General features: G+C 41.6%; 2 protein-coding genes and 2 pseudogenes across 2 annotated transcripts; 1 reads left to right on the top strand and 3 right to left on the bottom strand.

Annotated features, from left to right (window-relative positions):
- The first annotated feature begins 28,341 nt into the window (after window positions 1–28,341).
- LOC125345607 lies at window positions 28,342–30,779 on the top strand (annotated as a pseudogene).
- A 5,025-nt stretch (window positions 30,780–35,804) lies between these two features.
- Window positions 35,805–46,336, bottom strand: LOC125345606 (vomeronasal type-2 receptor 116-like). The gene is made up of 7 exons (XM_048337690.1): window positions 46,239–46,336; window positions 42,057–42,375; window positions 40,568–40,705; window positions 39,905–40,303; window positions 38,901–39,119; window positions 37,672–37,795; window positions 35,805–36,727 (listed from the first exon to the last, which is right to left on the bottom strand). The coding sequence occupies exons 1-7, from the start codon at window positions 46,334–46,336 to the stop codon at window positions 35,805–35,807; spliced, it is 2,220 nt and encodes a 739-aa protein (XP_048193647.1).
- Window positions 46,337–51,918: 5,582 nt separating this feature from the next.
- Window positions 51,919–53,023, bottom strand: LOC125345608 (annotated as a pseudogene).
- A 7,225-nt stretch (window positions 53,024–60,248) lies between these two features.
- LOC125345605 lies at window positions 60,249–65,553 on the bottom strand. The gene is given in 3 exon segments (XM_048337689.1): window positions 60,249–64,005; window positions 64,054–65,057; window positions 65,221–65,553. Coding segments are annotated over 3 exon segments (5,094 nt in total).
- Window positions 65,554–72,089: the final 6,536 nt, after the last annotated feature.

The following is a 72,089-nucleotide window of genomic DNA, read 5'->3' as shown; positions in this document are numbered from 1 at the left end:
AGTTCAAACTTGAAGACCAGAAAAAATTGAAAAAGAAAAGACCTCAATGACAGGCACATTATCCTGGATCTCGGTGGGATGAGAGGCAAGCAAAGCAATCATCCAAGCTACTGTCAAGCAGCTACACAAGAGAGAGCACAGAACACAGGCTTGGAAAAGCAGGCAAGGAGGCAGGAAGTGCCAAGGAAGGCCTTCAAAGCTAAAGATGTCCATGAGACAAAGGGTGAGAAGTCAAGGCTAGGGAATGGTGGGGGAATATAGTTATTTGCTTCAGTTGCAAAGGCTACCAGAACCTTCTACTGCTTGACTTTACTTGTGCTTTTGCACCTGGCATGCTGCACCTACAAAAACCAAGGGGAGCCAGGCAGTGGTGGCTTTCACCTGCCATCCTACATTCTTCTGAGGCACAAACAAGCAGATCACAATCCAGGCCAACGCAAAGAATACTCTTAACATTTCATTAAAAAATCAATGAATATAAAAACAGGTGCAAGTTTAGCTCATGAGTGAAAAACACAGTGCTACAAAAAAAAGGGTGTGGGAAGGGAGACCTGTAGATCACAATCCCATTAAGACTGTAAATAACACCTGTTCTGCGGGCTCATGCCTGTCATCCTCAAGAGGCTGAGATCTGATGACCAAGGTTTGAAGCCAGCCCCAGGGAAGACAAATCTGAGAGGCTTGTCTCCAAATTAGCAGGATAAAGCCAGAAGTAGAGGTGTGGCTCACATTTCTAGTACTAGACTTGAATGGACAAGAGGTCCCGAGTTCAAATCCCACTTCTAGCACATAGACTGACTGAACTTTTTCACATCAAATACACAACCATTCTTCAAGTTTCTACAACTCCCCATAATCTCAGACTTGTATTTAGAACATTCAGGATAATGACTCTCTTTTAACTTTTGAAGTTTATAATCAAGCAGTCTACAGAAATGGCCCAAGTCAGAGTATGTGCTCATTTAGGACTGCACTTGTGGCATCACACAGGCTGCAGTAACTTCCTAAAATGGTGAGGCACACTTTACATCCCAGTTTGGAGCGATCCTTAAACGCTGGGTGAGCAGGTGGAACTAGAATAAAAATTAAACATTGTACATTCAGTCCACGAACCACCACCTAAAAAGGAACAGCGAAGTGAATAACTCAGACTAAGAGTTAAATGGTTGGCCACAGGAAGAAGCTAAGGATTTACAAATAGGCAAAAAGCACATGCAGGATGCAGAGAAAGATCAACGAAGAACCTAGTGGCTCATGCTTGTAATCCCAGCTACTCCATTAGCTGAGATCAGAAGATCCTGGTTCGAAGCCAGCTCAAGCAGACACATCCAAGAGACTCTCTTCCCACATTAAGCCACAAAAAAAGCTGGAAGCATAGATGAGGCTCAAGCAGTAGTAGTCCAGGATCAAGAAAGCCAAGGGAGGATATGAGGCTCTGAGGTCAAGCCCTAGTCTGGCACCAAAACAAGGCACTAGAATATTCTGCCAAAGACCTACCAAGGGGGAGTGGAGGAGGTGTGTGACCATGTCCTTGTGAGTCACCACCACACACAAACAGCACAGGAGGTTGAGCTTGGTGGGGGAGGCCGCCGTGGTCTTCTTGGTGGAGTCTATCTGTGAGCAGCCTTGCTGAAGGAACCCATTCCAGTCCTGCTCTTTCAGACACAGCAACCTCTCCGCTGGGACAGGAAAGAAGCAGAGGAAAAGTGTTTAGAGAGGGGCAAAATCAAAGCCCGTGACTCCTCCAGTCTTTATCATCACAACCACAATCAAAGCCACCAGTTCTCATACCTGTCATCCTAGCCACCCAGGAGGCTGACATCTAGAGCACACTTTGAGGCCAGCCAGGGCAGGAAAAGTCTGTGAGACTCTTTATCTCCCATGAACCACACAAAACAAGCCAGAATTAGCACTGTTGTTCAAGTGGTAGAGTGCTAGCTTTGAGCAAAAGAAGCTCAGGGGGCTGGGAGTATGGATTAGTGGTGGAGTGCTTGCCTAGCATGCATGAAGCCCTGGGTTTGAGTCCTCATCACCAAATATATAGAAAGAGCCAGAAGTAGTTCTGTGGATCACGAGGTAGAGCAATAGCCTTGAGCAAAGAAGCCAGAGACAGTGCTCAGGCCCTGAGTCCAAGCCCCAAGACTGAAAAAAATTGTAAAAGCTGATAATATGGCCTAGTGATAGAGTGCTTGTCTCGTATACATGAAGCACTGGGTTCGATTCCTCAGCACCACATATATAGAAAAAAAGCCAGAAGTGGTGCTGTGGCTCAAGTGGTAGAGTGCTAGCCTTGAGCAAAAAAAAAAAAAAAAGCCAGGGACAGTGCTCAGGCCCTGAGTTCAAGCACCACAACTGGCAAAAAATAACAAACAAAAACAAATGTTTACAAATGCTAAGGTGTTGCCTATATTTCCCTATCCTTTTAGATTAAGGCATTCACTCCGTTAGTTGGTGGGAGTATTTCTGACACTGGGACAATGTAGAATAGCAAGGGAATGCTTCCTCAGAGGCTAACCTTCCTCCCAGTTCCCATGTATGGAAAACTAGTTTCCTTGTGTTTTGTCCTTTGTTTGGTTTTTCTCAATTACATTTTTATTTGCATAAAAAAAACACCACAAAGAAGAAGCTCAGGGACAGCACCCAGACTCTGAGTTCGAGCCCCACAGCCAATTAAAAAAAAAAAAAAACTGGACAGAGATAGACATATTACATGGTAACCTTCTTGTATGACTTTTTCAAACCCTGAAAAAAAATGTTAAATGTTACCAAAACAAAAATCAACTATGAGTACATAATAACAATTATCAATCCTAATAAGAAAAAAAATGAAGATCATAGAACAACTTTCAGTTTTATAACTATGAACAGTATTTCATTCATTGGCTTGCCCTTACTCTTTTCTCAGTGCATTTTTTTGTGCCAATCCTGGGGCTTGAACTCGGGGCCTGGGAGCTGTCCTTGACAATCTTTTCTTCAAGGCTAGTGCTCTATCACTTGAGCCAGAGTGCCACTTCCGATTTCCTCATTGTTCACCTGAGATAAGAGTCTCACGAGGTTTAAATTTTAATACAAAGATGTCAGTCTTCTGAGTAGGTAGGACTACAGGCGTGCAACACAGTGCCCAGCTACCTATTTCTTAAACAGACAAGTACTCCTCAGTGCTCACTCACCTTGTTTAAAGGAGGGCTTTTCTGAGGGGAGTTCAGAGCAAGGTCCTCAGGATTTACAGCCCCACTGCTGGTTCTTGGGGTCAGATGAGAACTTAAAAATATATAAGAGTTGATTTAGTGTTATTTAGTTTTCCAAGTTCCAGCGTAAGCCCAGTACCAGTCCTGTGCAAAAAAAATCTTAGGGACAGTGCCTACGCCCTGAGTTCAAGACTCAGGACCAACATAAATAATAATAATTATTATTATTACACTCAAGAAAATGTTAGGGTATAATAAGGATCTAGATTCTCACCAAAATAAAAAAGCTTTTAGCTCATTTCTATTTACATAACACTGTGATTTGGGGGTCACTTTAAGGTTATTCCATGGCTAATTTATTGTATCTTTTATTTACAAATTTCAGGTTATTTTCGATCTGTATTTTAAGTAGAAACCTTAAAATATTAGTTTTATTATTTTGTACAAGTAGGCTTGCATAGGGAGGATGATTATAATAAAATAGATCAAGTACTTCACAAGAGGTGAAAAATATGTACAGCTTTACTTCAGAAAACACTAGAAAGGGAACTTTCATATTTGCTCTTGGTGAGAATAAGGAATAAGGGAATACATTCATGATTCCATGGGCTTCTATACTACAATTTTCAGTTTTCCACATCTTAGAAATACAACCAAGCTGGGCACAATAGCTCAATCCTCTAATCCTAGCTGTCCTGAGAGGCTGAAAGGACTTTTGGTTCAAGGCCAGTTGGGGATAAATGTTGGCAGGACCCCATCTCAACCAAGAAAAGCTGAGTGTTGTGGCAGATGCTTATCATCTCAGGCACACAGGAATGTAAACAGGAGGATTAAAATCTAGGACAACCCAGGAAGAGAAATCTACAAGTCTCCATGGTAACAGAAGAAGCTGCGTATGGGAGTCAAAGCCTGTTACGCCAGGAAGAAAACATCAAGAGGATCCCAGTCCACATCTAAGCAAGAAGTGACACACCCTAATCTCAAAATCAGAGTCAACAGGGCTGCAGGTGTGGCTTAGATGAGCAACCACCGGTACTTGAGTTCAAATCCAATTACTTGAGTTCAAATCCAATTACTGCCAAGTGGAAAAAAAAAAAATCAAAGACAAAGGACTGGGGACCTAGCTCAAGTGATAGAGCACCTGCCTAGCACACGCAGGCCCCAAGTTCAAAATACTGCACTGTCATAGAAACAAAGATGAGACTTTCTTCTGTCATAGGCTCCCTTATAGATTTTCCATTTGACATAGCTGAGGAGAAACATGATATGCTTAGGGCACAATTCATTGGGATTTCTGTAGAAGAAAAACAACAATTTTCATGAGCAGAATATAAAGATTTTAAAGTGAAGATTGAAAGCCAGGCACCAGTGGCTCATACCTGCCATACTAGCTGCTCAAGAGGCTGAGATATAAAGATATAGTTCAAAGCCAGCCCAAGCAGAAAAGTCTGTGAGACTCTTACGTCTAATGAACCACCAGAAAACCAGAAGTGGTGCTGTGACTCAGGTGGTTGAGGGCTAGCCTTCAGCAAAAGAGCAAAAGGCAGCACCCAGGCCCTGAGTTCAAGGCCTACAACTGACAAAAAATAACAATTTTAAATGTTTTTTAAAAAGCTAACGTAGTCTGAAAGAGTGGCACATTTGCTGGCCACTCCTTGGACCTTTTGCTTGTCAACTGAGGGCTCTTCGAAAATTCCCTGAAATCTTGGAGCTCAGAACATGCCATGATGGTTCTGCTACTAAACAGGAGGAAGCCAAGGTAATCACGCATAATACCGAAACACTCTCTCTGGTTATAAATGCAAATCACAAAGTTAAACACACACAAAAAGTAGTAATAATAAAGAGTCAGACACTGGTGGCTCATGACTATCATCCTAGCTACTCAGGAGGCTGAGATACAGAGGATCACAGTTCAAAGCCAGCCTGGGCAGAAAAGTCCATGAGGTTATTCTTTCCAAAGAACTAGAAAAAGGCTGAAAGTGGCACTGTAGCTCAAGTGGTAGAGCGCCAGCCTTGAGCACAAAAGCTCAGGGACAGAGCCCAGATCCTGTGTTCACTCCAGAACAGGGCAGGGGAAAAAAATCTGTAAGCTGGGAGGTAAGCAGTTAGGAAATGAAAATTAGTGGCTTGTATTGCCTGGAGAAATGTCACAAAACACAAAGCCCAGGGTGTGGAGATGGTGTAATCCAGCAATCACGTCAGCACCAAACGCTCAGACTACATCTTCCAGAAGGTTTTCGTCCTGAGCAATAACTGTCTCTCAGGAGCCAGCTGCAAGGAATTGAGGAAAAGTCATCTCCATAACCCACCACCATGTTAATGAAAGAGTGAAGCTGGGTACCACGGCTCACACCTGTAATCCCAGCTACTCAAGGAAGCTGAGATATGAAGATCACAGTTCAAAGGCAGCCCAGGCAGAAAAAAATAAATTAACTAATTAAGGGGCAGTGCACAGGCCCTGAGTTCAAGCCCCAAGACTGGCACGGTGGGGGGTTGGGGGGAGAGCCTCTCTGACTTATCTGCCTAGACTGGCTTTGAACCTCAATTTTCAGATCTCAAGCCTCCTGAGAAGTTAAACTATCTCAACATGTGATGGTCCTTGATTATTATTCAATGTATACAAAGAATTATGTAAACTCACTGCTTTGAATACTGCTGGTCCTAGGGTCTGAACTCAGGATCTGGGCGCTGTCCCTGTGCTTCTTTTTTTTCCTCAAGGCTGGTCCTCTGCCACTTGAGCCAGTGCCCGCTTCCAGCTTTTTCTTTTCTTTTACTTTTTTTTTCCCCTTTGGAAGTTTATTGGAGTAAAGAGTTAAAAACTTTCCTGCCTGGGCTGGTTTTGAACCATGATCCCCAGATCTCTACCTCCTGAGTAGCTAGGATGATGCGTGGGTGCTACTGGTGTCTAGTTCCATTTGCCTCCCTCCCACACCCCCCATTGCTGCTAAAATATAAAAACTTTCAAGCTAAAAGCTGAGGTGGCAACTGACACACCCATCTTCTCCACTGGATTCCCAGCAAACTGTGCAAAGAAACAACTGTGACACGAAATGGCCACCAGGTGGTGACATTTGCTAGCTCAAATCTCTTCAAGCTTTTCTCAAGTGCAATTCTCTTTCCCACAATAATAATAACAGTAACAAACTATAAACATGTAGGGTATGGGCTGGGAATGTGGCTTTGTGGTAGAGTGATTGCCTAGCATGTATTAAGCCCAGGGTTCGATTCCTCAGTACCACATACACAGAAAAAGCCAGAAGTGGGGCTGTGACTCAAGTGGTAGAATGCTAGCCTTGAGCTAAAGCAGCCGTAGGACAGTGCCCAGGCCCTGAGTTCAAGTCCCAGGATTGGTGAAAAAATTGTAGGATGGATGAGGCTCTGTCTTATTTTTTTTGGGGGGGGGGCAATATGTGCCAGCATTGAGATTTGACTCAGGACCTCACACCTTTGCTTAGCTGTTCTGCTCAAGGCTGGTGCTCTACCCTTTGAGCCATGCTTGCAGCTTTCGGCTGGTTAACGGCACAAAGAGTCTCACCGAATGGACTTTTCTACCCTAGGCTAGCTCTAAACTGTGATCCTCAGCTGTCCTCCTGAGTAGCTAGGATTTATAGGTGTGAGCCAACCACAATCCAACTTGAAAGGACTTGTTTAAACTTAGCGGGTTGAAACTAAGAGGGTTGAAAGTAGGAACCATCCTCTTTCTTGGTAGACACTGAAGGTGTGAGATGGAAATTATTGATAAGTCTGCTCTGAGTCTGGTATGTGGGGTTTGACTCTTTCCCTAATTCCCTCCCTAATATTAAAGTTCTTAGAATCAACAGCCTTTTTTTTGGGGGGGAAGGGCAGGCCTGGGGCTTGAACACAGGGCCTGGGTTGTCCCTCGGCCTCTTTGTGCACAAGGCTAGCACTATACCACTTGAGCCACAGTGCCACTTTTGGCTTTTTCTGAGTATTTTATTGGTGATCAAGAGTCTCATGGACTTTTCTGCCCAGGCTGGCTTTAAACCACAATGCTCAGATCTCAACCTCCTGAGATGCTGGGATTAGAGTTGTGAGCACTGGCATCTGGCTCAATACTCCTTTAATTAATCACAGTTTCAAAGAATATTTAAGTATTAGCTGCCATTATGATTGTTTCCTTACAAAAACAGTTCAGGGGGCTGGGGATATGGCCTAGTGGCAAGAGCACTTGCCATGTATACTTGAAGTCCTGGGTTCGATTCCCCAGCACCACATATACAGAAAATGGCCAGAAGTGGTGCTGTGACTCAAGTGGCAGAGTGCTAGCCTTGAGCAAAAAGAAGCCAGGGACAGTGCTCAGGCCCTGAGTCCAGGGCCCAGGGCTGGCAAAGAAAAAAACAAACAAACAAACAAAAAAACAGTTCAGATCTTAATCAAAGATGAGATGGATTTCTGACTATGCCTGTGCCAGTACTGGGACTTGAGCTCAGGGCCTGGGAGCTATCCCTTAGCTCTTCCTGTCAAGGCTGGAGCTCTACCACTTATGTCACATCTCCCTTTCCAGCTTCTGTTAAGTTAATTGGAAGAGTCTCTCAGATTTATCTGCCCAGGCAGGCTTCAAACCAGGATCCTCAGCTCTCAGCCTCCTGAGTAGCTGAGATTGCAAGCCTGTGCTGGGCTCCCATTCTTCCTAATCTGTTCACACATGTAGAACACCACAAGGGTCACTGATCTGCTCAAGGAATATGCTAGATTGTGATATTGATACGTTCACAGCAATTCTCGCAACACCTGGCACCCACTCTCACCTGTGCAGAGCTCTACCACTAGCCAGAGGTAATTGCTGGTCTCGTACCATTCATGAAATGTCACAATATTCTTGTGCTTAATTTCATATGTGAGACAGACCTACCAGGAAGAGGAGAGAAAAAAAGTTCTTGAAATCTTGATCATAAAACCTACTTGACTGTGTAATCAAATTTAATGATGTAATTTACTTATTTCCAGACATTAGAAAGGAAGGGGAGGAACGCTGGCCATAGGGAAACAGGCTAACAATGAATGATCTTTATAAACATCACACCTGTTAGGATGGCTACTTGGGAGGTGGAGCTCTGAGGATCCCAGTTCGAACCCCAGGCACACAAATGGATAGAGATTCTCCTCTCCCATTAACCAGCACAAATCTGGAAGTGAAGGTGGGGTTCAAGTGATGAGCACCAGCCTTGAGTGAAAAAGTGAAAGAAAAGCACAAAACCCTGAGTTCAAGACCCATGACCAACAACAATAAAAAAATCTCCAGGGCTTTATTGCCCTGGCTGGCTTTGAACTGTGATCCTCAGATCGCAGCCTCTTGAGTAGCAAGGATTATACAGGTGAGCCACTGTGCCTGGCCAAATGGCCTCATTTAGTAACTTGTTTCTCTCTCTCTCTCTCTCTCTCTCTCTCTCTCTCTCTCTCTCATTTTGTTTTGTTGGTACCAAACCCAGGGTCCTGTGCATGATGGCCCAAGGGCTCTACCACTGAGCTACATTCCCAGCCTTTGTTTTATTAAGACAGTGACTAACTAGATGTTCTTGAACTTGACATCCTGTCACCTCCCAGCTGCCGGGATTACAGGTGTCCACTAGCAAACTCAGCATTTTGCTAGTCACTCTTCTGATCAGAGCTCTGCCTCTCCCAAGGCAGATGGAAACACAGCAGACTTACCCAATTGGTAATTTCTGGTTTTGCACTTTTCTGTACAAAAGATGGCCACAAAGTTGATTGTTCCCTCCTGCCACTCTTTATAGACAATTGTCTTATTTCCCCTACCAATCTCCTCATAGAGAATGAAGTTTTCCATTGCTGGGTTTACTCCTCACAGAGGGCAAGAAAGCAGTTTTAGCTCCTAAAAAGAAAACAGAAATGACGCTGAGAGATACAAGCTGCATGAATGATGTGTGGATGCGTATGCTAATATGCAAATAAATGTGTGAATAGCACAATATGCAAATAAGGCATTTATAAGTCCCATTCATAATTATAGATAATAATGAATATAGTTATGGATAATAAGGCCCGTATGTAATGATATAATGAACAAGACTAATGAAACGGCAAGTCATAAATAATTCAATTTTCTTTTGATAAGATCTTGGGCTGCAGCTGTAGCTCAGTAGTAGAGTGCTGGCTTATAAAGGTACAAAGTTATGGGCTCAATTCAATTCCCTAAGATTAGAAGGAAGAGGAAAAAGAAACTTCTAACCAGGCGCCAGTGTCTCACACCTATGACCCTTAGCTAATCAGTAGGCTGAGATCTGAAGCTCCTAGTTTCAAGCCATCCTGGACAGGAAAGTCCCAGAGATTTTTTTCTTTTGGTCTGGACTTGAACTTAAGGTCCTCTGTGCTGTCCCTGAGCTCTTGTGCTCAAGGCTAGCGTTCTACCACTTGAGACACAGCTCTACTTCTGGCTTTTCAGTGGTTCACTGGCTCTGAACCATGATCCTCAGATCTCAGTCTCCTGAGTATCTAGGATCATAGGCAAGAGGCACCAGCACCCAGCTCCTGAAAGATTCTTAGGTCCAACTAACTAGCCAAATGCCAGAAGTGGAGGCGTGGCTCAACTGGCAGAGCACCAAGCCTTGAGTGCAGAAAAAAAAAACGAGAGACATCATCCATGCCCTGAGTTCAAGTCCTGTACTGCTATGTGTGCACACATACCAAAAAACAACTGTAACTTCTTACCTGGAAAATTAACTCAAATACAGAAAACTGCAGAAAATCAATCTATAGAGAGACACTCTACAGTCAGCACCCGCCATCCAAGGAGCACTCCCATAGTCTATCTCCACAACTCTTTTTGCTTCCTCAAAACAGCCACCCAGCTGGTTCTCCCTTTTTCTGGGTTCCCTGGAAACCCCACCATCTCACCCCACCCACATCGCCCAGCGGGCCAAGGCTGGGGTCCACAGCGGAGCACCACGAATTTCTTCTCCCCTCCTGCCACCCCGGTTCACTCAGGTCTGGGGACCCGTGGGCTTCGACCCCAGACCACACGGAGCAGAGTTTGAGGAGAAAGGCCAAGATCCAGGCCTAAAGAGCGACCTGGGTGTTGCCGGATACCTGAGGCGGCTGAGGGAGACACCAAGCCAGGAAACAAACCCTTGGAAGGCCCCTGGGTGCCTCACCGGCCCCTGGGCTAGAAAGAAGCCAGCGAATCCACTTCAGGGCTCCCGGTGGCTCTGCCTCCTCCTGCAGGCGGGTCCACTGATCCGGGTTGGGAGGGGGAGAAACCAACCCCAAGGCGCAGACATGGGCAAGAGCAAGCCGACCTCTCACGCCTCACTCCCCTCTGTGTTTGGAATCGCCTGGTCCGTTTCCAAGGTAGAGCAAAAGACGGGACAAGACGAGTGACGCTCATTGGCTGAGCAGTTTCTGTTTGTATTGGCTGGTGCCCGGAAGTGTCCAGCCAAGAAGGCCCGCCCCTACACGCCCCAGCCCTTCACACTATTGATTGGCGGGAAGAATGAAGGCAAGCTTGTAGACTCAGCCCCGCCTCCTCATCCATGGCAGCAAGGAGAAGGTCAGAAAGATGTGGCTCCACTTCCGACTTTTTGGTGATTACTTGGCGGCAAGGCTCACAGTTTCCTGCTCGGGCTGGCTGTGAACCGTGGCCTCCTGAGTAGCTGGGGTGACAGCAGACATGAAGTGTTGGCGCTTCAGTAACTTTTTAAAAACAATTCAATATTATTATTATTTATTTCGCAGTACTGGAGATCAAATCCACAGTGTCACGATTGCTAGGCAGTATATTCTACCATTGATCTGCAGTTCTCAGCCCTAATATGTCTTCAAGCTCATCAAGACATTAAACATTAGATATTTGCCATTTTTCTACTTTCATTACTTCTTTTAGTTTTATTTTTGTATCAGATCTGGGGCTTAAACTCATGACCTGCACGCTGTCACTTACGTTTGTCATTCAAAGTTAGTGCTCCACCATTTGAGCCACAGCTCCACTGCCTGCTTTTTTTTTTCTAGTCCTGGGACTTGAACTCGGCCTGGACTCTGTCCCTGATCTTCTTTTGCTCAAAACTAGCATGCTACCACTTGAGCCATCCGACTTTTCCTGTTTATGTGGTGCTCAGGAATCGAAGCCAGGGTGTCATGCCTGCTAGGCAAACACTGCAACTAAGCCATATTCCCAGCACACTGCTTTTTGCGCATGTAATTAATGGGTAGTAAGTCTCCTCACTTTCCTGCCCTGGACTGGCTTTGAACTAGAATCCTCAGATAACTGCCTGAGTGGCTTGGATGATAGGCATGAGCCATGAGCGGCCCAACTGTTGTTCCACCTTTTATAACGGATTATTTAACCCATCTGGAATTGATTCTGGTGAACACTGGGTATTATGGTAGCATTTTATTTTGGCTCAAAATAATTAGGTATTTATCCTAGCACACATGCATGCACAAACATACACACACACACGCACACACACACAGCTTTTCTTCAGGAATTTATGATATCTTTCACAATATAGGCCACACTTTTAAATAGTGTGTTAAAGTCTATTCCCAGCTTATTGGGACTATTCCATTGAGCTATGTTTGCACTACTTGGAGACAGTTCCTAATTTCAGTTTTAAATTTTTGTAATAAGAAAGGAAGGAAAATAACCTACACTGGCATGTGCTTTTACTTGTATGAAATCTTTTTCTTTTTCTTTCTTTTCTGGTGCCAGTAATTTAACTTGAACTTACAGCCTCACCCTCACACTTGACTTTTTTCTGCTCAAGGTTGGCACTCTACCACTTAAGTCATGCCTCAACTTTTGGCTTTTTGCAGTTTAATTGGAGATAAAAAGTCTCTCAGATATCTACCTGGATAACTTAAAACCTGGTTCCTCAGATCTCAGCCACCAGAGTCACTAGGGTTATAGGCATGAGCCACCAGCACTTGGCTTAAATTATTTTTAATTAGCATGTACAATGAGGTGAATGATGGTTCAATCCCATTAAACACAATTGTCTCTCAAACATTCTCTCTCTCAAAGTCTCTCTCTCTCTCACACACACACACACAAACACACACACAAAAAAAAAACTCAGGGCCTCTTCCTTGGTAAGCTAGCACTTTACCAGCTCCAGCCCTTTTTGCTTTATTTATTTCTCAGAGTCACATGTTTGGACTGAAAGCAATTCCCTTACCTATAAAACCTGTGTAGCCGGGGTTACAGGTGCATACCATGGTACCCGGCCACCATATTTCTCTGTGATTAAAGCACTCAAGATCCTTTTACCTAACTTTTGAAATACACAGGATGTTATGGTTAGTGCTAGTCATCTTACTATGCAATACAAAATGGGAAATTTTAATACTTGATCTGGTCTCTCTTCAAGGAATATCGGTGGTGTCAACTTTACAACCCATACATGGCTGAGATCATGGAGTAAATTTTGCCTTGGGTTCCAGCCTACTGCCCCAGGAGGAATTGTACTTGAACAGCATTCATTAGCAGATGGTACCCAGGAGGCAGTTGCAGAAGCGGGCATCCAATCAACGTGGCTAAAGGATACCTGGAAATCTCAGGCAGGCTGCACAGAGCCTCTGGGTTGGTTCTGGTGACTGACTCATGTGCCCCCCACCCCTAGGCTGTCCAATGAGCTTGAATGTCAGTCACATGGCTGTTTCCTAGAGACATCATGTTAACACTTGCAGGACACAGGCCAGGGCAGTGTCCTTCCATGGGAGGCACCCTTCCCGTTTGGCTGCAGCTTGGCTGATCTGGTCCATCAGTCTTGGCCAGTTTAATTCTCCCTCCAGGCCTCTTGACTCAATTCTTGGAGTCACATCAAACAGTAGGTCCTAGGATCTGGATACAAGGACACAAAGGTTGGCTGACCCAGAGAAGGTCAGTTTCCCATTCCAGTAGCCAGACACATTTTGTATCCTTAGTCCTGAGAAAGATGGACGATGTTTGATGGATTTCTTTGGCATCTGAGCCACCTTCAGCCACAACTCTGAATTTACTGTGAAATGGGGGAAAGGACAGATTTGAATGTGTCTGTGAACAAGAGGTAGCTTTCTGTCTGCCCAGGCTACAGAGCAAAGTAGCTGTGATTTGGCCCATGTCCACATGGAGAGAAAAACAATCTTAAGACCTACATAAACTGGCCCAGTGGCCAACCACACCTGTCATCCTAGGTATTCTAGAGGCTGAGGTCTGGACAAGGATGGTGGTTCAAAGACAGCCCCAGGCAGGAAACTCCATGAGACTCTAATCTCCAATGAACCACTACTAAAGATAGAAATGGAGTTGTGGCTCAAAGCAGTAGAGCACTAGCCTTGAGTGCAAAAGCTCAAGGTCAGCACCCAGGCCCCTGAGTTCAAGCTTCACGAGCAGCACAGAAAGTAATAATGAAAATAAAAAATATAAAACAGTTGACTGGCTAGAGGTAATAACTCATCAGCTGAACATCTGCCCAGCATGTGTGGTTCTGAGTTCAAAACTCAGTACTGTGGGTGGGAGGTGCAGAAGTAGGCATACTAGAAATGTAAATATTCAAAGCTAAGCAGGTCCTATATCTTTAGACCCTGAGTAATGAGGTGTTCAAGCTGGGCACACTCATCTTTATGACAGATGGAATTCAGCACCCACTTCCTGATAAGGGACTCCTGTCCCAAGGACATTTTGTACCCATCTAACCACAGATTCTGACCAGGCAAAAATCTCCTCCTCAAATGGGCCTCCCTGCCAGGTATTTGATGGCTCCCACTTGTCATCCAAGCTACTCAGGAGGCTGAGATCTGGAGGATCGTGTTTCAAGTCCAGCTGGAGGAAGAAAAGTTGGTAAGACTCACCTCTGGCAAACCACCTGAAAATCTGATGTGCTGTGGCTCAAGTGGTAGAGTGCAAGCCTTGTGCAAAAGAGCTCAGGGACAGTGTCCAGGCCCTAAGTTCAAGTGCCATGACTGAGAAAAAAGTGTGGGGTGGTGGTGATTTCCTAAAGAAGATAATCCCTTTCAATGCCCTGGGGCTCACTCCTGTAATGGGCATTGTCTGGGCTGGCCACAGGATTTAAGCGGGTCTCATGTAAAACTTTATTTTTGATGCTAGTCCTGGGAGTTGAAATCAGGGTCTGGGTGCTAGCTATGAGCTCATTTCTTCCCCCCTACAAGGCCAGCACTTTACCATATTGAGCCACAGCTCTACTTATAGCTTTTTTATGGGTTTTTCGGTGGTTCATTGGGGATAAAGAGCCTCAAGGGCTTTCTTGTCAATACTGGCTTTGAACCATGATCCTCAGGTCTCAGCCTCTTGCAAAGCTAGGATAACAGGTGTGAGCCATCAGCACCCAGCTCTGTATCCCCTTCCTTTAAGATTGTCTTTTGTGTGTGCTATTTGATCAGCACAAGGAAATGATTTTTGTTTTTGTTTGTTGTTTCACAAGAACACAATCAACTGTATTTGCCTGTCACATTCCTTTAGTTAAGTCAGATTCCTCACTGCCAAGTTCTTTTCTTCTCCAAGGGGGCTGCTTTTTGCTGGCTGATTTCCTCCCTCAATCCTATAAAAAGAAAGAAAATGGAGTCTATTCATCTTTGGTCCAGGCTTAATTTGCCTATGTGTGATCAATGTAGGACCAGGGAGGAAATTTGCCACAGTGTGCCATGTGAGAGGCCTAAGTTTTGCTTGGTTTTCATTGTCTTCATCGTGTAAGAACAGCTTTCCCTGCCTCTCCGCACCTCTTATCCTGCTTACACTTGACATTAGGGCTCAAAATTTATTCTACTTCACGATTGTGATCCTAGCCACTCAGGAGGCTGAGATCTGAAGATCACAATTTAAAGTCAGCCTGGACAAAAACGTCTGTGAGAACCTTGTCTCCAATGAGCCACCAGGAAACTAGAAGTGGAACAGTGGCTCAAAGTGGTAGAGTGCTAGCCTTGAGTGAAAGAGCTCATGGACAGCATTGAGGCCGAGTTCAAGTCCCACAACCAACCAAAAACAAAAACACACCACAAAACTCTAGACAAGATTTTTGGTTCACTCACATTAGGGGAAAAAATAAGACAATAATAGCAACAATAACAAAGCTCTGAACTGGGTGTCAGTGGCTCAAGCCTGTCATCCAAGCTCCCCAGGAGGCTAAGGTCTGAGTGTGGTTCAAAGCAAGATGATGCAGGAAACTCTGCCCTTATCTCTTATCTCCCAGGAACCAGCTAATAGGCCAAGAAGTGGAGCTGTGGTTCAACTGGTAAAGCACCAGCCTTGAGGGAAAAAGCTAAAAGAGAATGACCAGCCTCTGGGTTCAAACCCCAGTTCTGGCACATGTGCGCACACACACACACACACACACACACACACACAGACATGCACACACACAATTCTGGGATGCAAAAGCAATTTGTCTGATGGGCAGGTGTGGGGGAGGAGGGGACAGACCATGAGACAGAAAGGAAGAAAGGGGGCTGGGGATGTGGCTTAGTGGTAGAGTGCTTGCCTACCATGCACGAAGCCCTGGGTTTGATTTCTCAGTACCGCTTACACTGAAAATGCCAGAAGTAGCACTGTGGCTCAAGTGGTAGAGAGCTAGCCTTGAGCAAAAGAAGCTCAGGGACAGTGCCTAGTCTGACAGTTCAAGCCCCAGGAATGGCAAATTTTAATTAATTAATTAACTTAATTAAATTATGGTCATAAAGTCATTTTAGGAGAAATGAAGTCACTAGGTAGACTAGTGAAATTGAGATGTGGTAAGCTTACAGGCAATATAGGAGATATTCATTCATGTACTTACTTCACTTAATAAAGGAACAATTTCAGTTGGGAGGAAATGAGATAAGATAACTTGGGGCTAGGAATATGGCTGCCCCACTGCCTGCCTAGGCCCTGCCTGAAGCTACCATGGAAGAGCAATGTCCTTGCCTTCCAAGAAGGCCCCTTCCAAAGCTCTGTTTTTAATTTTCTCTTATTGTCAAAGTGATGTACAAAGGGGTTACCATTTCATACGTTAGACACTGGATACATTTATCTTACTGTTTGTTACCTCTTCCCTCATTCCCCCCTCTCCCCTCCGAATTTCCCTCTCCCCCATGAGTTGTTCAATTGGTTTACACCAAACAGCTTTGCAAGTATTGCTTTTGTAGTCGTTTGTCTTTTTATCCTGTGTCTCTCGATTTTGGTATTCCCTTTCACTTTCCTAGTTCTAATACCAGTATACACAGTTTCCAATGTACTCGGATAAGATACAATGATGGTGCAGGTACAACCACAGGAAGGGGTTACAAGAGAATCATCAACAATAGAAGCTATGGTTTCACATGGCATGTTGAAAGTAATTACAGCAGTGATAAATCACTCATTTCCATAACATGGAGTTCATTTAACTTAGCATTATCTTATGCATTCATAGGGGCATAGCTATCAGGCTCTTGTCATTCTCTGCTGTGACTAGCCTAAACCTGTGCTAATTATTCCTTAGGAGGGAGACCATAGAGTCCTTGTTCATTTGGGGCTGGCTCATTTCACTTAGTATAAATTTTTCCATGTCTTTCCATTTCCTTACAAATGGGGGAATGTCATTCTTTCTCATAGAGGTATAAAATTCCATTGTGTATATGTACCACATTTTCCTGATCCATTCGTCTTCTGAGGGGCATCTGGGTTGATTCCATATTTTAGCTATGACAAATTGTGCTGCGATGAATATTGTTGTGCTGGTGGCATTAGTGTATTCGTGTTTGTGGTCTTTGGGGTAGATGCCCAAAAGTGGGCTACTGGGTCATAGGGGAGGTCTATGTTTAGCCTTCTGAGGAATCCCCATACGGCTTGCCAGAGTAGCTGAACCAGTTTACATTCCCTCCAATAATGAAGACCAAGGCTGAAATCAGGAAAGCAACTCCTTTTGTAATAGCCTCAAAAAACATAAAATAGTTAGGAATAACCTTAACCTAAGAAGTAAAAGACCTCTATGATGAGAACTTTAAAAACATGAAAAATGAAATTAAGGCAGAACTATGGAAATGGAAAAACCTCCCATGCTCCTGGATTGGGAAGATTAATATAGTCAAAATGGCAGTATTGCCAAAGGCTATCTACAAATTCAATGCAATACCCATTAATATCCCAACAACGTTTTTTTTAATGAAATAGAGGAAGCAATCCAGAAATTCATACGGAACAATAAAAGACCCAGAATAGCAAAAACAATCCTAAGCAGAAAGAACAGTGCTGGAGGAATTACAATACCAAACTTCAAGCTGTATTATAAAGCTGTACTAAAAAAAAAACAGCTTGGTATTGGCACCGGAACAGTCCTGAAGACCAATGGAACAGAATTGAAGACCCGGAAATGAACCCACAGAACTATGCCTACTTAATCTTTGATAAAGGAGCTAAAAAAAATAGGATGGAAGAAAGATAGCCTCTTTAACAAATGGTGTTGGCACAAGAGGTTCAACACCTGCAACAAACTAAAACTAAATCCTTATATATGACCCTGCACCAAAATTAATTCCAAATGGATAAAAGACCTTGAAATTAAAATAGATACCCTGAAAACACTAAAAGAAAGAATAGGAGAAATACTTGGGCTCCTTGGCACAGGATAGAACTTCCTTAACAAAGAACCAGAAATGCTACAAATCAAAGAAAGGATGAACAAATGGGACTGCATCAAACTGCAGAGCATCTGTAGGGCAAAGGCATAGCTCGCAAGATAAACCAAAAGCCCACAGATTGGGAAAAGATCTTTACCGGCCATACAACAGACAAAGGCTTCATATCTATAATATATGCAGAACTAAAAAAATTAAATTCCTCCAAAACAGTACAAGAAATGTATCCAATGCCTAACATATAAAACTGTAACCTCTCTGTACATCACTTTGACAATAAATAAGAAAAAAACCCTCAAAGAACCAACAGCACCCTCAACAAGTGGGCTAAAGTCTTAAGAAGATACTTCTCTGATGAGGAAAATAGAATGGCCAAGAGACATATGAAAAAGTTCTCTACCTCACTGGCCATAAAAGAAATGCAAATCAAAACAACATTGAGATTGCACCTCACCCCAGTAAGAATGTCATATATCAAGAAAACTAACAACAACAAATGTTGGAGGGGATGTGGCCAAAAGGGAACCCTACTTCATTGTTGGTGGGAATGTAAACTGGTTTAGCCACTCTGGAAAACGGTATGGAGATACCTCAGAAGGGTAAATGTAGAGCTCCCCTATGACTCAGAAGCTCCACTTTTGGGCATCTACCCAAAAGACCGCAAACAAGAACACACTAAAGCCACCAGCACAACAATGTTTATAGCGGCATAATTTGTCATTGTTAAATATGGAACCAAACCAGATGCCCCTCAGTAGACAAATGGATCAGGAAAATGTGGTGCATATACACAGTGGAATTTTATGTCTCTATCAGAAAGAATGACATTGCCCCATTCATAAGGAAAGGGAAGGACTTGGAAAAAATTATACTAAGTGAAGTGAGCCAGACCCAAAGAAACATGGACTCTATGTTCTTCCTCCTAGAGAATAATTAGCACAGGTTTAGGCTAGTCACAGGAGAGGATTACAAGAGCCTAATAGCTATGCCCTTATGAATGCATAAGATAATGCTAAGTGAAATGAACCCCATGTTATGGAAATGACTGTTATATCCCTGTTGTAATTACTTTCCCCATGCCATGTGAAACCGTAGCTTCTCTTGTTGATGATACTCTTATATCCCCTTCTGTGGTTGTACCTGCACTATCACTGTATCTTATCTGAGTACTTTGGAAACTGTATATACTGGTATTAGAACTGGCAAAGTGAAAGGGGATATCAAAATCGAGAGACAAAGGATAAAAAGACAAATGACTACAAAAGCAATACTTGCAAAGCTGTTTGCTGTAAACTAACTGAAAACTCATGGGGGGGAGGGAAAAGGGGAGGGAGGAGGAGGGTATGAGGGAGGAGGTAACAAACAATACAAGAAATTTACCCAAGGCCTAATGTATGAAACTGTAACGTCCCTGTACATCACTTTTACAATAAATAAGAAAAAAAAAGAAAGTCTTCCATAACTTTATATCCTACTCCCCAATAATGTTCTTTCAACAGAGCAAGTGCTGTGGGTTGAGTTCTGTGGAAGAAGCAGGCACACTTTTTTTTTCATAGCATAAGATGAGGCCTTCAAAAATTGATTTGATTTTCAATTGACCAGCCCCTTCCAGGTAAATAGGTGAGACAAATATAACAATGGCAAGAAGGGCTACAGGGCTCTAATTTATTTTTCACAGAGACATTTAGAGAGTTGCAATCTTACTATGCACAATTTTGGATGAGTGGTTTGACTAGTACAGACAAGGTAAGAAAATTATGGCAGCATGACATGGTATAGAAAAATTGTATTAGAATATTAGAAAGGGCAATAAATAATATGTTTGATATTCACTGTTGGTCAAAAAAGAAAATGTGAGAATGTGGGTTAGGATAACATGAAGATATAAAATAATACTGAATAAGTGTGGTAATATTTACTTTATGATAAGCATTGATAGGATGGAATGATTTCTATGTATACTTTTGTTATTTCCCTTTCAGTACTGAAAAGGACCTAATGGTTATTTGAGTTCCTCAGCAGAGATGGAGCAGTGTTTGAAGTGCCTATATCATGTTTGCCAACACACAGAGAAGCCAATGCCTCCAAACAGCTGCAAGTTTCTTGATTATGGAGAAACCCTAGTGATACCCTTGGACTGCATGGCTCTTTATCAACACTCACAGCAGTGGTTCTTTGAGTCTTTGTGAAACATCAGAGCAACCATATTGTCAAGGCTAATAACCAGGCACTCCGGTAGATCTTGTTCATCTCCCTCATCTTCTGCCTTCTCTGTCCCTTTCCCTTTATTGGCCATCCCAACACAGTTTGCTGCATTCTGCAAGAAGCCACATTTGGAGTTGCATTCACTGTATCTTGGACAAAACAGTTACTGTGGTTCTGGCCTTCAAGATCACTTTCCCAGGGAGAAGAATGAGATGGCTGCTGGTGTCAGGGGCTCCTAACTTCATCATTACCATCTGTACTCTGATCCAGGTGACTGTGTTTTCTGACTAGGAACTTCACCTCCCTTCATTGACACAGATACACACTTAGAACATGGTCACATCATCATTCTGTGTAACAAGGGCTCCCTCATTGCTTTCTACTGTGTCTTGGGATACCTGCTTTTCCTGGCCCTGGCCAACTTCACTGTGGCTTTCCTGGCCAGAAACCTGACTGACACCTTCAAGGAATCCAAGTTCCTGACTTTTAGCATGCTGGTGTTCTGCAGTGCCTGGCTCACTTTGCCTGCCAACCCCAGTACCAAAGGGAAGCTAATGGTGGCTGGGGAGGTCTTCTACATCTTGACCTCCACAGGCAGGGCTCCTGGGCTGCATCTTTGCCCCCAAGTGTTACATCATCTTGTTGAGGCCAGATAGAAAATGTTCTGCACAACTTTAGGGACAAAATGCACACTGGGAGAGATTAAACATGAAACTTACCTGTACAATCAAATATATGCAAGGTTGAGACTAAATTTGCATTTTGTTTTTTTCCATCTGATATAAGTTTGTATGGTTAGCATCAATTCAATGCCTAAGTGACACTTACTCATTTCTCTAGTAATGGTACAATCACAAGTTACAATAAGAACAATGTAACTCTGAAATTCATTCTATGTATTTTGTTTCTTTCTTTTTAATCTGCACTTTATAAATCATTTCCACTAGACTATTTCACTGTTACTCATTTTCCAATTGTGCTTTCTAACTCACTTCCCTAAATTTTTTTCTTTATTTTGAGTCCTGAGTCTTGAATTTAAAGCCTGGGTACTGTCCCTGTCATTTCATGCTCAAGGCTAGTGCTTTAATCCTTGAAGCACAGCTCCACTTTGGCCTCTCTGATGCTTAAGTGGAAATAAGGTTCTCTTAGCTTTCCTGTCTAGATTGGCTTTAAACCCTAATCACCAGACCTCAGCTTCCTATATATCTGGTTTATGGATGCTTTTCTAAATTTTAAATTAGATTATCTAACTGTCTCTGCATTGCTATTCTTCTTAGTCACAATTCCTTTCACTTTCCTCTTTAAAAAGTTCTATGTTGGGGCTGGGAACTTGGCGTAGTGGTAGAATGCTTGCCATGCATGCATGCAGCCCTGCGTTCAATTCCTCAACACCACATAAACAGAAAAAAGGCACAAGTCGCCCTGGGCCTCAAGTGGTACAGAGCTAACCTTGAGCAAAATGAAGCCAGGGACAGTGCCCATGCCCCAAATCTGAGAATTCTGAGAATTCCAGTCCTTCAAAAATTTCTATTCCTAGAAAAAGTACAATTACATGCCTTTGAAAAACTCTTGTTGGGCATATATTTTGGAGGTGTCCACTGGTGACACAGTTCTTCTGGGTGCATTCCTTCCATTCAAAGCTCACAATGTTAATCTATGTGATGCTCAGCTTCACAAAAGTCTAAATTTGTGTCTTACTCCTTTAATTTCTCCTCAGTCAAAGCAGGAACAATATTGGAAGTCTGCCAAAAGCAAAAAGATAAAACAGACGATTCTGCTGTCATTGACTGTTGATCTGATTCCTTGTGAATGTAATTTGGGATGATGGTCACATACAGACAGTCAAGACTAGGGCAATTAAGCAGAATGCTCAGCCTTGCTCTTGGAACTTTAGGTGGAAGGAAATAGGGTCAGGGGCAACTTTTGCAGCATCCTGTCCTCTCCCTTTCCATCCACATTTCCTGCAGCATTTTAATTTAATTTAAAAAAAAACAGCTTTTAAATCACCCATTAGAAGTTTCCCTGGCCTACTGCTTACACATTTGTGGTGGTGGGCATGCAGAAACCCAAAGCTTTCCAACTTTCTTGTACATTTGTCCCTATTCCCCTACCTCAAGTGGAGAGGCGCACTGTCCACTACAGAAGCTTCCATGCACCACCTCAGAGCTGGGGCATCTGATTTTGTTTCCTTTCCTTGCTGCTGCTTTAGTCTCATGCTTACACTACTCAGCAGGACAGGTTCCACACGTAATTTTGTGGGTTGTAGTCCTTTCAAACTATCTAGTCCTAGAAGAATACGTAAAATTCCATAAGATTAAAAAAAAACAAAACTGGAATTTATTTTCCAGGACAGTCACATCATTAGTAAACTTGCAAACAATAAAAATATTTCATAAGTAGTTAAGTCAGGCCTGGTGACTCTGCACTCAAGCCACAGCTGTTTCCCTTCCCAGCTAGGGGATTGGGGGGGCCTCACAGCTCTCATCTTCTCCATGCGCTTGCACCTCCAGCATTTCGAAACTCCACTAGAGCCATTCGAGAGAGGCACTCAGTCAGTCTATCAGTCAGTCAGTCACTCACTGACTCATTTGCTAAATGTCTGCTTGGCCAACCCCATGGGTTCTGCTGCTAGGTCCAGCTGCACCGGCCCGGGTGGTGAGGCAACTTCTTCCTCATTCTGGCGTTTTGAGGTTCTGGTGGCGGCTGGATGCCTCCCGTCAAGTTGGTACCCATGGCCTCTCATTGGCAGGAGGTATGGTGCCTACCTGCCCTGGAGGATACTGCAACTGAGCAAGCTCTCCCTGTCTTCCTTGGGTCAGGAGTGAGGTCGGGGGTAGGGGTCGGGGGGTGGCTCTGCTGGTTTCCTCCCCTTCCTCTCTTCAGTTCTGATGTGGCTCTGGAGGAGGAGGCTGTGGCAGAAGTGGTAGCAGCAATGCTGTGGTGGTGGGTGCTTCCCGCGACCCCAGAAGAGATTTCCCTGGAGAGAAAATAGGAGTATCCGGTAGTCACATGAAGAAATGGTCTACATCTCTGGCTATAAAACAAATGCAAATCAAAACTACATTGAGATTCCACCTTACCCCAGTTACAAAGGCCATTATGAAGAACACAAATAATAATAGATGCTGGCAGGGGTGTGGTCAAAAGGGAAAGCTTCGGGGCTGGGGATATGGCCTAGTGGCAAGAGTGCCTGCTTCATATACATGAGGCCCTGGGTTCGATTCCCCAGCACCACATATACAAAAAATGGCCAGAAGTGGCGCTGTGGCTCAAGTGGCAGAGTGCTAGCCTTGAGCAAGAAGAAGCCAGGGACAGTGCTCAGGCCCTGAGTCCAAGCCCCAGGACTGGCCAAAAAAAAAAAAGGGAAAGCTTCTACACTGTTGGTGGGAGTGCAAACTTGTTCAGCCACTCTGGAAAGCACTATGGAGATTCCTCAAAAGTCTAAACAGAAAGCTCTCCTGTGACCCAGCAACCCCACTCCTGGGCATTTACCCAAATGATCACAAACAGCTATGTTCACTGCAGCATTACTTACCATAGCATTACCAAGATATGGAACCAATCAATATTCTCCTCAGTGGATGATGAATGGATCAAGCAATTGTGGCATGTATACACAATGGAATTCTTTGTTTCCATCAGAAAGAATGACATCACCCAACTCATAAGGAAATGGAAAGACTTGGAAAAAAATGTTATTAAGTGAAGTAGGCCAGGACCAAAGAAACGCAGACTCAATGGCTTCCTTCTATTGCAATGATTGGTATATGGATAGTCCTAACAGAGGACCACAATAGCTCAATAGCTATGTACCGATGACCATATAAAATGATGCTATTTGAAATAAGCACTAAGATTAGAAACAAGGGGCATTTTGTTCGCTGTTTTTTTGTTTTTTTTTTTTGTACTATGTAAAGTGATGTCTATTTCCTTTCATTTTTTTCCTGTTTGGTTTATCACCTATTGTCACTGCTGTTTGTTTATTTATTTATTTGGTGCCCTGTGTGTTGCATATATGTTTATCTAATTTGAGGAAGAATTCTGAGACATAGGACAAAGGGTGAACCAATGCAACAATGATACTCATAAGACATTTTAGTGGAAATGAACTTTACAACTTGTGGGGAAGCTACTCAGGTGCAAGAAAAAGTGGGAATTAAAGAGGGTGCGGCATAACAGTGTTTGACAAGAAATATACTCTGTTACAGTTGCTGCAGTTACTAATGGGCAGTGGCTTGGGGGACAAGTGGAGGTGGAGTCACCGAAGTAGGGGCCCTGAGTGAGACAGATTCCAGAGACAAGACTCCAGGTACAGATCTAGTTTATTGCACAGTTTCAAAGCCTATATAGGTGAATCACCCAGTATATGATGTAGTCAACAACCAGTCGGTAACAGACACCTTTACATAGTGACTCTTCTGAGTAGGGACTTCCCAGGAGGCACAGAATTGGGGCAGAGCCGACTCAGGCCTTAATACCCATTGGGTTTGCCCAAGAGCATGTGGTGACTCTGCTGTTTGTAGCAGAGTTCCAAGCATATGTGGCTCTACATCGATAGCCACTAGCTCCCCTGAGGCATTTCCCATAATACTCATTACCTTTTATAACTGTTAACCCTCTGTAATCATTTTTGCAATGAAATAAAATGTTTAAAAAGAGAAGACTAAGGAATGAATGACTTCAAATGTATGAGAAGAAAAATTTTAAGCTACCAAGAATAATCACCTAGTAGGAAATACTTTCAAATTCAAGCCAAGCTGTAACTGCATTTCAGATGTATTATAATTATATAATGTATTGTAATCATAGTTCCCTTCTAAGAATCCTTATCAAGAATTATCAAGAATCTTTATGTAGAATTACAAGGACCAGAATTACAAACACAAGGATCCAGACTTATTATCTTTACTTAAAAAATACATCCAAATTGAAAAATAGCATAGAAATCAACTTATATCATACAATTAAACTTTTTAACCCTCTTTTAAAAGCTTTTCCAATTTTTACTACATCTTTTTTTCACTTTTTAATTGCTTTTTAATGTGTGCACAAATAGAGAGGCGAACACAACCCCTCTCTCATTTCAGCTAAAGCTGTGGCCAATCTGTGTGTGCCCTCTTTCAATTTGTCCATTCCTCCTGTTTTTACTACATCTTGACGGGAAGTTTTAGAAATACCAAACGAATCATCACATTGACCATTTTAGCCTCAGGTTTTTAATGTCGATCAGCAAGGATCAGCAACAATAGGCCTCCATTGGCCTGTCCTACAGAATGGACATATACCCATCCGAATCCTTAGGGCTCGATGAACTGCCTTTGTTCAAGCTTGCCCTTTTTCCACCATGGGCAGACTCCCCCCTGGGGCCTGCCTCACCATGCATGGACCAGCTAAGCTGCACCCTTGCCAATTCACCTCTCAACCCCGAAGATATGAACACAGGCCCATCCTAAGTTTTCCTGCCCTTTCCTCTTGATCTCTGACTGAGAAACCGGAAGCAGTTATTTAACAGTGATAAACATTAATATTCACATTTCTGACATTTATCCCCAAATTTGTAAACAGTGGAGGGAAATAAACTTAAAATTCCTGATGCCTTATGCTAAGCTAGGTAACTTGATTACAGTGCAAACAGCATAACGTATTAAGATACCAATATTTTGCTACTGCAAATTAAAGAAATGTTTTGTTTAAACTATAATTCCTCTTTAAAGCAATGCAAAAATCCTTTAAAACATTTGGAAACACCCAAACTTAATGACCTTTTTGAAGTTTGAACTTAAACTCAACCATTTTGACATCATATTGACAGTTTTAATCTTGAATATATTCACACTCACACGCACACACTCGCATACATTTGCACAAAAGATCCTAAAGCAGGCAAAATAAATATGGGCCATACTTTTTCCAGTGGCAAGAGGTATTTTGCCAATCTTGGAAACCACCAAGATTTAAGAAAAAACTTTTTTTTAACAAATGACCTTAGCACTCTATGGCCTCATTTACCAGGGCTTGCTTCTGTTAGCAAGGCATTTTAGTACACTAAATAGATTTTGGTTGAAGAAAGCTGAGAGGGGGGTCCCCTGGCTAAATTGAGCCCACCCAGTACTTGACTGGAGTCTTTAGCCCAGTTTTGATGAGAGCATTTAAAATTCTCATTTTACTTTTTGAATACCTTCAGCTGGGGAAAGAAGGTGGTTATCTGATCTCTTAGCCCACCAGGTGGCCTGATTGTCTTTTGCCAGTTTAAGCCAGGAGTACTTTCAATTTCAATTTATTCCAAGACTAAGATTTGCCAATGGTTTGAACCAGGCCCTACGCTGCCTCTACTCTTTCAACTGCCCCATTTTATAAGGGTCTTCCTGGTCCATTGGCATGAATAAAAACATCATTATCCACTTGAGTTGGACTAATGAGGCTTATCTATCTACTGTTACTATATCATTTTAAAATACTGTATTTTCATTTGGCTTATCAAATTTTAGAGGTCAGAAGGCAACTTTGCAAAAATATATATCACTTTTGCAAAAGAGTAGTTTAAGTTGAATTGAAATAAAATCACATTTCAGAGAAGCTGTGTGTGCAGGGAGTGTAAATTAATGGCAGAATTAGTACATCTTAATCCCAAAGCCTTGGATTCTTCCACACTGAAGAGAGGGAGCAGCTGGACGAGAAGAAAGGGAGGGGAAGGAAAGTGGTGATGGCATAGAGAGAGGAGGCGAAGTAGGATAAGAGAATACTGAAAGTCAGGGCAAGGAACATAGCTCAGTGGTAGAGCACTTGCCTATGATAACTGAAGCCCAGAGTTTGAATTCTGTTAGGATGAGAGGTAGGGCAGAGTAGGACATGGGAGCTGGGGAGCCATCCCACATTCTTTTTTTTTTTTTCACTTTGATTGAAACTTTTTCATTTGCAGTGAACATCACACATATTTCTTGTTATTTATAACATCTTTACAATTGTTTTCTGCACCCTTCATGCTGCCATAATCCTGATCCCAAGCACACAACTCAACTACCTCTTTGGAAAACATGCCTAATAAAGCTTGTGCACCTCTCTATGGCTCTGTACAATACAAATAACAGCACTGTGAGTGACCCTTCTTGAAGTTTTACATTTGTTTCTTCCATGCCCATGTAATGTGGTGGAGAACAGAGAATCATTCATTCTTTGAAGTTATAAAAATCATGCTGTGCACAACCCTTGTTTTTACCCCAATCACAACTCACAGAACTTGTTCTTTCGCAAGAACATTACTGGGCACACTGAAAAAAAGATGCACAAGTTGGAGTTTAGTTTGTATTGTAAATGTAATTTTGAGGAAAACGAAGACCTTGTAATTAACAAGGTTTTGCCCTTCATATGATAGCAGTTCAACTAATATTACCAACAAGTTGAATACACATGCATAAAAATGAGTAGAAAAAAATTAATTCTATTGGCAATTCAGAGTCCAAGATTTGTTTTTCCCCCAAAGCTAAGGCTTCATGAGTGTGAGGCAAGCACTCTACTATTAAGCCACATTCCCAGCCCCCAATAGTATTCATATACACATAAACCCAATAAGTAAATTGAATGTTGTTATCAATTCCATGTCACGTGATCATAAAAGGCCTATGTGTATAGCCTTGATCTCTATCTAGTTTGTAGAACTACTGAGTAGTATGAGACCTTTAAGAGGTTAGAGATTAATGATGAGAAAGTAAATATTATTGGTCAACACTATGGATTTTCCTTGATTTTGTTGTCTCTTATTCCTCTATGAGATTGTGAAGAACAAGGAGGAATAACACAATTTGAATCTTATACAGTATGCTATATATAATGCACAGACCTTCCTTTTATAGGGTTATGTGAACCTCATACCCACCATAACTTTTTCTTACTTTTCCAGTGGCCACGAAGTGAGAAAATTTTCACACAGTCTATTTCAATATCTCACATTTTGGTGAGAGGAATGCTTATGTAGCAAGCCAACTAACCAATGAATAAAACCCCACAGAAGGGAGCAAAATAAACGTTTCAGCCACATAATGTAATTCCCAGGTACTTTTTTTTTTTTTTTTTTTCTGCCAGTCCTGGGCCTCGGACTCAGGGCCTGAGCACTGTCCCTGGCTTCTTTTTTCTCAAGGCTAGTACTCTGCCACTTGAGCCACAGCGCCACTTCCGGCCGTTTTCTATATATGTGGTGCTGGGGAATCGAACCCAGGGCTTCATGTATAGGAGGCGAACACTCTTGCCACTAGGCCATATCCCCAGCCCCAATTCCCAGGTACTTTGTCAAAGTGTTACAAACCTGCTAAGAAATATGGAATAGAGGGGAAAATTCACGTGGATGTTAGAGTAAAGGCAGGTGTGAGTGGGTCCAACAGAAGGAAACATGGCTGCCAAATAATTTGAGTCCATTGACAAGTTCGGCCTGGCCCTAGCCATCGCAGGAGGCTTGGTGAACTCTGCCTTATATAATGTGGATGCTGGGCACAGAGCTGTCATCTTCAACCGATTCCGTGGCATTCAGGACATTGTGGTAGGGGAAGGGACTCACTTTCTGATCCCTTGGGTACAGAAATCAATTATCTTTGTCTGCCGCTCTCGGCCACGTAACATACAGGTCATTGCTGGTAGCAAAGATTTGCAGAATGTCAACATCACACTGTGCATCCTCTTCTTGCCTGTTGCAAGCCAGCTTCCTCGCATCTATACTAGCATCAGAGAGGACTACTGATGACCTTGTGTTGCCATCCATTGCCATGGAGATCCTCAAGCGTGTGGTAGCTAGCTTCGATGCTGGAGAACTGATCACCAGGGAGAGCTGGTCTCCAGGCAGGTCAGCGATGACCTCACAGAGTGAGCAGCAACCTTTGGGCTCATCCTCGATGATGTGTCACTGACACATCTGACCTTCGGGAAGGAGTTCACAGAAGCAGTTTAAGCCAAACAGGTGGCTCAGCACGAAGCAGAAAGGGCCAGATTTGTGGTTGGAAAGTTTACATTCCCAAGAACAGTGTGGTAGTGTTCCCTTTTGGCCACATGTCTCAGCGCATCCATCATTGTTAAATCCCACTGTGAATTCAGGATACAAACTTCATTTTATGAAATATTCCTCAAAAAACATCATTACAGGGGTAGGGATTCATTATCACCATATATAATAAGGACATTTGCTGAGGCTTTTCATTTTGGTGATGACTTTTAATATTTATTCATAGGTGGACCACTTACTCTATTAGTCATTCATCCACATTTGTACTTGGATCGACCTAGTATAAAACCAATGAGTCAGTTTTCAGGTGAATGTTCTGGATCACAGAGGTATCTTCTGAAAATTATTGATTAATTTCCTTAGCAGGAAATACAGGAAGACAAGGGTAATTTGTTCCAAGAGTACTGTGCGCATGTGTGTAAATCTCACAATGGAACTCCTTCTAAATATAATTTGTACTAACTCAAAACAATAAAATTATCAACAATCCAAAAGAATTACCGTTTTGGTGATGGTATATAAAAATTAGAAATTGGAGATACCTCCAATAATTAAAATGACCTGTTCCTGTAATGCTAGCTGATTTTCTTGAGTTGAGCTAGCTGTGGCACAAAAGCCCATTAACCTTCTTATTAGCCTACCTACAGGAAGCCAGAAATGAAGGTGTGGCTCAAGTGGTAGAACAATAGCCTTGAGAGAAATGGCCAATCAAGAGTGCTTATCGGGCTGGGGATATGGCCTAGTGGCGAGAGAGCTTGCCTCGTATACATGAGGCCCTGGGTTTGATTCCCCAGCACCACATACACAGAAAATGGCCAGAAGTGGCGCTGTGGCTCAAGTGGCAGAGTGCTAGCCTTGAGCAAGAAGAAGCCAGGGACAGTGCTCAGGCCCTGAGTCCAAGGCCCCAGGACTAGCCAAAAAAAAAAAAAAAAAAAAAGAGTGCTTATCCCTGCAATGCCAGTGTGTGTGTGTGTGTGTGTGTGTGTGTGTGTGTGTGTGTGTGTGTGTGTGTTCTAGTGCCCAGATACTGTCCTTGAGCTTATTTTCTCAATGCTTTCTTCCACTTGATCTACAGCTCTCCATCCTGGTCTTGGTGGTTCATTGGAGATAAAGGGCTTACAGAATTTTTTGCCTGGGCCTGCTTGAATCCTTCATCTTCAGAGAGCAGTCTCCTGATTAGTTAGCATTACAGTCATGAGCCACCAGCCTACAATAAGAATTTTTTAATTAAATATCCTCACCATATAGGTGTTAGCAAAAGAAATCTCACATGACTCATCTGTGAGAAAGGAAATTTGTTTGCAGCATTTTAGTAAAAACTTGTACCACTTACTCTGCTTAATTGTATACACATGACTTCACCCTCCCCAATGACTGCTGGGATGGGGGAGATACAGGGATGCTGTGAAAATGTCACAGCCCTGGAAAGTAAGGAAACCCCAAGCAGAAAATGACCTCACAGTAGATGCAATATAAAATAATGAAGGAAAGCTGGTTTTGGTGCATGGGGATGGGAGGTCAGGGTTGAGAAGACAGAGCACATGCATGTGAGCACCCTGAGTTCCCAAAGCCATTGCCCATCCTGAGGGGCAGAAACAGTAAAGGGAAACAATGTGATGATTTACTTACTGCTTGTTCTGTTCATCACCAGGAGCTTTGTCATTACTGCCATCTGCTCCCAAAGTGAAGAGAGGGAAAAACTCAGCAATTATCACATCTCCATCCATGTGTACTTGGTGCTTCATTGTAGAAAATCAGCTCATTCCAGCGAAGCAACAGACAGGGAGGGGAAACTGGAGAAGAAGGAGGGTGAATATCCAAAGGCAAATCCCTGAAGCATCTGCCAAGGTGAAATTATCTCTGGAAGTGTGGCCCCTTGTGTCACTATATATATGCATATATCTTTGCATAGGTGCACAAGAGTCTTTTTATTGACAGAGTTGTACACTGTAGCTACGTTTCATGGAAGCCTCTTGTGAATCCCCAGAAAGAATGTAAAACCCTTCCTTGGGGCACTCCAGCTGTGGCCTTGTATGCAGTAGAAAAAGATGAGTTGAACAACATGATTGCAGTTTTTCCTTCTGCGTCACATGTGCTATGATTTCCTCCAAGACCACAGATAGTGAGTCCCCAGGCATGAAGTTATCTTTGATGTATTTGGTCCAACATCTGTGTCAAGAAACTATTTGCATAAAGTCATTTGTGATGAGCAACTAGATTGCATCAGAGGAAGTCACATCAGATACTCAGAGAAATGGCTGCATAATAGCTTTGCCATTTGGAGCGTCAACCAAAGTTATTAGGGAATCATACCCAGATGGTCAATTGACACATCTAACTTAAGAGCCACAAAACATTACTATTTGATTTAAGCGGATTCCATGAGAATTTCGTGTACAGAGGCCCCCACAAATGCATCCATTTACTATTGCCTAAGGAGGCAATGATGCTGGTCAAACCAACAACTACATGTCAATAAGTCAAGGTCAATATGGAAATTGTGTTGCACATTTATAATCTAAATTTTCTCCTTCATATAGGTAATTTTTGCCAGACTTTCTACATAGATAAATCAAGATATTTTCACGATGTATTTGTCTGAGAATATATGGTAGTAATGGATGGATTTCTAATCTATCCCAAGCCTTAATAAACGTTACAACCAACATGTTTTCTGCTCGTCAGAATATGTTAGTCCCAAATTCCATGCAAACAACTTAATGGCCTTTGAAAACAGAGCTACTTCAGAGCTGTAATATACTCTGTAATTCTGAATGAGATTGCAAATGGTCTATGAAAAGAATGTATTCATTACATTTATAGAATCTCTATCACTGCATTTTTAAATTCTTACTATCATACATTAGCTCTAAGGAGGGCAAATATTTATGTATATCTATCTTTCTCTCTTGTATCTAAACACAATGGGCTTTAGTCTCTCGAGGTAGTGGCCATGCTTCATATCATAAAGCTTTTTGTACTTTCTTGTGGAACCTACATACAGATTTCCCTACTGCATGCATGGAATTTCATGACTCAAGTGTAACTAAGTGCTCCATTTCCCTTTGTTCTTGGCAGTATTTGTTCTTAGCCTTCTTCATATACATTGTCACTGGAGTGAAATTAAATTCAATGTTGGGGAGGAGATGATGGCTGAAAGAGAACAGAGAACAAATTCATATCTGTCCAAGTAAGCAGAGTTTTAGTTTCCCCTCAGGCTTTCCACATCCAGGAAGTCCGGCCCAGTAGGCGATAATTGTTCAGAGATATACAGCAAAGAAATAGGGAGCAGAATTAGAGGTGGCAACAGTGGTAGCCTAGCTCATGGGCTTTACCTGTACCTTCAGCATGAACTTAAGAAGCAGGAATTGGAGCCCACAAACCAGCCAGATACAGCTGGACATAGAGAGACAATTCATCCCATCACAGAGGGTCTCAAATACCAAGGGGAAGTGTGAATGCTTCCCCCTCCAAAACCATCTGCCTTTCTCCCAGAGAACAGCTTCTGGAAGGGCATATCTCCCACCAAACTAGACAAATGCCATTTTTGAAAGTGGCCAAGAGGCTGTCAGGCCCCTGGCCAGAAATCCTAACCAGAGAGCAGGGCCATTTTTGAAAGGGGCAAAGGGATCTGATTCCACACTCCAGCTCTCTCTGGTGACAAATTGAAGGGCCACACAGGGAAGGCAAACCTATTCCTCAGCAGTGAGTCAGGACAATCTCAGCATTCCTGCTAAATTGCAGCATGGCTATTGGGTAGTTGTGCAGCTTGGAATTTCAAAACCTAAAGCCTCACTGGAAAAAAAAAAAAAAAAGCTGGAGAGGTCATAAAAGCTGAGGGTGATTTCAGGCTGGCTTAAGAGCAGGATCTCAGAAGCTAGCCTCCCACATACCTGGGAAGGCTACTGACTCCAGATATGCCACCCACAGGCAAGCACTCTGAAGTGGTTCCAGGCGGCAGATAACAGCCTCCCCTTACTCCTCTCCTGCTCCTGCCTAATCTAGTCTTGGAGGAGACTAAAAAGACCTGGAAAGTGAAGGGGAATCTAGAAGGATTCTGAATCCAAATACTCCCCAACCCTATGTATGTACACTGTGTAGATGCCAGTGATAAATACCACAGATGCCTCCTAACTGTGAAACAAGGAACTCAACTCCCACCTTTCTAATGCTGCCCAGATCTTGGTCATAAGGAATGTTGATCACTGAAGAGCAATCAAGGACTGTGATAACAGACTGCAAGTGGATATTGGGAAACAAAAGGTCCACCCACCAGAAGTTAGTCAACACTCAGCAGATACTGAACATTTGTTCAAAGTGTGAGTGCCAATTCTAATCACATGGGGCTGCTTCCTGCTGGTGAAGCCTAGAGAATAGAGCCTGGGAAGTAGGTGCTCACAGAAGCACACTTATGGATTGATGCCAACACCGGGAGTTTTGAGCAATGGAGGTCCTGGCTTTGGTTGGCTGTATCATTTGTTCTGCCTATGGACAGAAAATAAACTGACAAAGGAAAACAAAAACCCCCAAAACCTCATTTCCATTTTTGCTGTTTATGTTGATAAACATCATTTTATATGACCTTATGATCCTCTTCCAATAATATCATACTTTGTCTTAGTGTGTGAATGTCTAGAGTGTTGTGTAATTATAATGTCCAAGTGAACTCTTCGGTCTTTTATCATCCAGTGTGTTCACTTGTAGGTTGATACAACAAATGAGGGAAAACATACAACCTATATTTCTTTGCATCTGGCTTATTTTGCTTGTTTAATGTAATTTTCCCCCATTCTTTCCATTTCCTTATTAATGGTAGAATATCATTCTTTCTGATGGAAGCATAGAATTACATTGTGTGTATTAACCACATTTTCTTCATCCATTCATCCACTGAGGAGCATCTGGGTTGAGACCATATCATATCAATGGTAAACAGTGTTGCAATGAGCAGGGCTGTGCTGGTAGCTTCAGTTGGCCTGGTTTGTCAACTATTGTATAAAATGTCCAGAAAAGGAATTGCTGACTCATAGGGGAGCTTTATATTTAGTCTTATGAGGAACCTCCATACTGCTTCCCAGAGTGGTTGTACAAGTTTCCATTCCCACCAACAGTGTAGTAGTAGATGTAGCCATGTTGGCTACATTGCCTCCAGCATCTGTTACTGATAAGTTTCTTGATAATGGCTATTTTGACTGGGGTGAGGTAGAATCTCAAAGTTGTTTTGATTTGCATACCTTTTGTAGCCAGAGATGTTGAACCTTTCTTCATGTGTCTATGGAAGTTTCTTCTTCTGAGAAGTCTGTCTTTAAGTCTTTAGCTCATTTATTAATTGGATTTTTGTTTCTTTGACAATTCATTTTGGGGGTTTAATCTTTGAGTATATTAATTATTAAGTATATTCCCAATTCAAAGCCCTTGTCTGATGTACATCTAGTAAAAAAACAATCTTCCTCCTATTCTATGGGCTTTTCATTTGTCTTGCTAAGTATGTGCATTATTATGTAGATACACTTCAGGTTGATGCAATATCATTGATCAAGTCTGAAGTCTATGTTTTTTTTTTTTTTTTTCCTGGATCTTAAGAAGTTTTGTCTGGTACCCAGGAACCCTAGTGCTTCCCCTACACACTTCATACATTTGGCTTCACATTGAGGTTTTTAATTGATTTGGAATTGATTCTGGTGCAGGGTGATATATATATATATATATATATATATATGTATAATTGTATATATGTATATATATGTATATTGTGTGTATATGGATTTCCCTTCAGCTTTTTGCCTGTGTATAGACAATTCTGCCATTACCATTTATTGACAAATCTGTGTTTCTTTTATCCAGTGCTTTTGGCTTCCTGATTGATTATTACTATGCTACATGTCTGTGAGATCATTCTGGGTCTTCTATTCTGTTGCAGGAGTCTGCATGCATATACTTATGCAGTATACTATTGACTTTGTACCATGACTTTGTAATAGAGATTTAAGTTTGATATACCTCTGATACTGTCCTTCCTTCATAGAATTCTTTTGCTTTTAACAGGAACAAAGACAATAACCACCTGATCATCTCAATTAATGTAGACAAATTATTTTACTAGATTCAACAGTCTATAAAAGAAGCTATGGAGAATGTAGAAATCCATGGAACATTCCTCAATATAATAAAGATTGTAAAGGTCAAACATACAACCAGCATTATACTTAATGGTTCAAAGAAGAGAAATACAAATTACTAAACAAAGTACATTATAACAAGCATATGAAAACATGGAAAATTTTTAAGGAAAATATTAAAGAATTGTATTGAGGATTAAGCAGCATTATGATGTGCAGGCAGGATTTAAATGTACTTTAAAATTTAGAAAATTATCCATACTTCTAGTTACTCAGGAAGGAGAGGTCTGGTAATCCTGGTTTGAAGGTAACCTGGGCAGGAAAGCCCATGAGAATCTTATCTCAGTTTAATCATGGAAGAAAAAAATGGGAAGCTGTGGGTCGAGTGGTTAAATACCAACATTGAACAAAAAATCCAGGGAGAGTATGCAGGCTTTAAATTCAAACCCCAAGACTGTAACCAGAAAAAAAATAGGCAACTGATTGAAAAAGCAAAAATAGAAAAGAAGGTGACATAAAAAATGTACTGGTGGAGAAGATGGGATAAGTACAGAGAAAATTGAAATAACAAAAAATATAAAGAATAAAATTTAAATTTACATGTCTCTAGATTAAATTTGTTACTGTAACCTTACTAGAGAAATGAGTAAGATTCACTTATTCATAGAAGTTATTATAGCAATCTAAACTAATACCTAATAAAGAAAAGGAATATATCTAATTAAATGTGGAAGTTTCATCTTAAGAACACTTATTTCTCCCAGTATGTGTTTTGCCCCGGAAGCCATGCAGAACATTTCTCTCTGGCCTCAACAAGATGATGTAGCACTTGGGGGCAAAAATGCAGCCCAGGAGCCCTGCACTAGAGGCCAAGATGGAGAAGACCTCAACAGCCACCATGACCTTCCCCTTGGCACTGTGGTAGACTGGCAGTAAGGTGAGCCACACACTGCAGAACACCAGCATGCTGAAGGTGAGGAACTTGGCTTCATTGAAGGTGTCAGGCAGGTTCCTGGCCAGGAAAGCCACAGTGAAACTGGTCAGGGCCAGTAAAACCAGGAAACCCAAGACACAGTAGAAAGCAGTGAGGGAGCCACTGTTACACAGGATGATGATGAGGCCATGTTCAAAGTGGGCATCAGTGTCAATGAAGGGAGGAGAGGTTCCCAGCCAGATTCCACAGAGAGTCACCTGGATCAGGGTGCAGATGAGAATGATGAAGTTAGGAGCCCCTGATACCAGCAGCCACCTTATCTTTCTCCCTGGAGAAGTGACCTTGAAGGCCAGAACCACAGTTACAGTTTTGGCCAAAACAGCGGAAACAGATACAGTGAATGCAACTCCAAATGTGGTTTGCTGTAGAATGCAGGTGACTGTGTTGGGTTGGCCAATAAAGAGCAAGGAACAGAGAAAGCAGAAGATGAGGGAGATGAGCAGGATGTAGCTGAGGGCCTGGTTATTAGCCTTGACAATGGGGGTGTTGTGATATTTCACAAAGATCCCAAGAACAAGTGCTGTGAGTGTAGATAAACCAAGAGCCATGCAGGCCAAGGCCGTACCCAAGGGTTCTCCATAAGCTAGGAAACTTTTACCTCTTGGGAGGCACTGGTTTCTCTGTGTGTTGGCATACTGATGATCTGGACACTTCACACACTGCTCCATATCTGGTGAGGAAATCAAATAACTGTTAGTCCCTACTCAGAACATAAAAGGAAATAAGGAAATTCCCCTACAGAGATAATTCCAACATGCCAATACTTACTAGCATGAAGTAAATATTACCAAATGTTACCAGAAATGTTGAATATTATTTCTATGTCTTTATCATGTTCTCACACTCCTGCCCACATTCTCTTTTTTCAGTCTGATTGGAACATTTTTTGTTCAGTGAATATCACAGATGATATTTCTTGCCATCCTAAAATCTTCACAATTGTTCTCAGCACCTTTTCAAGAAGCCACAAAAATACTGAGCCTGATTTGACAACTGAAATACCTCTTTCAAAATCATAGATAGTAAAGCTTGCCCTTCCCTCAATATCTCTTTGCAATATAAATAAGAGTACTGTGACCTTTTCCTAACATTTTGTATTTGTCTCTTCCTGCTTCTGTAAAGTGGTGGAGGACAGAAAATAAAATCACTGTTTGAAGCTATAAAAATCATGCTATGCAAATTACTTGTTACTCCTCCTAAACCCAAAGACACGTCTTAGCACTTGTTCTTTTGCAAGAACAAGGCCTAAGAAACAAAGATGCACACGTTGATATTTTCATTGCATTTTAAAGGTACTTTTGAGAAACATGAAGACCTTGTATTTAACAATGCTTTGCACTTTATACGATAGCAATTAAATTACATAAATGAGAAGTTGAATAGAACTGCATACAGGAGAGAAGAAAAAATTTAATCCTATTCGTAATTTAGAGCTCATGCTTATCTGTTTTTTTTTTTTCAAGAAAGTTTACCATCCTTGTTTCAACTAAATGGCTAAGTGAAGGAAGCAAGAAGTAGATTCTGCAATCGTAATGCAGGACTTTTCATTTGCTTGCATATATTGGGGCACACTCCAGGAGAGATTTTGAATGTCTCCCGCAGACATGAACTGACCTGTCTCATTAGCAATGTCATCTTCTGAGCAGGGAGTGCAATCAAAGCAACAGGCAGCCTTTCCCTCCTGTGGGGATTTCCTGAATCCAGGACCACAACTCTCACTGCAGACAGAGTGAGGAGGCTGTGGGAAATATGATAGGTATCAGTAACTGTGCAGACTTTGACCTAACATTCCAAGATGTTCATTATTTTAAAGAATTGGATTATTAAGCATAGTAATTTGATGCACATATACCCAGTCAGAAAATTGAATTCTGCTATAGATTGCTTATCATGTAATGCCAAATGGCTTCTGAGCTCTAGCCTTGATCTCTAGTCTGTTGAGCTACAGAGAAGTATGAAACCTTCAAAGGTTAGAGATTAATGGCAAGAAAGTAAATTTTATGGGCCATTACTATGGAGCTTCATTGAATTGATCTTCTCTAATATTCATCTGTGAAATTGTGAAGAGCAAGGAGGAATAATCCTGTTTGAAGCTTTAAAATTATGCTGTAAATAATGCCACGATTTCCCTTTTGTAGGTTTAGGAGAACCCCATACCCATCATATTTTCCTCTTACCTTTCCAGTAGCCATGAAGTGAGAATCCCATCACACAAACTCTTTAAATGATTCTCACACTTTGATGAAAGGAATGCCTAAGTAGCAAGCCAATGAACAAACTCCACAGAAGCGAGGGAAATAAAGCTTTCAGCCACGTAATTACTTAGGTACTTTGTCAAAGTGTTAGAAAGCTGCTAAGAAATATGCAATTCATATTTCAGGCCAATATTGCAAATGAACATTAGGGACTATTAATTTCTTTTAAAATTTTGATACTTATCCTACAGCTTCAAAACAGGATGTTTACACTGTGTTAGGGCTTGATCCACATCATAACCGAAGCTTTTAGGTAGTCCATTGATATGAGTCTCACAGATTTTCCTGTCAAGTCAGGCTTAAACTGACTTATATAATCTTAGATCTGAGGATGTCGGTCTCCTGAGGATAAATGATTACAGGGATGAGCTACCAGTATCCACTTTGCTTTGTTGGTGGTTAAATGAGCAAAAGAGTCTCAACAGGTGTTCGTGATTGAACTGACTTCAAACCATGATATCCACATCAAAGCCACCTGAGTAGGTTATATTTCAGGACTAAATTTCTGGCATTCAACCACATACATTTCAAGGGTGAATTTGGCTTACTTATATGTCTTTAAAATCATTACAGTTAAACCCAACCCACCTCTGTGGTTCCTATGGCCCAGTCTACCATATCTTCAGATAAAGACAGTTGATGCGCATATGGAGAAAACATTCCGACTTTCAATTTAAGTTCAAGACCTTCTGGAAAAGTCCAAATGTTTACAATGTCATACTCTGCTTCCAACTTTCTTTTCTCATCCCAAATCACTTGATCTCCAGCAGGATTGTGAAATTGGATGTTCTTCAGAAAACCATGCAGCTAAAAGAGATTCATCATCTTACGCTGAAGTTTATTCCAGAGTTAAGATAAAAAATTTGACCTAAGAAAAGCTTCTGATTGCCTTTAACTTCTGATACAGAATTCAGGAGAAGCCAATTCCATGTAAATAGTCATGAATGAGACGTTCTCACTTGCCTAGCTACAGTTTGACACAAGCTCATATATTATGAATGTCTCCAGTGTGTGCTTCTTTCATGATTAATACCTAAAGAATGTCACTTAATACTAATACCTAAACTATGTCACTTATGAAAATACATTTAATTTCCTTCAGCAGGTCATCCTTTGCTTTTACGTATGAAATTCATAGGGAGGGGCTGGGAATATAGCGTAATCCTCAGTATCACATAAACAGAAAAGGCTGAAAGTGGCACTGTTGCTCATGTGGTAGAGTGCTAGCTTTAAGCACAAGTAGCTCAGGGACAGTGCCGAGGCCCCTAGTTCAAGCCCCAGAACTAGCAGAATAAAAAGAAATGTACAGGAAAAAATTGCACTTACAGTTTTCAGAACATCAGCTATGAATATGTTGAGGTCCTTTGTAAATGAAAGAATTTATAAAATATAAAATTAATTTTGTCCTTGTACTGGCCTGTTTTTCCTGAAGAGCATATGAACACATGTCTAGAGTGCCTCACGGGCATTTAAACAATTAAAATTTCTTGGGTTTGGGGAAAATAACTGAAATATTAAATTTTACATTGTAAGAAAACCATCTAAGAAGAGACTTTGCTCACTGTATGTTCCACCTGAAACAGAGGTCTTACCTGTGCAGGGGAAGGCCTTTGCTCCTTTCTGTTTCCCATTGTTTGTACTTCTGTTTGATAAAGAAGCATCTCATGGAGAGCGTTGGCCACAGCATACACAGCGTTGTATATATTGTAACTGTCTGCAGACATGGATATGTCAAAAACATTCCCAGACAACCAATCCAAAGAGGCATCATGAGGACAGTTCTCCCACATGACACAGTCAGACTCAGAATCTGAGCAATTAAAAGAGAGAAACCACAGCCAAGCAAGGAAGAAGTCTTCCGTGTATTTGGAAGGGTTAACTGACTTGAAAAAATCTGTGAATCCAGAAACATCTGGGTGATGGTGTAAGAAAATGAGAGGGACATGTAATGAGCCTAGCATGAAATATCTCCTCCTTGTGGTTAACTCCCACTGTGAGTTCATGATAAAAACTTTGCCTTTTATGAAATAGTGCTCAACACAAATCATTAAATGTAGTAGGAATTCATAATCACCATATATGATGAGGACATTTGCTGAAGATCTATTAATTGGGTTAGTAAGTGCCAGGAATTTAAATGACACAGAATAGTGTGAGAATGCTAGCTCAAAGGCTATACAGACTTTGTTCTTGACCATCTCTTCTTTCAATTCAGGAAGAATCCACAAACCATTCTCATCTTGTAGTGTTAACAGTCCCACCCAGTTCCAGCTGAAGTGAAGCAGTAAGGAAACCATGGCAGTGGCTATTAGTGTGTCCTTTGGAGCCATCTGATAGAGAGCAGGAAACTTGTTATGATCACTCAGGGAACGATCAAAAGGCCCAAAGGTAATCTAAAGGGAATGAAAATCGGATGTTCCATGAATGAGGATATTACTATCCATACAGTTTCCATCATGATGTGCAGTATATAACAAGTTGAAGTAGATGGGAACTATGTTTTTTCTTTTAATATTTAATAAAAAATATTTTTGGTCAGTCATGGGGCTTCAACTTTGGGGCTAGGTGCTCAAAGCTAGCAATCTACAACTTTAGCCTCAGTGCCACTCTTGTTTTCTGGTGGTTAATTGAAGAGTTTCACAGACTTTCCTGCCCTGGCTGGTTTGAACCACAATCCTCAGATCTCAGCTTCCTGAGTAGATAGGATTACAGGCACCAGCCCCCAGCAATAGAAAATAATTCATTTTTTTACTAGTCCTTTGGCTTGAACTCAGGGCCTGGGCACTGTCCCTGGCGTCTTTTTTCTCAAGGCTAGCGCTGTCATTTGAGCCACAGTGCCACTTCTGGCTTTCTCTGTGTATGTGGTGCACAGGAATCAAACCCAAGGCTTCATGCATGCTAGGCAAACACTCTACCACTAAGCCTCATTCCCAGCCCTATAAAATAATTTTAATAGTTTACTACATATAAATTTGTGTATACAATGCATCTTGATCTTTGTCACTATTCCAATCAGCTTTCCCCATCTATATCAATCCTACACATTCCCAGTTTATTGTTTTATTTTTCCAAACATGTATTCTCTATTTCTTTGCCCCTTTGCATATTCCCTTAATATCTACACCCCTCAGACAATATATGCTACATTTTTCTTGCAATCATTTTTATTCTGTTAGTTGAGGGAGGATATAACAAGGAGTTCCAAGCCAATGTGTTCTATATGGATAAACTTTTTTATATGCATATTAATGTGTATTGATGTGATCCATATTTATTTTGTAGTTCATGTTCATATTTTAGGTTTAACTTTCACATATAAGAAAACCCATGGTACCTTTCTCTTTCTGAGGCTGACTTATTTCATTCAACATATCTTGTACCTGAGTGTGTGTCTGTGTGTGTGTGTGTGTGTGTCTGTGTGTGTGTTACAACTGTAATCCTAGCTACTCGGGAGACTTATGACATATGAAACTGTAAGTCCTCTGTACATCACTTTGACAATAAATAAAGTAATTAAAATTGATAAGGTTTAAAACTTCAAATAATTCATTAATCTATTTTAACTTTCCCATCATCTTTGGTGAACAATGGGACTACATTTCCCATTACCTTGAATTCCTACGTTTGAGTATCTCAAAATGTTATAGGTTCATAAGTCCAGTCTCTTCACACCATTCAGTTCTAACACCTGTAATGGAATCAAATGAGCTTTAAAATATATATCTCTACTCTTCCCATACTCACCTGTGGAAACTTGTAGAGGTCCAGTAATGTCCCCATTTGGGCAGATGTTAATCCTGATGGTCCTGTAAGGACTGCTATAGACTTGCTGTCGCTCATACAAGAGTAGTTTGGAATGTTATAGTTCCCAAAGAGGCTCATGAAAGCATTTTTGAATGTTTTCCAAGCTTCAAATTGAACATTAGAGATATCAAACCCGAGAGTCACGTTATGTAAAAGTGCAGGGTTTTTGTTGATCTCTTCAACAGCAAAAGTCAAGGCCAAAACAAATTGGTAATTCTTGAAGGTAAACCTGGGAAATGAGCATTGAAATTTAGGATGACTATTTCAGAGCTTATTACTTTGATGAGTTGAATGCTTGCTTCATTTCCAATGAGTATGTTAAACCAATACCCCCTATTGTGATGAATGTGAATGTAGTGTCTTATGCTTAGATAAGGACATGAATGAGATCCAGAAATTCTGCTGAAAGAGATCTCCCTTACTTTCCTTTACCACGTGCACCTCAGCAAAAATCTCTTGTCCTTTGCATAAGGATAGGCTTTCACACGACACCAAATATTTTATTGCCTTATCTTGTTGTAACTAGCTCCAGCTGTGGGAAAAATCCTGTGTTTTGAGTGATTCAGTCTACATTATGATGACATCAAGTATGTAAAAACTCAACAGATATGATCTGAGCTGAAGAATCATACTAGAAATATAGTATTTAAATGCTGTTTCCCCGTGGTAGACATCATGAAGCAGATACGTCAGATATATTAGCTAATTTTAAATGAAATACTTGCAACATCCAGTTTTCTTAAAAGTGTTGCAAGAAGAGAGCCTAAAGATTATTACCATAATGGTTCCCATGGAGAAAGAATGAGTGTACATTTTCATTCATTGCCTCTTTTTGTAAAGTTCTTCACATAAATGCAATGAGAAGTAGAGGCTATTCATTTTAGAGATGGCTCTTCATATATATTAATAGGTATTCATTTATACCTAAATCTATCTCAGTATAAAACAAACTTGCCAGTCTACATGTGAATGTTCTGAAACACAGAGCATCTCCTGAAATTCACTGCTTATTTTTCATAGTAGTAAATATAATAAGATGGAGGCAAATTTGTTCCAAGTGTACTACATGCATGTATGTAAATATCACAATGGCACCTCCTCAAAATATAATTTGTAGTAATTCTAAAACAAAATAAAAATTATGGAAACATAAGAAGATGTTAAATGAAATGAACTCCATGTTACGGAAAGGAGTTTTATATCACTGTTGTAATTACTTTCAATATGCCATGTGAAACCATAGCTTTTTTTTGTTGGTGATGATTGTCTTGTATCCCCTGCCTGTGGTTGTCCCTGCACTATCACTGTATCTCATGTAAGGACCCAGGATACTGTGTATACTGGTATTCGAACTAGGGAAGTGAAAGGGAATATCAAAATCGAAAGACAAAGGATAAAAAGACAAAGGACTCCAAAAGCAATACTTGCAAAACCATTTGGTGTACATCAACTGAACAACTCATGGAGGGAAAGGGAAGGGAAGGGGGGAATGAGTGAGGAGGTCACAAATTGTACAAGAAATGTACCTATTGCCTTACATATGAAACATAACCCATCTGTACATCACTTTGAAAATAAATAAGTAATTATTAAAAAAAATTCAAAAGAATTGCAGGTTGGATGATGGTATATAATAATTAAAAAGTAGGGATACCCCACATGATTAAAATTACCTGTATTGACACCAGTGATCAATAAAAGACAAAGCCAGTTGGAGGATAAAAGCATATTGTCATTGTTATTCCCAGTTAACCAACCTAAAGCCAGAAGTGGGCGTGTGGCTCAAGTGGTAGAGCACTACCCTTGGGAGAAAAGGCCAGTCAAGAGTATAAAGCAAGCTCAAGACTAATGACTCATACCTGTAATGCTAACAACCTAAGAAAGCTGAAAAGGAACAGTGAAAATTAGAGTCATGGGAGAGAAAAAGGAATGTAGGATTAGGTATAAAACGGTTATGCATAGAGACGGTGACTATAATCAAAGTACATGACATGGAATGGAGAGCTACAAAATGAACCAGATAGTTGGCACAAATACCAGCTTGTATAAAAGTAAAGGAACATTGCTGGAACGTCAGTGGATAGAGAATTGAGTCAAATATTTAACTTAATAATATCTAATGGCAGTGGTCCATTGATATAAGAAAGAAGTCATGAATAAATACAGCTATTTGTTTTCAATACCATACCGTAATTCTTAATACCCAGACCATACTTCTCTTCCTATCTGTAGATAGCTAAGAACATCCACCAGCTGTAACTGTAATACTTAATGCATCTATCTTAGTACATTAACAAAAAGACACAAACATATTTTGGGAAAGCAAGAGAAGGAATCTCAGCAAAACAAGGGTAGATAGTAAGGGATTAAGTCAAATACACTACCCCAGGCACAGGTGATTCATGCCTGAAGTCTTACCTACTCAGGAAATGGTGATCTGAGGATCTTGTTTTGAACCCACCTAGGGCATGGATGTCTGTGAGACTATTAATCCCCATTTAACAACCGCAAAATGCCAGATGTGGAGCTGTGGCTCAAGTGGTAGAGTACTTGCCTTGAGAAAAAAACAAAATCTCAGGGTCAAGTGCCCAGGCCCTGGGGTTCTGGGACAAGCATAAAAGAAAGATAAGCAGAAATACCAGTGACATATGAAATAAAGACATATACCTTCTACAGCAAGGATGGGAGTAATTGTATCCCAGCCATCTCAGCTCCAAACTGTGGGCAGCTACCTCAGGATGCACTTGTCACACAAGCACTTGAAAAATAATTAAAATGATGGAGGCAATAACATTTTCTTTTGTGACAGGTAAGGAATATGCTGCTAGAATATCTTGAAGTTCCCTATAAACATTTTTCTTTTTTTAATTTATTTTTTATTTTTTATAGTTAAACAACTTTATTAACATAGTCAAGCAGTGAATAAAATTCACATTAATTATGTCACATCATACAAATGTAAATACAAAATTACTTCAGTACAATATATATTCTCTGCATGATCCAAAATATTTGGTGGCCCCAAAAATCTCTTTAAAATTCAGCAGCTTATCAAAAATTAAAACTGTATTCTATTTAAAATGAAGATCTGTTAGCACAGAGTTAGAGTTCAAGAAATATCAATGTAGTACAGTTTGAGAAATTGCAGAAGAATATGTTTGAAGGACACATTCTAACATAGTGTGACAGGTACAGGAAACATCAGATTTAAAGCTTTTAAGCATAACTCATACAACTATTTCTTTACTTTTCTTTGCATAGCCATTTCTGAGACCCTCTGCCAAGGTTTTTCATGGGCATGAGTAAATCAGAACACACTGTGGGCAGATAAAATTCTCTTTTAAGGGATCTTTTGTAATGCCTGCTTACGTCTGTATTGTACCACTTATCTGACATGAAATAATTCCACAGTTCTTAATTTTAGAGTACTTTTCTACAGTAAGACAGAGAGAGAGAGAGAGAGAGAGAGAGAGAGAGAGAGAGAGTCCTACCACTTGAAATCAGAGACCAGATACTATCCTTGAGTTTATTTTCTCAAGGCTATCACTCTATCCCTTTATCTAGAGTTTTCCTCCCAGGTATGGGTGCTTAATTGGAGATGAAGATCTCACAGATCTTTATGCTCGGGCTGTCTTCAAATCCCAATCCTCAGAGATCACCCTCCTGAATAGTTAGGATTACAGTCATGAGCCAGCAGACTACAATAAGAATTTTTATCAATATCCTCACAATATAATTGTTAGCAAATAAATATTCTCAGACTGCTCATTTGTGGGGAAGGATTGTATTTGAAGCCTTTTAGTAGAGAACACATGCCACTGACTCAGGTTTTTAAATAATAACAGCACTTCTGCCTTTGTAATGAGAACTGGGCTACAGAGATACAGTGGTGCTGAAATAAAGAGAAGAGGTTACCTCAAGTTCTCTCCTAGTAGCAGGCAGAAAATTACTCTAGAATAGATGCCCTATAGCATAATGAAATGGAGCTGTTTCTGGTGCCTAGGGATGGGAGGTCAGGATAGAGAAGATGGAGAGCATTCATCTATGCAGCCAGAGTTCCTACAGCCATGTCCCATCCAGAGAACCAAACACTACCTGGAAATAAACTGCTGAGCTACTTACGGCTTGTTCTGCTCATCCTTGGAAGCATCACTGTGACTTCCCTCAGTTCCCAAAGTGTAGAGAGTGAAAAACGCAGCAAACATCGCATCTCCATCCATGTGTGCTCAGTGCTTCATCGTAGAAAAGCAGCTAGTGCCAACCAAAGACGTGAGAAGGAGGGGAAACTGGAGAAAAACAAGTATGAAAATCAAAAGGCACATCCCCAAAGCATCTGCCAAGCTGAAATTCCCTCTGGAGGTGAGACTCAGTGTCTGATATATATGTGTGTGTGTGTGTGTGTGTGTGTGTGTGTGTGTGTGTGTGTGTGTGTGTGTGTGTGTTCATATACCGTTGTTTAGGTGCACATCAGTCTTTTAATTCACATTGACATTAAAGCCTCTTGTGAATCCCTATGAAGAAGGTGTAAAACTTTCTAGGGGCTCTGCATATGTGGCTTTGTGTCAAGGAGAAAAACATGACTTGGACAACATGTTTACAGATTCTCCTTCATTGCAGGTGCTGATTTCCTCCAACGTCCTAGATAGTGAGGCCCCAGGGATGAAGTTAACTTTCATTGATGGGGTTGAAATCTGTGTCAAGCCATTTGGGATGATGCAACTGGACTGCATCAGAAGATGTCATGTCAGATGCAAAGAGATATGGCCACAAAAATATCTTTGCTAGTGACACATCACCTAAAGTTATTAGAGTATCATACCCAGATGGTCAGCTCACACATCTAAATTCTATAAAAGACGTAGAACATTACTAGTTAATTCAAGTGTGTTCCCATGAGAATTCTGTGTACACAAATGTGTCTGTTTACTAATGCCTAAGGGAGGCAATGATGCTGTTGAAACCAGCAACTACATGTCAATAAGTCAAAGTCAATATGGAAATTCTGTTGCATGTTTATATTCTCAACTTTCCCACTCAAGGAGGAAATTTCCTGTTGATTTTAATGTAAGATATGCACTTATTTCCTTTTTCTTAATATTATTCCCTTATGGTATGCCCCCTGCTGTCACTGTATTTGATTTTTGTTCCTTGGGTATTGTATTTACATTTATCTTAACTAGGGAAGGGAAGGGAAACAACCAAGTGGTGAGAAAAGAGACAAAGGGCAAACCAATGCCACAGCAATATTCACAAGACAATATGTTGGAAATGAACTGTACATCTTTGGGTGTGGTGATTGAAGGAGGGAAAGGGGAAAAACATGAGCAAGGGTAACACGTTTGACTGGAAATACACTCACTGCCTTATGTAGGTAATTGTAACCCCCCTGTACAAAGTAGTAAATATGCTTTTAGGTACCAAACACACGTACACATATTGAGGATAAAACAACAATAAGATGTAACATAGGTACATTTTATCTTAAAATCTTCATAGCTGCCATAGTAGCCTATGGTAGAGTCATTTAAAAACCTACACTTAAAGAAATGAAATAGTTCAGGCTATCTTTCCTGTCACCGTAAATAGATTTGCAAACATATTTAAATTTAAAAAAAAGGTAATTTTTGCTAAACTTTCTATATACATAAATGAAACAGTTATGTACTTGTCTGAGAAAATGGGTAAGAGATGAAATTCTGCTCTATTACAAGCATTAATAAATATTAAAGCCAACATTATGTCTTCTTCTGGTCACACTATGTTATACCCAAATTCCCAGTAGACACCTTAATGGGCCCTAAGAACAGAGCTACTTCAGAGCTGTGATCACACTGTCCTTTCTAATGAGATTGCTAATGATCTATTAAAATGGCATATTCATTACGTTTTACAAGTTTTTTGTCACTTAATTTTTAAATTCTTATGATGATATGTTATACATACACACACACACACACACACACACACACACACACACACACACACCCCTTAGTCCTATGATGTAGTAGTGCCCATGCTTCATATCATAAAATTTTATAAAGATTCTTTTGGGACCTACATGCTGATTTTCCTACTGCATGCATGATATTACAAGAATCATATGTAATTTTTCCCTTTCTCTTCATTCTTGGCAGCATTTGTTCTTATTCTTCATAGACATTGTCACTGGTGTGAGATTAAATTCAATGTTGAGGAGGAGATGATGGCCCAAAGAGAACAGGAAACAAATTCATCTCTGTGCAAAGAAGCAGAGTTTTAGGTTCCCCTCAGGCTTTCCACATCCAGAAAGTCCTGCTCAGTAAGCAATAATTGTACAGATATATACACCAAATAAATGGGAGCAGAATTAGAGGTGGCAACAGCGGCAGCCTAGCTCATGGGATTTACTTGTACCTTCAGGATGAATTTAAACAGCAGGAATGGAATCCCACAATCCAGCCCATCAAAGCTGGACATAGAGACAATTCATTTGATCACAGGGGGCCTGAAATACCATGGGGAAATGTGAGTGCTTCCCCCTCCCAAACCATCTGGCCTTTCTCTCAGAAAACAGCACCTGGAAGGGCATACCACCCACCAACCTAGACAAATGCCATTTTTGAAAGTGGCAGAGAGGCTATTGGGGGACCTGGCCAGAAATCCTCACCAGAGAAGCATGGCCATGTTTGAAAGGGGCAAAGGAATCTGATTCCCCTGCCCCACACCTCTCTAGTGACAAATGGAAGGCCCACACAGGAAGAGGCAAACTTTCATGGAATTTTTATAACTGAGACTTGAAAAAACTTACAACCTAACTGCTATTATGTCATTATGGACATTATTTGCTCAACCAATCTGGTTGCCCCTAAGCACAATGTATGAAGGATTTGATGGCATATTGTATACATTGTTAAAAATGCATGCCTGCCTGCCTGCCTTCTCTATCCTGTCTTATTTAATAAAACTTTATGTAATTACTGAAATCAATTAGAGTGTGTCCGACAACTTTTCTTTTTCAATGTTTTTGTGGCTACTTTTAACTTCCTGATTATTCATATACTTTTTAGAATCAGTTTCTTGATTACTTTTTAAAATAGCATTACCAAGCACCAGTGGCTCACATCTGTCAACCTAGCTACTTAGAAGGCTGAGATCAGAGGATCACAAGGTGAAGCCAGCCACAATGGGAGAATTTGTGTGACTCTTATCTCTAATTAACTACCCCCAAAAAGCTGTAAGTAGAGCTGTGGCACAGATGGTAGAACATGCCAGCCTAAGTAAAACAAGGTCAAAATGGTGCTCCAATCCTGGGTTTAAGCCTCAGAAATGGTGCATGCATGCTCAGGCAATCACATGTAAGCTATGTGTCATTTTGGGTAAATTGGTATCCTGAGAATTTTGACTCTTCATATAGGATGCACTCCAAGTAACTAGATCTTTTCTGATTTCTGTCATTTATACTTTCATATTGTTGAAGATATTTTGTTGAATTCCTTTCTAAATATTGCATGTTTGAGGTCCAATTTTAAATAGTACTCTTAAAATACACTGCCAATGACCAGTTAGTAGTCTCTAGAAACACAGTGTAATTTTTGGTTGTTGTTGATGCTTGGCTACCACAGTTTTGCTCAGCTTCTTTCTTGGGTCTAGCAGTATGTTGATAAGTTCTTCGGGGTCAGCTCTGGAAATATGTCATCTGAGAACATAAGCAAATTTTTTATTTACAAAATGTGTACCTTTTGTTTTGGTTTCTTTTCCTTTTTTGTCTTAGTACACATGCTACATTTGCCAGTCCAACATTGCAAAGATATAGTGAGAATAGAAATCATCTCTTGGTTTTGATCTTAGAGCAAAAATATTTAGTCAGTCATCATTCTTTCGCTTTTTGTTTTTATAATATTTGGTAGATGAACACTATGATGTGTTCTTTTATTGCTTTTTTAAATAGGGTTTTTCAGTTACTTTTTATGAGTTACCCTTGGCCACAGTCAGACCACTTTACTGGTGTGTACAGGAAAGCATCAACTGCAGTGCTTTATAGGTATCTCTAATTACAACTATGATTTCTTCAAACTCTCAGTGGAATGAAGTCCTAAACATCGACTGTAATCTCTCAACACCCATCCAGTTGGATTAATGTAAACTCAGAGGGGGAAGAAGTACAGAAAAACGTTATCTTCACAATTCTGTTAGCTATTACCTGGGCTGAAAGGGTTATGATGCATACATGACTGCTTTCCAACGTAAAATTTAAAAAAAAATTGAAAATAACAAAACTGCAATGACATTAATCTTTCCAAGCGTACATCAGTTTGATAATAAAAATTTGAGAAAAAAAAAGAGAATTAGAAACATGCATTTACTGCCATTGAAAGACTGAGGCTTAGGAATACAGTTCATGTTGACAAAGCAGAAGAAGATTTCGGTGGAAGATTCACCTACTGGCATTGAAGATGATTCTGTGTGTCTTTCAGAAAGAGCTATCACTACTTAAGTGGAAGATTACACTAATTAGCATATGCAGAGAAGAAAAGAATATCTTAGAACAGGCAGCTCTAATGTGGATAGCATCAAAGCTGAAGGGCATTGCCCATTGATTTCTTCCAACATTGTGAACTATGTAATAAGAGGATTATTATTACTTTAAAATAAAATTCACTAATAGTATGTATAAAAAAAAACTGCAATGACATTAATCTTTCCAAGCGTGGTTCAACTTGAACATTAGAGAACTTAAGAATTCTAAAGACGGTATGCCACCACTGCACCAGAATTTCTTTCATCATTCCAACAATTACAGGGAATTTTTTTCATTTTCCTGAAATTAAAGCGGAATAAAATATGATTTTTAAATTATGACAAAAGAACAACTACTTATCCAGAGATATCAGTTCCTCCTGAAAAAGCAGTGTTTACCTCTCTCACTGTAATTTTTCTCATGGTTATCTTAGTGATTTCAGATAGAATTAAAAATCTACCTTAAAAATAGAAACAAAACAAAAGGACCACTTAAGCCAACAAAACCACCAAAAATATGCTAAAACTTACTGACAAAATCATGGGCAGTTCATACAATACTTAGACTCTACCGGTTTTAAGTATAATAAATAAGTAAAAAATTATAATTACAAAACCAGTTTTTCCCCTTGGGGAAACAAAAAGCCACTTTTAACCAATTGTTCCCTAAATATACATATACTGTATATTATTATACACTTCTTCAGAGAAGCAAGACATATTTGTCTTCCTGACACTGGATTCGAGTATTAGTTGTTGTTGTTGTTGTTGTTGTTGTTGTGTGTGTGTGTGTGTACACATGTGTGTGTGTTTTGAAACATCAGTAAGGCAACTGCAAGTGTTGGACCCAAAAGTACTTCTGGTTTATACTTGAAAAGACCACTGAATATTCTTTTATCTATATTGAACACAGGCAACATATATGCAGTGTGTTCAGCATCATCTCTTTCCATTATCAATCAACCAGCACAGGTACCAATTCATTTTACTGCCCTCCCAAGGAATTCAAACCATTATTGGTGCAATTAATAAAGAGAAAATGTGTGCCAATAAGAAGCGGAGCTGGTCTCTGTTTTCATTTCCTTGTATGGAACTGCACAGACAGCATGATACCTGAGCAAATAAATCAACTACCATGATAGGAAGGGCTCCTTAATCCATAGTCTTTGCTTTATTGTGTGCAAAGTGTGCTACCATCCCCTGAGCTTCCTGAATGTCTGTTTTCATTAGAAATCAGTGCTTGCTCTTTTCCATAATAACCAGAGAAGAAATGAGGTAGGAAGTATATCTTCATCATGGTTCTCTGTCAGTCCCGAGACTGATAGAAAAGGAGGTAACCTGACTCAGAGTTCTTTGAGATATCTGGTGTCAACCTGTAGAATTCTTCAATAGCTTGGGCATCTATTTTTTCTACAATGTCATCATCAAACAACAACCAAAAATCATGACTCTTAACTACTGCAATATAATGGCCACGATTGGGACCACTTCCACAGTGAACCACAACAGCAACAAGGTCATACATCCTGTCAGGATTGGTTACATCTCCTGAAGTGTTAAACAGACAAAGTTCTAAAGGGAAAAGTACCCGGTATGAAAGTTTTGTATATCGATGAAGTTGATCCATATATTTAAATCTCTTCAGGTGGAGAGCTAGAATCATGGGCAGTTTCTTAACTTTCATCCATTTGTGTGCTTCCTACTTGCTGCGACACTCTTCACAGTAATATTTATATTCACTAAAGAGAGCTTCTGTGTAGCTAAAATCTCTTAAACAGTGAGTAATTGATGTGTTTTGTTCCACATCAACAGAAAGGTCTAAAAATATCTTCATCTTTGCTGCTTATAGTTTCACAAGTAAGACATCTGGTTTCATTAATTAATGTTCTCTGAAAAATCTCGTGAACCCACGTTGGGTCTGGTGTGCTGTTGTTATTTTCACTGTCAATATTACCATTAGGCAAGCGACCATTTTGTTTTTCTTGCTTTCTCTCTTCTTGTAAAATATCAGCAATTGTATTTAGCAAGTAATTTAAGAATTCATGGGCATCTTGTTGCATGTAGTTGTCAAAAAGCTCATTTTCTTTCCGTAATCTTGTGATGAACTTCTTGGGAGGTATTACTCTGACCTTTTCCTTTTGAGTTGTTGTGCTGTGGAAGAGATCTGCAAAGCACTTAAGAAGGTTCTCCTTCTTCCTAGGCTGACTCTTGTATGCTAGAACTTTTTCCCGAAAAATAAAGTGCTTGAAGAACAGAATTACAGTAAGTGGGTATTCCCAAAATTGACTAATCCAAAATAGTGCTCAGTTGACAGGAAACTATTCTGGAGCAATCTTTTTCTCTAATGCCGAGGCATTGGCGCCCATGTTACAGATGGAGGCGAATTTGTAGACTGTCATTAGGATTTCCATCAGTCCAGCGCCTTCTTCCACCCAATCACAGTGGCGGCGGGCGGGGGAAGAGGGGAACCAGGCAGCCCTCACACACCACAGCCCGCGGACAGGCCCCCAAGTTGCTGCCTACCCATGCTCTGTACCAGCAGAGCCACCACTTCTACCGCCATTGCCACCACTTCTACCACCATTGCTGCCTGCATTCCTTTCCATCTCTAAGTTGCTAAGGGTTTTGATTTTTTAATTTTTTGAAGTCTTTTTAAGATTACTGAGATAATCATTTGGCTTCTCCTTTTACTTATTTTTGTGTTGGTCCTTGGGCTTGAACTCAGTGCCTGGGTGCTATCCCTGAGCTTTTGTGTTGAAGGCCAGAATTCTGACATTAGAACAACAGTTATACTTACAGGTTTTCTTGGTGCTTAATTGGAGGAAGATAAGAGTCTAATGGAATTTCCAGCCAGGGCTGGCTTTGAACTGTGCTCCTCAAATCTCAGCCTTCCTAGTAGATAGGATTATGGGTAGTGGCCAGCTGGCTTTTTACTTTTAGATTGTTGGCCTTGAAGTTCAATTGAATCAACTTCACACTTCTAGGAGAATGTTTCCTTGGTTATTTTCTATTAACATTTGCACACATACTAATCCATTCAGTTTGCTAACACTTCCTTAAGAACTTTTACATGTGTTTAGATAAAGGATATCAGCTACTGATCTCACAAATCAGTTGGGAATAATTCTTTTCCCTTCAATTTTCTGCAAGACCTTTGTGTGAAAGTGGTTCATTCTTTTTGAATATTTTGCTTTTGTTTTTTAATATTGAGCAGAACTCATGAGTGAAGTCATCTGGGCCAAGATGGCTTATGTTTATGGCTTGTATTATTTTAGGGTAGGGGCAAGCCATTTAACAGATAATGAATGATCCCTTTTATTTGTTCCTTAAAACTTGACATTTTTCAAGATAACTTTTTGGCATGTTCACTTTTAACAGACAAACTAGAAATTACAGTTCTTTGGTAGTTTCTGTTAGATAAACAAGCTCTACAACTGACTTATATACCAGCCTTAAGATTTTATATGTTTAATGTAAATAAAATGTGAATTAAGCAATAAAATATATATAAATAAATAATTTCTCCTGGAGATAAGTTTTATTCTAAATATGAGTCTAGATTATACCTTACAATCCCAGGAAATGGATAAAGATACATAGATTACTATATAGCTGCAAGTAACAACTTTCTGAAGAGGGGTCCAATAGCTCAGGAAATAAGAGCAAGAACTGATAAATGAGATTGCAGTAAATTAAAAGGTTTTTGTACAATTACCAGAAAGAAGAGACAGCCTCCATAATGGAGGAAAAATCTTTGCAAGATATTCACCAGGCAAGGAACTAATATTCAGAAATATATTTGTAATTCTCAAAAAATTTAAAAAAACAATCCAATTGATAAATGATCAGATGAATTGCACAGACAGTTCTTGGAAGTACAAATAAGCAACAAATAAAGAGATGATCAACATTCTAGCTATACAGGAAATGCAAATCAAAACTACACTGAGAAAAAAAAACCTACACTGAGTTCAGATGCCTGTGGCTCACACTGTAATCCTAATTGCTCCCATAATCTCAAGATCAGAGGATCACAGTTCAAACTCAGCCCAGGCAGGAAAGTCCATGAGACTCTTATCTCCAATTAGCCACAAAAAAACCTGGACAGTGGAGCTCTGGCCCAAGTGGTATAGAGTTCTAGCCTTGAGCAAAAAAGCTCAGGACAAGCACCCAGGCCCTGAGTTAAAGACTGGAACAAAACAAACAAACAAGCAAAAACACCCCCTTCACACACAAAGATCAACTCCACTTCCCATCTCAACACTGTCAGAATGGTAGCCATCCACAGAACAAACAACAACAGCGCTGGTGAGGACCTAGGCATAAAGGAACTCACACACACTGTTAATGGGAATGCAAATGAGTATAACTCTGTGGAGATCAGTAGGAAGGTTCTTAAAAAAAACTGAAAATGGAAGTACTATACAGTTTGAACATACCGTCCTTAGGCATCGGTCTTGCACATCCATGTTTAGAGCAGCATTGTTGTGGATCAGTCCAGGTGTTCCTCAACTGATAACTGGAGAATGAAAATGCATCTACACACACACACACACACACACACACACACACAGAGGAATATTCCTTAGCTAGAAACAGAGAATACCTGCCATGCTTACCACCACTCCAAAAGCGTGCAGATTTGGGGCTGTAAACTTAAGAAAGTAGATCCCAAGAAGTTCCCATCTTTTCTCCAACTCACAGTCTGCCTTATAGGTAACCTTCCTTTGTCCATGCTGACTGAGTGGAGATAACAGCCTCTCACTCCTTCCCTCCCTTCTTTCCGTCTTTCCTTTGGGGCTGGGGTGGGGTGGGGGTAAATTCCAGGAGGAAACTCTGCAACCCAAACCACACTGGTCAGTAATGGGTGAACCAAGGGCCTTCATCTTTAAGAACCAACTGTAAAGTTTCTTTGGCTTTTCTCTGTTTTCCTGACCATCAGTTGAGTTTTGTGTGACATCTGAGCCTGCTCTTAATAAAGACTGGAGAGAATTAAAGACAGAGGTTAAAGTTAGTCTGAAAATAAAGGAACAAGGAGCCTTGATATCCGGATGGTCAACATGACATCAGTTATATCATTGCTAGCCAGGCTAGGGATGAACAGGTTGAAGCTGGAGAAAGCACATGCAGATGTACAAGAGGTTTCTCAAAGGATATTAGGAAGAGCCTGAGAAGGGCACCCTGCTCCCTTGTAGGTGGAGACTCTCCACTAAGAGCCCCTAGGTTCAACTGTGACCTCGTGTGCACTGCAGTGGCCACAGAGCTATGAGATACAATTGTGCTCTCTGAGCCAATGCTTATGTGGGACTTATAAAAGTTGGGGAGGTTGCCAAGTAGAAACCCTTGGGCCATGTGTCAGATGGGAAAAGGTTGGGATGTCCCCCCTCTGAGAAAATGGGGAAACTAGGTTTTTTGATAAGAAGATGAAAACAAACATTTTTACAATTTTTCTAATAGCATTAGAGTGAACCAACTTGTGTCTTCCAATAATAATCCTATTAGGAACGTCATAAACATCATTCAGGGAGTGTGTTTGCCATTGAAAGAAGGTAGTAAATCAATCTCAGGGCTTGTAGATTTAAATAGAATGTAGGTGAAACAAAATGTCCATAAATCAAGAAATCCAACCTCAACATAGGCAGACCATTAAATAAGTCACAGACAAACACAAGCTTTACACAATTTTGAAGTGAAAACACTATAATGGAATCCCATCTGCTTCCTAGCAACTGCTTACCAGGGACAGGGGGAAACTAGCACCCACATCTGTCCCCTGGAAACCAAGGAACAAAGAAATAAGTTGCTGTTCATCAAAGAATGCCACCTGTACTTCGTGGAACAAAGGAAGATACCTGATTGGAGCTGAAGAAGCCACACATCCCTGTAGCCCCACAAAGAATCAATTCAGATCTTGATCAAGTCCCAACATGCAGCTCACTGGCCATCTGAGCCTCCTAGTGCCTGCCGGACACCAGATGCCTGCCTGCAGTGCTGTGAATTATCTGGGCGGTGCCCAGATGGTTCAGCGCTCTGTGACTTGGCCAGCTTCTAGGTGCCGCCTGCTGACATATACCAGTGTTCCAAGCGGAGTTGCCATAGCGAAAGGAACCTGAAGCCACTTAGCAGTTTGTTGAACCTGGGTAACTGCAGTCGAAATCAGGACACGGGGGATGCAAGGCGAGTGAACCAATGCATACTTTATTCCAAGAGGGCCAGGGTTTATATAGGGTTAGAAACCAATTTTACAATTACAGGGTAAAAGATCAATATAGCATGACATTTGTCTCAAATACAGAAGTGGAGGAAATTTCCTACTGTGAGGGCAGGAACTTGATACAAATGCCTTTCTAATTACAGGAGGTAGTGACTACAAAGATTGTTGATATCAAAAAAAGGAACTGTATACAACCGAGGTAGAACTATAATTATCTCCTAGCTACTATCTCATCAATCTTGACTTCTCCAAATACTTGTGAAATAGTGAGGAGACTTTCCTGTTTATAGTGAGAATCTAGTGCTAAAGGCAGCTGGTCAAGCAAGTCTCCCTGGACTTGCTAAGCAGGGGGAAAAAGGAGATTCTTAGAACAACAGGTGGCTTCCTTTGGCCCACAAACACCAGGAACCTCTTACTGGGAATGTGTTCCCAAGGGCCTATTAGTGTGCTAATAAGGCATCGGAGTAACCATGCCTGGGCTAAATTTTTCCACTGGTTGGAGACTGTAATTCTCCAACAATTCCCCCTTTTTTATTAATTTTCCACAGCCGCTTCTCTAGAAAGTTTAAGGGCAGTGAGTAAAACATCAGAGGAATTATTTCTAGTGAAATGCTTCATTATAGCTATGATAGAACAATATCCTAAGAAAAAGACACATATCATAAGTATTAAGGCAATAGAAGCACTTCCAACACCATGGGTAATACTTTGCCACCACCCCCTAGGGTCTAATCCTTCTAAAGTCTGAGCTAGTCCTTGGGCTATATCAAGCCCTAGAAGACCACCAAGAGACCACCGAGAGCCAGACGTTCCGAAATGCAAAAGCAAGGCAAGGCTTTATTAGGCGAGCTGCAGCCCGGACCTCGTCCTACACATCGACGCAGCGGAGGTTAGGAGGAAGGCCCTGAGCAAAGTTTTACATGGGTATTTAAAGGGAAAAACCACAAAATTACATAAACCAGGTGCAAGCAGGGTTGAGGTGCAGGGACAAATCTGATTGGCTCGGGGCTTCTAAAATTTGATCAGAGGACATTTCACACGTCTATAATTGGTTGGCGGACATTCCAAGGCGGTCAGTGTGACCGGAACGTTCCCAAACCAGTTGGGCCATCTGGGAAATGGGTTTTATGACCTATTGGTTTCGGCGTAAACATCTGCACAAACAATCTTATTCCTGGAATCTGTACAATGCCTGGCTAGTTTCACCATAAACAAGCCATTTGCTGGTTTTTACGTATGTGCTGGGTTGTTCTTAGCTTAACACAAACAACAAGATGGTTGCTATTTCTCTTAAGATGGAGTTTATGCTATTTCTTTTAAGATGGAGTTGTCTTAGCCCTTCATTCCCCCCTAGAGTTATGGGCATGAAGCACAATCCTGTGTTTCAGACTTAAGAGTTAATCTTAACAATTCTCTTTCTGGAACAGGTATGTACCTGCTCCGTTGCACCATTAACTGTATGGTGTTTAGTCTATCCTTCATGAATTGGACTAATCTATTTAGGATGCAAGGCCCGAACGTTAGTAGGAGAATGATAATCACTAGGGGCCCCAACAAAGTGGATATTAGAGTAGTAAGCCATGGGGAAGAATTAAACCATCTTTCAAACCAGCCTTGTTTTGACTCATATTCTCTGTGTCTCTTTTCTAACCCTTCTCTGACTTTGGACATGTTATCTTTTACTATTCCTGAATGGTCAACATAGAAACAACATTCTTCTCCCAATGCAGTGCAAAGTCCTCCTTGCTGTAGAAACAGTAAGTCTAGCCCTCTCCTATTCTGGAGAACTACTTCTGATAAGGATGTAAGGGATTCCTGGAGGTGAGAGATGGATTCTTCTATTTTCTTAATATCCTCATCTATAGCCATCCGTAGGTCATCATAATATCCTCTTTGTTGGACGAGGGAGGCTACTCCTGTACCTAGTCCCCCCAAGCTGGCTCCTATTAATATACTTAAGGTTATAGCTGTAAAGGGCTCTCTTTTTACCCGGGGATTGTATTCTAGACTGAGTTGTTTCCAGGAGCCCTGTAAACGGTCCAAGAAATCTGGCTCCGGATAGTAAGATATAGTGGGTACCAGTCGTACTAACACACAGGAGTCCTCAAAATCTTTTAAGACAGCAGAGTGTACACAAGAGGTTAGACCCGACTTAGAGCATGCCCACCAAGCATCTTGTGGAGGCAACCAATAACCACTTGCTGATTTATGATTGATAATGTGGTTACATAAAGGAGCCATTTCTTTTCCCGGTTTTCCAATACAAGTGCCTGAACCAGTGACTCGAGTTAGAGTGAGCCCTACTTTTGACTTCCACCTACAAGACTCTTCTTCCTTGGCTTGGGACACGTTATCAGAGACAGCAATTCCCTCATAATAGGGTGGAGCAACATCATAACATAACCAGCAAGATCTAGTTAAATTGGGCTGAGTATGGTTTAAGATCATATAGGACTTCTGCATCAGGTTTACTAGGGGGTTGTTATTACGGGGTAGATAGGCTAGGGTATACATGGGGGAGGAGGGTCCGGTACCTGGAGCCAGTGTTGAATTAAGAGAGGGTTCTGGGGCTCTAAATGGGGTCGGGTCTGGTGTCGGCCTGTCAAGGTGGTCTTGAGGCTTTAAGGCCGAGTTGGGTCCCACTGCTACATCTGTCATAGGTTTAACAATGAGTTTGAGCTGGAAAGTAAGTCCATGGTCATACCCTGACATGTACAACCTTAATCCCCATGTCCTTCCTCTAGTCCACCCACCGAAGGTCTTAGCACTCTTGGTAAACTTAATTACTAGAGGGTTACATCTATATTTAGTGCAGGCTCCTTGTCCCGACCACCAGTTAGCCCACTCACAAGCAAGACTATTTTCTTTTTCTAGACCCTTTCCTGTATGGTTTCGTTTTATGGTGATTAAGTCCCAACTGGAGTGTGGGTCCCAGTGTGCTTGTCCCGTGGTTTCACACCCCCACTGTTTACAAAAGAAATCTGCTTCCCCTCCACATCTTCTCTCACCTGCCCTAGTTCTCCCATCTCTAGGACACACATAGAAAGGCATTTCTCTCAGTTCAGCTCTTAGCTTTGGGTGGCCACATCCATGTCCAGATCCCCATGTTAGGGAGCTGTATTTGCACGGGACTAGACAGGATTCTTTTTCCTTGCACTCGGGAAGTTGCTTATCTAGATTTGGGTCATCATGATCTGGCACGTCCCAGCTGCCTGCAGCTAGGTCGCACAGGTCCACTATTAGGTCTGGCCACCAGGTTCCTAAGGGGGCTTCTTTAGTTGCTAAGACAAGGGGTTTTCCTCCTCTTGGGGTGATCTGCCAAGATAACTGGAAGGGCTGGTGAGGGTTAGGATTAGCATCAGCATTAACTTGAACAATAAAATATGAAAGTAAAAAGTAAATGATCATAATAGTAGCACTATTCAGTCTAACTTTCGTTTCTTGAGGCGAAGGCGGAGTGGCTGGTCTGGATGTTTGGAGACTTCCCATGTTTCTCCACGAAAATCCTCGTCCAACGCGAAGGGGTCAGCTGGTTTGGCGTGGGAGTAGTGAACCCAGGCGGCGATGCCGTCTACCTTGAGGGCGGTGGGAGTAGTCAGCAGCACTACGTAGGGTCCCTTCCACCGTGGTTCTAAGGAGTTTGGGTTGTGTCTCCGAACGAACACCCAGTCCCCTGGTCTAAATAAATGAGGGGTAGGGACAGAAGCAGAATCATATAGTGCCTTAAGTTGAGGCCACACATTCTTATGCACAAGCTGTAAATGATTAAGTTTACATAGAAATTCAGTATCATCTAAATCTGCAAGCAATTCAGTCTGAAGGCTAGGAACAATGGGCGGGGGGTGCCCGTACATTATTTCAAAGGGAGTGAAGCCAAGCTGGTAAGATGAGTTTCTTACTCTAAATAAGGCAAAAGGAAGGAGCGACACCCAATCTGCGCCAGTCTCTAGGGCCAATTTAGTCAAGGTCTCTTTTAGGGTCCGATTCATTCTTTCTACCTGCCCTGAACTCTGGGGTCTATAAGCACAATGTAATTTCCAATCAGTCCCCAGTGCAGTGGCTATTCCCTGACTTACTTTTGAGACGAAGGCCGGTCCGTTGTCCGACCCAATGGAGGATGGGAAGCCATACCTGGGTAAGATTTCTTCCAAGATCTTCTTGGCCACCACGTTTGCAGTTTCATGTTTTGTTGGATAAGCTTCAACCCATCCTGAAAAGGTGTCTACAAAAACTAGCAAATATTTGTATCCAAATTTTCCAGGTTTAATTTCTGTAAAGTCTACCTCCCAATACGCACCTGGCCTGCTTCCACGAAGGCGGCTTCCTTTCATAATTGGTTGAGCCGCTGCATTGGTGAGCTGGCAGGCTTTGCAACCTTTGACAATGTCCTCAACAATTTGGTTTCCCTGTCTAATTTTTACTTTTGAGTGGCGAAGCAAGTCCTGCATTCTTCGGGTCCCCATATGGGAAGCCTGGTGGATTCTCTTGAGGATCCCCTTACCTAGTTCTTGTGGCAAGATAAGTTTCCCTTCACACGTTCTCCACCAATCACTTTTTCCTTCTTTGTCCGGGGGTTTGTGGGCCATAGGAATTTTCCTAATCCATTCTAGGTCCTCTTGAGAATATTGGGGCACGGGAGGCAGAGTCCGCGGCCCTGGATCCGCTAGGGTTAATATTTCTGTTCTAGGTTGGAGAGCCGCCTCCTTGGCTGCTTGGTCTGCCAAGTTATTTCCTTTAGTCACTAAATCAACTCCCTTTTGATGTCCTGGACAATGCATGATAGCAATCTTGGCTGGTTCCCAGAGGGCCCGAATGAGATTTAGAATCTCTTGCTTGTTTTTAACAGTTTTTCCTTCAGCCGTCAGTAACCCTCTCTCCTGGTAGATAGCTCCGTGAACATGTACGGTAGCAAACGCATACCGACTGTCCGTGTATATATTTAGTCTCTTTCCTTTCCCCATTTGTAGGGCTTTTGTTAGGGCCACTAGTTCTGCTCTTTGTGCAGAAGTTCCCTGGGGGAGTGCCTCTGCCCATACTATCTCAGCGTCCGTGGTGACTGCCGCGCCTGCGTACCTTTTTCCTTCTCGCATGAAGCTGCTGCCATCGGTGAACCAGGTGTGCTCAGCCTGTGGTAGCGGTGAGTCCAGCAAGTCAGGCCTGAGACTATGTGCTTGGGCCAGGATCTGCTCGCAATCATGCAGAGGCGCTTCCAGGTCCGGATCCGGCAACAAGGTAGCTGGGTTTAATGCTGTTGGTACGCAGAAACTGATACGCGCGGGGTTAAGCAACAAGGTTTGGTAATGGACCATGCGGGCATTGCTCATCCATCGGTCGGGCGGTTGTTTTAGCACCCCTTCCAGAGCGTGTGGAGTGGCCACAGTTAGATTTTGTCCCAAGGTCAATTTGTCTGCGTCTTTCACTAAGAGGGCTACTGCGGCTATTATTCTCAGGCATGGGGGCCACCCAGCAGCAACAGGATCCAATTTCTTGGATAAGTAGGCGACTGGTCTTTTCCAAGGCCCAATTGGCTGGGTGAGCACCCCCTTTGCTATCCCTTTATTTTCGGCCACAAATAGGGTGAATGGTTTATTCACATCAGGTAGGCCTAAGGCAGGGGCTTCTAGGAGGCTTTTCTTAACTGCCTCAAAGGCCCTTTGCATTTGTTCAGTCCAGTGGAACTCTGGGACATTTTTGGTGGCTTCATATAAGGGCTTGGCCATTTCAGCGAACCCAGGTATCCACAGCCGGCAAAAGCCCGCTGTTCCTAGGAACTCTCTGACTTGCCTGGCTGACTTTGGTACAGGAATTTTTAGTACAGTCTCTTTTCGTGCTTCTGACAGCCAACGCTTGCCTTCTTTTAGTATGAAGCCTAAGTAGGTGACTTCAGATTTGCAAATCTGTGCCTTTTTAGCAGAGGCCCTGTAGCCTAGATTGCCAAGAGTCTTTAAGAGCCTAGCTGTCCCTTTCAGGCAGCTAATTTTGTCTGAGGCAGCTATCAGCAAATCATCCACATATTGCAACAGGCTTATCTCAGGATTTTTAGAGCGGTACTCACTCAGGTCTTCATGCAGTGCTTCGTCGAAGATGGTGGGCGAATTTTTGAATCCTTGAGGCAGCCTGGTCCAGGTCAGTTGGCCGCTTATCCCAATTTCAGGATCATGCCAGGTGAATGCAAAATAATTCTGGCTCTGTGGGGCTAAGGGCAGGCTAAAAAAGGCATCCTTTAAATCTAGCACAGTATACCACACGTGGCTTGGTGGTAAGGAACTCAGCAAAGTATATGGATTTGGAACGGTTGGATGAATGTCCATTACTCTTTTGTTTACTTCTCTCAAGTCCTGTACTGGTCTATAGTCATTGGAGTTAGGCTTTTTGACGGGCAGTAATGGAGTGTTCCAGGCTGACTGGATGGGTTTTAGGATTCCCAATTCCAACAATTTTCTGATGTGGGGGGTGATCCCTTTCTTTGCTTCTAGTGACATGGGGTACTGGCGAACTTTTACTGGGTCAGCTCCAGCTTTGAGTTCCACAAAGATTGGAGGACGATGTTTTGCCAGTCCCATCCCCCCAGTTTCTGCCCATGTCTGGGGAAACGCCTGTAACCACTCTTTTTCTGGAGACTCAGGCTTGAGATGTTGGTATAGCCTATACTCCTCTTCTAGTTTGCTAGTGATTAATATATTTACAGGCTTTCCTCTTGAGTCTGTTACCAAAGCTCCGTCACTTGTGAATTGTATCTGAGCCTTCATTTTTGTTAAGAGGTCACGTCCAAGCAATGGGTAGGGGCAGTCAGGAATGACTAAAAATGAGTGGGTTACCCGGCCCACTCCTAGGTCCACTGTTCTTCGGGTAGTCCATTTATAGGGTTTGGTGCCAGTTGCACCTTGCACCCATGTTGTTTTATTGGACATCGGCCCTCTCGGGGCTAGTAGTACTGAGTTTTCTGCTCCCGTATCCACCATGAACGTGACTGGGCTCCCCTCCACTTTCAAAGTTACCCTAGGCTCAGGGAGGGGGTCTGAGCCCCGACTCCCTCAGTCGCTGTCTTCAGCTAGCTCTAAGGCCGGCAGCACTCTGGATCCTACTTTCTGTTTTCTCTCCTCCTTTCTGGCTAGTTCTGGGCAGTCCTTGAGCCAATGTCCTATCTCCTTGCAATAGGCACACTGGTTTTCTCCTACTCTAGGTTTTCTAGGATGAGGCTTGAATTTTCGTTCTCTAGTAGGAGACGAGGATCGTCTAAAGTTTCCAGGTTGCACAGAGGTTAAGATTTCTCTAATGTCTCTTCTGTGCTGGGCTTGCTGCTGTGCTAAAATTCTAGTCTGTTGTGCTTGTTGCTGCTCCAGGATCCTAGCCAAATTCTTTTCTTTTTCCCTATCTCTCCTTTCGCGTTCAGCTTCACGTTCCCTGTCCTTTCGCTCCTGTCTCTGCTCCTCTGTCTCTCTTTTGTTATAGACCTTCTCCGCCACTGCTACTAAGTCCCTAACAGATTTTTCACCAAGCCTGTCTATTGTCTGCAGCTTTCGCTTTATATCCGGGGCAGCTTGATTTATGTAGGTGAACATAACAATCTGAGCGGATTCCTGAGTTTCAAGATCGTAGGGAGTGTACTGGCTAAAGGCTTCTATAAGCCGCTCAAGGAATGCTGCCGGACTTTCATTTTCTCCCTGCCTCACATCATAGACTTTGGCCATATTAGTAGGTCGGCGAGCCGCCGCCTTGAGACCTGCCAACAGAGCCTGGCGGTAGATGAGGAGTCGTTCCCTACCTTCAGCCGTGTTATAGTCCCATGTTGGTCGGGTCTCAGGAAAGGAGACTGAGATCGCGGCAGGGTCTGTGAGGGGCGCTCCGGTTGGGCCGGGGACAAGTTTCCGGGCCGCCTCTCGGATGCGACTCCTCTCCTCGGTGGTGAAAAGAACCTGTAAAAGCTGGTTACAATCATCCCAAGTGGGTTGGTGAGTGAAAAGGACAGTTTCAAGCAAACGAATCAAGTCTTGGGGTTTTTCAGAAAAGGGGGCGTTTTGGGTACGCCAGTTGTATAGGTCACTAGTGGCAAACGGCCAGTACTGGAATTGCTGCTGGCCATTCTCATCCACGGGACCCACGGGGCGGAGGGGAAGGGCAGTGGAGTTGTGGGGAGGCGTAATTCCCCGGCGCCGTCGGGTTGACTGGGCAGGACCCTCTGGTGCGGAGGGGGCTGGTGGCACGTTCTCTCCTGCGTCTTCATCTTCCTCCTGTATTTCAGGCGGGGAGGGTTGGAGAGGAGAGTATGGAGGAGGAAAGATTTCCTCCTCCACGTTTCCCCCTTGGAAGACAGGCGGACGCGGCTTCTTTTCTTCTTTGGTGGTTTCTTTTTTTTCCTGCTTTTTCTTCCCCCTGTGTCTTGTTAGTGAATACCTGGATGAGAGAAGAGGCTGGGGGGGACAAGAAAGCATGCACCCAGGCGGGGCCATCTTCTTCAACCAGTGCCCTCCAAGTAATTATATAAGGGACTTGGTCTGGATGCCCACTAAGCACATTATAAATTTTGGCCTGTAAAAGTGCAATTTTAATTATATTAAAACTTCCTTCAGGAGGCCACTCGGCGTCCTCAAAGGTGGGCCATTCTGATTTACATAAACTTATCCACTTTTCTTTCTTAACATCTACACTTCGATTATGAGCAATTTCCTTAACCTCCTTCCAATGGGCTAAGGTTAATTCTAGGGGGTTAGATGGCACATTACCCATGGCTCTGGTCAGGTGTTCAATCCAGACAGCTACGAGAAACACAACAATTACAATAACAAAGAAGGTACCAAATACACAGGCCTGAGAAAATAACAAGTTACTAGTAGGTTTTGGAGATCTCCCAAGTTGTCCCCCTACCTCCTGCGATGATGCAGAAGGAGTGGACTCAAGTTCAAGGTGGGCGGACTGAGCCTCGGTGAGGAGACCCTCTTGGTCAGTGCCGGCTAGGAACCGGACTGATTTGCGCCCTACAAGTATCAAGGCGGGGTTCCAGGGGTCCCCCTTCAAGGATGGAGGACCTGGGACGTCTCCCAGTTCCCCCAGGGTTGTCGATGAGCGCGTCCGCTCGACAGGCCCCTAAAAAAAATGAAAAAAGAAAAAAGTACAAGGTGGAATGGCCGGCTTCCTGCAAGAAAATGAAAGTGAAACACACACAGAGACAAGGGACAAGACAAGACAAATTAACAGCGCTGTTTCTTACCTTTGGGGTCTGGGGTCTCGGGGGTCTTTGGGGATCCCGGACGAGCCCCCAACTGTTGTGCCCAAGCCCTAGAAGACCACCAAGAGACCACCGAGAGCCAGACGTTCCGAAATGCAAAAGCAAGGCAAGGCTTTATTAGGCGAGCTGCAGCCCGGACCTCGTCCTACACACCGACGCAGCGGAGGTTAGGAGGAAGGCCCTGAGCAAAGTTTTACATGGGTATTTAAAGGGAAAAACCACAAAATTACATAAACCAGGTGCAAGCAGGGTTGAGGTGCAGGGACAAATCTGATTGGCTCGGGGCTAGGGGCTTCTAAAATTTGATCAGAGGACATTTCACACGTCTATAATTGGTTGGCGGACATTCCAAGGCGGTCAGTGTGACCGGAACGTTCCCAAACCAGTTGGGCCATCTGGGAAATGGGTTTTATGACCTATTGGTTTCGGCGTAAACATCTGCACAAACAATCTTATTCCTGGAATCTGTACAATGCCTGGCTAGTTTCACCATAAACAAGTCATTTGCTGGTTTTTACGTATGTGCTGGGTTGTTCTTAGCTTAACACAAACAACAAGATGGTTGCTATTTCTCTTAAGATGGAGTTTATGCTATTTCTTTTAAGATGGAGTTGTCTTAGCCCTTCATCATCAATAGAAGAGGCATCTGGCAATTCCTTTTGAAAAGCTTCAAAAACCTCCCTGTATAAGCTTTGTTCACTTAATGTACCATTTAGTATGGCTCTATCTATAAGCATTTGTATATCATTCCATTCACATTCAGAGGCATTATATTTATAAGGTGTTACACAGACATGACTAGAATTCCAATCACAAGTCAAAAACAATCGTTGCTGTAAAGCCAAATATTTCTGTCCAAGCCAAAACACTCCTCCTTTAACAGCTTCTGTCTCATCTTGAAGGTAGGCATTTACTTCCAGCAGATGTTGCCACAGATTGTGGGAGTCCTGGTGCCACTGCACCATAAAGTCATGAGTTTGTACAGATTGTCTCAATGCGGCTTTGGATACTGCTGCAGTTGTAGCAATGGCAATCAGTCCAACGAGTCCTGCAATAATCAGTCCAATGGCATGACGACTCCTCTTCAGAAGCCGCTCGAAAAACGGCATTACTAGTCTTTGTACAGGTCCTCCAGCCCAGGGATGATGCAAATGAACAGGAACCCAAAGGGAGTTGCGCTGGGTTAAAATCATGATCCTATCTTTTTTTTTTTTTTTGCCAGTCCTGGGTCTTGGACTCAGGGCCTGAGCACTGTCCCTGGCTTCTTCCCGCTCAAGGCTAGCACTCTGCCACTTGAGCCACAGCGCCACTTCTGGCCATTTTCTGTATATGTGCTGCTGGGGAATTGAACCTAGGGCCTCATGTATCCGAGGCAGGCACTCTTGCCACTAGGCTATATCCCCAGCCCCATGATCCTATCTTGACTAAAATTAAAGGTGACATTGTTATTCAAGCCAGTATACTATTTACAACTTATGCAGGTAATGGCATTCTTAGTTATGTTTATGGGGCCGACCATTAGTACTTGTGGAAAATGAACACAAGCAGAGATATTATACGTCTTTACAACTGTGAAGTTGTAGGAGGCCGAGGATCCTTTAGTTCCTGAGTAAGTTCCATTGGCCAGCAATACAGGAGCCAGAGAAGCTGCTAATTTCCAGAGATGACGTTGTGGAGGAAATAGCCTGTTCCCATGGGCAAGAGCAGGCCGGGGGTCACTAAAGCCTGCTCCAAACCACCCTAAAAGCTGTTTAGCAGACATGGCATTGGACATATTCATAGATAAAGTAGGGTCACAAGATGAGTTATATTCAGTGCAGTTTTTCAGCCACACACCAAAAGGTCCCAAATCATACCAAGTATGCTGGGATGTATTCCAAATAGTTGTAAAAATTCCTTGACAATTTTCCCAACGTCTTTCAGTAAAGTTCAGGTTCAGATAAGTAAAACTGTCACATTTAGGCAGGCCAGCAGGGCTGGGATAATTATCTAATTTATAAGTATACTGTCCCACAGACCAGGAAGACAGTCTAATCAGCCGAGTTCTACTGGAGTTATATGAAACTCCGTGCTGAATCCAATATTGATATCTAAAAGGGTAACATGGGGAATGGCCTTGACAGATAGCTTTAGAGAACTGAGAATAAGAGAAGTTAAATGATCTTTCCTCTTCCATAGGAAAGACTGGAATGCCAGACCCATAGAGGGAGAGAGTAAATTAGGAATAGATGTAAAAACAGAGACAGGGGCTTTTGTCCATAAATATGGATGTAATAAAGGAGGGTTAGAAATATAGGCCCAATACATTACCTCTGATGTAGCCCCTACAGGTTACCAGTGCACACCTGTCCATTTGAATGGCCTTATCATTTGAATGAGAATGTCTCACCCCCTTGATGGACAGAGGGGTGTTTGTTGCTGGATCCACTGGAGCAGGTGCTAGAAAGATGGGCTGTCTCCTGTATAAACATAAGCATACCCTCGCCCCTGGGTTAACAACTCCCTGGGGACCCAATCTAGCCCAACCCCCAATCTATTCCAAACTGGCTGCGGTTTGTTTTGCATAGGCGGAGCTAGGAAGTGTTGCTCAGCTCTTGCTAAAACATCTCCTTGAGGCAAATTTAAAAAGTTAAGGACAAATAGTGCTTCTGCAATAACAGCTCGGGCTGTTTTATAAATACTTTTCATAGAAGTTGCATATCCCTCAGTACTATCCATACTCCCCCTCTTTAGTTTTTTAATTTGTGTTTTTAATGTATAATGAGCTCTTTCTACTATCCCTTGACCTTGAGGATTGTATTCAATTACTGTAACATGAAAAATGTTATGAAATTCTAAAAATTTTCGTACTTGTTTACTGGAATAAGCTGGTGCATTGTCAGTTTTTATTTGAGAAGGAATCCCCATGACTGCGAATGTTTCTAGTAAATGTTGAATGACATGAGTCCCTTTTTCCCCTGGTAGAGGTGTTGCCCAAGTAAAAGAAGAATATGTATCAATGGATACATGCACATATTGTAAGCGTCCAAATTCAGGGATGTGTGTTACATCCATTTGCCAAATTTCGTTAGTACCATGGGGAAGAGTTCGCAGATGCAAGGGTCTGCAAGTAGGACAGTTAGCAATGATTTGTTTAGCTTGTTTAAAGGGAATTTTATAAGTAACATGTAAATGACCTGCATTAGAGTGCCGGGCAGCATGATCTTCTGTTGAGGCAAAAGAGACTAAAGCATCTACTTTAGCATTACCATATGCCATAGGACCTGGCAAATTAGAATGAGCTCGAATATGGACTACATACAAAGAGTGTTGCCTCTGGCGCAACAGGTTCTGTAATTGTTTAAATAGTGAACCTAGTGGGGGTTTTATTTGAGAAATAACAACAGAGTATATATTGCATAAACATGTGCTGCATAAGCAGAGTCAGTAATTAAATTGAAAGGTATCAAGAAATTTTCCAGAGCATATATAATAGCCTGTAACTCATTTTGTTGTGCTGATTGCCAAGGAGTAAAGAAAACTTGATATTTATCTTCTGTCCAAAAAGCACATTTGTTATTCTTAGTACCATCTACAAAAACATTGGGAGCATTTAGAATGGGCTCAGAAAGTAAAATATTATCAATAACATAAGTTTGTCTTTGAAAAAATTGCCAAAGAGGACTAGAAGGTAAATAGTATAAAATTTCCCCAGTGAAGCCATTTAAAGCCAGAGGGAGAAGATCAGAGGTTTGTAACACAAACTCAAACTGCTGTTTAGGTATAGGGGTGATAAAGAAGTAGGCGTCTTGCCCACTGATTTGCAGGCATCTTTTATGGCCTTGCATGATAATGAAACTGATCATCTCCAGATAGGTGGTTAACGTTTTGGAGAAAGTGTGTTTGGTATAAATCCATTCCAAAGGCTTACTGTACTGAGCTAGCACCCCTGTAGGGTAGTCTTTGGTGAGTAAAATTAGCAACCCAATAGGGGCAGATAGGTCTACCCATGCTAAGGAATTTTGAGCCAGGGCCTTTTCCACCAAAGTAACTCCTGACGTGCCTCATCAGTTAATTCACGAGGGCTATTTAAATCTGAATCTCCTTGAAGAATGGAAAAGATTATGAAGCCAGTTAATGTCCCTGGTAACTTTTGAAAATTATTGAGAGTTTTTAACTCTTCAGTACAAATTTTTATTAATTGGGGGGTAATTACTTGTCTTCTAACTAAATATCCCAGATACTTAAATGGTTCTTCTGTTTAAATGAATTTTATCAGGGGCAATTACTAAATAATACTGTTGAAAGTCTAAAGGCAAAATTGAAAACCTGTAAAACAAACTGGAGTAGTAATTAAACAATCATCTTGATAGCCATAGTTTTCCTATATCCAACTTAAAACAAACATTTTAAATTTCATATCTCAGAATACATTTTTTGTCTCAAGTCTTTTACCAAGCCTGGTTGTATTAGAAGAAATCTGGAGCCTAGGTATCACCCATTGCTTCATGCTGCTTGGTTTTCACTTCCAAATTTCTTATCTAGAAAGGCATTCTAAAGCCTTTTAAAGTAGAGGCTTTCACACCTTTACCTCAGCCTGTATTTGCATAGAAAAACTGAAGCCCAGGGGGCACATTGCCTCCTGGTTGTCCGTTTTAAAAGAGCCATTTTCCTATATACAGAGAGTTAATGAAAGTTGTGTACTTCTATCCCCCATTAGTTTATATTCTTTAAAATATTTACCTGATTATATGTGACTTAAGATAGTTAATCTTACTATTACATTAGAGTTTACATTTATAAAATTTAGTACCTGATTCATTAAATTGATACCCAAAACAATTGTAACAAGAGTACACTTAGCAGTGTGCCCCAGAATTATAACCATGAGATTTCAGAGTTAGCATATTTGCCTTATTAATACACCCAAATTGCAAAACTGTACAGAAATCAAATTATATCAGGTAAATAAACTTTTAAGTCTCCTTTAAGATATCCTAATTTTAATGCATCCTAAGGGGCAGTTTTTAGAAGTATCAGTACCATGAGGTTTCCAATGTTTACCTGAAAACAAAAGAAATAAAAGAAAGGCCTCCATTGGCCTGTCCTATAGAATGGGCCTATCTCCATCCTACTCCTTAGAGCTTGATGAACTGCCTTGGGGCCAGCTTGCCCTCTCCCACTATGAATGGACGCCACCCTACGGCTGCCCCATCACGTGGATCGACTAAACTGCACTTTTGTCAGTTTACCCCTCACTACTGAGGATAGGCTCAAGGGCCGATGCTAAGTTCTTATTTATTTATTTATTTATTTATTTATTTATTTAATTTATTTAATTTTTTTTTGGCCAGTCCTGGGGCTTGGACTCAGGGCCTGAGCACTGTCCCTGGCTTCTTTTTGCTCAAGGCTAGCACTCTGCCACTTGAGCCACAGCGCCACTTCTGGCCATTTTCTGTATATGTGGTGCTGGGGAATCGAACCCAGGGCCTCATGTATATGAAGCAGGCACTCTTGCCACTAGGCCATATCCCCAGCCCTATTTATTTATTTTTAACCATGAATTAAAGAATTTTTAACTATAGTTCCTTTTAAAATAAAGTAATGATCCTTTAAAGCTTTTGGTAATGCCCAAACTCGATGATCTTTTGAAGCTTAAAGTTAAACTAACCTATTTTTACATCATACATTTTCAATCTTGAACACATTCACACCCACATACATTTGTGCGCGCGCACACACACATACATACATTCACATATGTAAGTATTTATGTAAAAAGAACTTAAAAGCAGTCAAAACAACTATCAGCTGTACATTTTTTAGTGGCAAGAGATATATTTTCCAATCTTACTCTTGTAATGACCAAAACTTAAAACAAAACCTTTAATGAATGATTTTAACATTGTTTAGTCTTGTTCACTAGGGCCTATTAGTTTTAGCAAAGGATCTTAGCATACTAAATACTTTTTAGCTGAAGATAACTGGGTTGGGGTCCCCTGGAGTATTACTGAGTCCACCTAGCACTTGACTCTTAGTATTTACTCTCAGGCTAAGA

Source organism: Perognathus longimembris, unplaced genomic scaffold (assembly GCF_023159225.1).
Source record: "Perognathus longimembris pacificus isolate PPM17 unplaced genomic scaffold, ASM2315922v1 HiC_scaffold_5933, whole genome shotgun sequence".
NCBI classification, from domain to species: domain Eukaryota; kingdom Metazoa; phylum Chordata; class Mammalia; order Rodentia; family Heteromyidae; genus Perognathus; species Perognathus longimembris.
This window is presented reverse-complemented; position numbering and strand designations above follow the sequence as displayed.

What these genes read in the sequence shown, in the direction of transcription:
- LOC125345606 (XM_048337690.1), bottom strand. Translation starts at nt 46,336, where the DNA reads ATGGATGGAGATGCGATGTTTGCTGCGTTTTTCACTCTCTACACTTTG. An exon ending in AAGGATGAGCAGAACAAGCC is followed by an intron (nt 42,376 to 46,238) that starts GTAAGTAGCTCA and finishes GCTCTGAAATAG; the next exon opens with TCATCCTAAATTTCAATGCT. An exon ending in GGGCCATAGGAACCACAGAG is followed by an intron (nt 37,796 to 38,900) that starts GTGGGTTGGGTT and finishes TATTTCCCACAG; the next exon opens with CCTCCTCACTCTGTCTGCAG.